Source organism: Pteropus alecto, unplaced genomic scaffold (genome assembly GCF_000325575.1).
Source record: "Pteropus alecto unplaced genomic scaffold, ASM32557v1 scaffold223, whole genome shotgun sequence".
Lineage (NCBI taxonomy): Eukaryota > Metazoa > Chordata > Mammalia > Chiroptera > Pteropodidae > Pteropus > Pteropus alecto.
The window spans coordinates 3,284,880-3,338,791 of NW_006434441.1; the positions used below are offsets into that span (position 1 = coordinate 3,284,880).

General features: G+C 49.4%; 2 protein-coding genes, 1 long non-coding RNA gene and 1 pseudogene across 5 annotated transcripts; 1 reads left to right on the forward strand and 3 right to left on the reverse strand.

Moving 5' to 3' along the window:
• Positions 1-13,840: 13,840 nt before the first annotated feature.
• On the reverse strand, positions 13,841-29,049 carry CKAP2L (cytoskeleton associated protein 2 like). 2 transcript variants are annotated; one of them, XM_015587434.2, is made up of 9 exons: positions 28,903-28,994; positions 27,317-27,576; positions 27,069-27,117; positions 23,994-25,201; positions 20,831-21,029; positions 20,256-20,411; positions 17,308-17,371; positions 15,939-16,128; positions 13,841-14,837 (listed from the first exon to the last, which is right to left on the reverse strand). In XM_015587434.2, the coding sequence occupies exons 2-9, from the start codon at positions 27,415-27,417 to the stop codon at positions 14,612-14,614; spliced, it is 2,193 nt and encodes a 730-aa protein (XP_015442920.1). In that variant the 5' UTR covers positions 27,418-27,576; positions 28,903-28,994; the 3' UTR covers positions 13,841-14,611. The 2 variants fall into 2 exon arrangements, with proteins under 2 accessions (XP_015442920.1, XP_006909520.1); XM_006909458.3 differs by having other exon boundaries at positions 14,612-14,837; positions 27,510-27,576; positions 28,903-29,049.
• LOC112477858 lies at positions 22,545-22,663 on the reverse strand (annotated as a pseudogene).
• Positions 29,050-38,436: 9,387 nt separating the features above from the next.
• Positions 38,437-46,525, reverse strand: IL1A (interleukin 1 alpha). Its single transcript, XM_006909459.3, has 6 exons — positions 46,439-46,525; positions 45,235-45,283; positions 44,264-44,486; positions 42,673-42,846; positions 41,211-41,332; positions 38,437-39,160 (listed from the first exon to the last, which is right to left on the reverse strand). Exons 1-6 carry the CDS (start codon positions 46,483-46,485, stop codon positions 38,963-38,965), a joined length of 813 nt encoding a protein of 270 aa, XP_006909521.1. The 5' UTR covers positions 46,486-46,525; the 3' UTR covers positions 38,437-38,962.
• LOC112477853 lies at positions 42,291-51,024 on the forward strand. 2 transcript variants are annotated; one of them, XR_003045605.1, is made up of 4 exons: positions 42,291-42,402; positions 44,295-44,385; positions 46,456-48,691; positions 50,438-51,024. It is a non-coding gene; the product is annotated as an uncharacterized LOC112477853 (long non-coding RNA). The 2 variants fall into 2 exon arrangements; XR_003045606.1 differs by having other exon boundaries at positions 50,611-51,024.
• Positions 51,025-53,912: the final 2,888 nt, after the last annotated feature.

Consider the following 53,912-nt stretch of genomic DNA (forward strand, 5'->3'; position numbering starts at 1 on the left):
CGGAGGAAGAGTGGGTGCCCGTTCACTGCTATGTGTCACTAGCAGGTCGTGCTTCTTCACTCACTCTGGCATGTGAGCCAGCTCTTCACATGCGTCCAGCCGTAGTGCCTCAGCACAGCCACTTGCGGGGACCATCCCCACTTGCCTCTGCTGGGTAAGCCGTGGTTACCGTGGACCCCAGGTTCACCCAGACGGGCTGGGTCTGCGCTCCAGCTCCACACCACCTGGGGATCCCAGGATGCCCCCATGCTCCGGAAACGGTGCCCTCCTGTGGCCTCCGACTTCAGCTGCTGTTCCTGTGGGCCCTTCAGATTTGACAGCGACTCGCTCACAGAGGCATGGGGGCACGGAGCTTTTCTGGAGCACAAAGGGGCCTGGCAGCCAGGGCACAGAGGCAACCCTGTTGTCTGAGGGTCCTGTCTCAGGGGCACCACTGGTCCTTTGCTAGTGTGGCTGCTGTCGCTGTCCCCGCCTGCTGCCCCACCTCTGTCCCAGGAACAGACTCCTGTCCCCTGCAAGAAAATCCAGCCCTGTCTTTGGATCCCACTTCACTTCAGCCTGTTGGGGAATGAATGTTCTCTTTTTTCTTCTTTTTTGTTTTATACTTATTATTTGTTTTCCTGGGTTTTCTGGTGCTTTCTGGAAAGTCTGCATTCTGAGGCTCTCGGTGTCCCAGTCTGGAACCAGTGGAGGAAGAGCAGGCAGAGAGATGGAGTGACATAAGCCAGAAAGGATTGAGAAGGACAATTTAAAATTTTTTAATTGAAAAATTTTTGGAAAAGGCAATATAAACAAGGAAAAATACTCAAACTGTAAAAAAGAGACTACAGTGAAAAACAAGTGTTAGCCCCCACCATCCATTCCACAGTTCACTTTCCTAACAGCCACAGTTAGCAGCTTCTCACTGATTTTTTGGAACTATTTCATGCACGTGTAAGCATAAATTATATGTACTGTGTGTATGCGTATGTGTTCTCCCTTTTAAAAATAAATGGTGGCCTATTTTATGTAGGGCTCTTTTTTTGCTTTTTAATAATTTAACAGTATGTTTTCACTTCTGTTAGTGGAGCTAGTTATAAACATAGGTACATAAACACACATGCAGACATATACATTTTTTTTTTTGTATTTGCACAAAAGGCACCTCAGCTTCCAGGGCTCAGCTTCCACGAGATACCCCCGATGTCAGGGGCAGGACCTGGGCATGGGGATGGACACTTGTGGCTGTTAGGTTGTGCTTTTGTTTTCAATTACTTTCTGCTCACTCTGAGGGCTCCTCACCCTCATGTGATCGCGTGAGTCCTGTGGGAGGTGTGGACCCCTTCCCCTTGCTGGCCACATCGCCTCTCGGCCCGTGGGAGTGAGTGGGAACAAGGTCATGTCAAAGCATGGATAGCCGGGTGGGCGCTCTGCTCTGTGTCCTTATCCTTGGTCATGAGAATGGAGACAGGCTGTTCCTCAGCTGGTCCCAGAACAAGAAGACTTGGGGAATAAAGCTACAGTTGACACAGCTTTTGAGTAACATGGGTGAAAAAGAAACCTGCTTACTGTAACCCCTAAAATTCCAGCATCGCTGGTTACAGCAGCCAACCTTATAGGAGCTGATGTGCTGGGCTGTGCTCAGGCCCTGATGGCCCCAGGGAGCCGGTGCCTGCCAGCATGGCCTGTGTTGATCGGATCGACACCAACTGGTGAAGAAGTTCCGTGTTATTACAGGAATCAAGACATACCGCTGGCGCTGCGACATCCCATACAGGTGGCAGTGCCAGTTGCTTTGGGTGTTGGGAAAGTCATCTGGCAATGTCTAAGGAGAGAACTAACAATTTTTACTTTTAGAAATCTAGCTGGAGAACATCAGAGACATGCAGGGAGGTTCCTGGTAGAGTTATTGAAAAGCTGGAAACAGTATAAGCGAACAGCTCATCACAGGGGAGCAGCATACACATTATTCTATGTGGTGGATACTACGTAGCCATTAAAATCAAGTAGCCGAATATTTAATGAGATGGGGCAGATATTAATGTTTTAATACTTAGTGAAATAAACAGGATACAGAACTATATCCACAAGACAATCCTGGTTCAATAACAAATTTGGGGTCGTGCCATTTATAATTTGATATGTTTTTTCATTAACAGTATATGAATTAGCATTGCACCCCTGTGTCAAGTATGTAAACATGTATCACAAACACAGGGGAGAAGTAAACAGAAACAGCTTATCTCTGGGTAGCTCTTTCTTTTTTGTACTTTTTCTGTTTTCCAAACGTCCCATGATCATGCACTACTTTTAATCAGAATCAAGTAACTGCTACTGAAAAATAAGAATCACTCAGGTCATCTCCAGGGCTGTGCTGGTGTGCAGTGGCGGCCCAGGGGCCCTAATTGGGTTCCGTGTCTAAGAATAAGCCTGTGTGTTTAATCAGGTCACTCTCCAGTGACCTAGAATCTGCACAGGGCTTAGCTTGTGCTGTGGACCAAGGAGATGCTGGGAGGGGCCGTGAGCGGGCCCCTTCTGCCTACAGTGGGCTCGGTCCGAGGCTGAGAACTGTGCTGCCTGCTTCCTGAGGGAACCAACCTTCCTGCCCTCTGACTTTCTTCGTTAACAATGAGTTTGGACCTCACAGTCTTGGTGGCGGTTGTTTGTGGCGGGGCAGGGCTTTGCTGGGAGGGGCCGTGAGAGGAAAGCTCCCAAGGGGTGACCAAGGTTTATAGAGCAAGCCCTCCCATTTCTTGTCTAGAAAGAGAAAATGACAACAGCGCTGATATCCACATCCCAGGGCTGAGGTGACAATCCAGTGACAAAGAGGATTGAGGTCATGGTCTGTCCTCAATAAACGCTGGACACTTCCATGAGGGACAAGATTCCCAGGGCCTGAGACAGGGGGCAGCGGTTACCCGTGTACCCGTCAGATCCACTGTCAGCTTGATTTGTCAAGTGTCTTTTTAAAGATAAGGTCCTAAAACTTTACTGCACATGAGCATCACCCAGGGATCAAATGATGTCCATACCACGGACCAGTCTCAGGAGGGAGGTGGAAGGCTACTTGCACTGGCCATGGCCCTCCTTGGCTCAAATGCCCCCGTACTTGTGTGGCTGGTTCTCACTGGTCAGAAGGTTGAACTGCTCCCCATGGGACTCAGCCATGCAGACTGACATCCCGCCTCTGCCCCCAAATGCAAGGGAGTCATGGCAGTGATGCTTTGGGTAGGTTGGGAATGTCCCAACCCGACCTACGGAATCAGAATCCACATTTTCACCAGATACGCCAGGTAACTCATGCAGAGTAAGCCTGAGAAGCTCACTAGGACACCTGTGAGCCTCTGTGGGCCTGGAAGATAGGATCCCAAGCAGGGGACAGGTCACGTGCCCTGCTGGAATTCAGGTTCCAGGCCTGCCAGGCACCCAAAAGAGTCTTGAGGGGCCTCTTCCTAGGTCTCAGGCCCGATATGGCATTCGTCCACCCGTGCTTTACCAGGAGAAAGAGCGAAGGAAACCATACCTACGTGTAGCCACGTGGTTAAGGACCCATTGGGAAGCCGCTGAGTCCAGGGCCACCGGTGAGGGGAACGCAGCTTTGTTGGTTCCTGGTCCGTGTGGGCCGCTGTCCTGCTCGGTGTCCTAGTTCTGGGCTCTCCCAGGGTTTTCTTAAAGCAGGACTGAGAGAAAGTGCAGTCCGGTCCCTGCAGGCCCGTTTTTGGTGGAATATATCTCTGTTGGTGTCTGGCTTCTGGATTTTCTCCCAGAGTCCCAGGCCTGTGGTGGAATATTCTAGCAGGAGCTGGACTTCCTATGTTGGTCAACCCTGGGGAATGATAATACTCTCCTTTCCCCCAACACCTTCCCTGCCACCCCCTGTGGCTGCCCGTACTCTGGGTTTAGTTATTCTTGTCCTTACAACATTGTCACTGTCCTGTCCCAGAGTTGGCGATGGGACCTGAATCCAGTACAGCTTCTCAAGCTCTGTCGCACCTTCTCATCAAAACTCGGGCCAACAGGATGCTGATGTCCAGCCCTGGCCTGATGCCTCCCTCAACCTCCCCATCTGCCCTGCATGTGCACAGCCGGCCTCCCTCTGTCCGTCACTGACCAGGCCGTGGCCACGCCTTCACTTCCTGCACCTTCCTCCAGCCTTGTGCCCACCCAGGCCTGTTTTGGTGCCCAGCATCCCTTGCCTGAGTCCTTGTACCATCCTCTGATCAGGCCTCTGCCTACCAGCCGCCCCTCCAGCATGTCCTCCTCACCCCAGGCCAGGGAGATCAATGCCCTGTGCTCGTGGGACCAGGTCATTTACAGCCCTTCGCACGTGACCGTCAACTCCAACAGGATGTCCCGGCTATCAGCATGGCCCCACACTCCCATCCACATGCTCGTGGCCTCAGCCTGGCCGATGCTGACTTACCCTGTAAGGCCACCTCCTCCAGGAAGCCTCCCCTGACTACCTGGTTCTTTAGGACTTGGGTTTCTCTCCCCACTGTTTGTTGCTGAACTGGGTTGTCTGCCTCCTTGGACTGTGAGCAACTTACAGGCCGGTGACGGGTCTTCCTCATAGCTCTAAACCCAGCTTCTAGTACAGGCTTGGCATGGAGGATGCTTAATGAAAGTGTGGTGTCTGCGGGGATGGAGCTGTGTGCAGGAGGGACCGAAGGCCGCACCGTTTCTGAGTCCCACGCAGCCTCCTGCTACCTGGGGCCCTTTGGTCTGTCCTCAGCTCACCCAGATCCTGCCAAGCAGCGGCCTGTCCCTCCAACTCAGGGTCGCAGCAAGGGGTCCCTACCCTGCTCTGGCCAGGCCCCAACGCCCCTCTTCCCTGCCCAGGCCTGTCGTGGGCTCCTGCAGCTGCTGCCCTGTGCCCACTTGGAGTGCCTTCCCTGTATGTCTCACAGTCCTCAAGGACAGGACACAACTGTACCCATGTATCTTGTACCTTCCATCCCTTGCCATCCTCAGATTCTCCCCAGGACCCATGCCTGCCAGGGCTGCCTGCTGCTGAGCAAGGAGCACTGCTTTTCCAGTTTAGGGTAAACAAGGCCTCATCCCTAAGAGAGGATCCCCAAGGAGGCTCACATCAAAGTCACATGGGAGCCTTGGCCCCTGCCACCCCACCCAGCCTAGGGTCCTTCAGGTGGTCAGGACTGCCCCGTGGGCATTTTGTCTACCCTGCTCCCTCTCCACCCTCCCAGGAGCTGCAGGCCCCTGTGCTCTGGCCTGAGCTTGGGGTCAGGCCTCAGTCCTGGAACCCTCACACTGCCACCCTCATGCACACATGCACACATACATGAACGCACATGCCTCATGCCTATATATCCTCACAAATGCTTACACGTGCATACGCACACACATGCCTACATACATCTATATACCTGCTGTCCCACATGCTCCCACACACATGCACATACATACACACACGCATACACACATGCATATACTATGCCTGGTTTCACACATGCTGTTACACACGTGCACATATACCTACACACATCTGTACTATATCTGCTCGCTCACGCTCTTACATGCACATGCATGCCTACATTTATAGCTCTCACACATGTATTTATGCATATCTATACACATTTACCTGCTCTCACACATGCATACACACATGCTCACATATCTACACACACATCTATATAATATCTGCTATATAATAACATGCTCCCACACACGTACATGCATACATGCACCCATACCTATACATCTGCTCCCACACACATGCTCTTACACACATGCACACAAACATCTATACTTGTTCTCATACACATGCCTATACACGTCTATACCTGTTTTCATACATATACTGTTACACATGTGCACACACATGCCTACACACATCTATACCTCACACATGCTCACATGTGCGCACATGCTCATGAACACACCCATACTGTACCTGCTCTCACACACATACACACATGCACATACACATTTATACTGCACCTGCTCACACACACGCCTATATATACCTGAACTCACACTCACATATACTCACACACACACACCACAATCTCTGGGTGAGAGGTTAGGGAAGTTCCAAGAACCTGTCTCTTATTACCTAACCTCTCACCCAAATCTGTCCCTTCCTGGTCCCCCGCTAATGGAGGGGCCAGCCGTTGCCCTGGGCGGGGCAGAACCATGCTGGCTCCTGTGCCTGATGGCCCTGACTCAGCCCCAGGCACTCCCTGCAAGTGGAGTCCACCCTCTGCCCCCAGTCCCTTCCCATCCACCCCAGGATGTGCTCTTCGGCAGTATGGGCACATGGGCAGGCAGGAGACTGCTGGGTGGGGACCCAGGCTGGGCTCAGGGCCACTGTGCTGGGGCCAACTCCACTGTCTCCAGGTGTTTCCATTCCATCCCTCGGCACTGGGCTAAATACCATACATAAAATTCCTTCTGCTCTAAAGTAATAAAAATCCTGCATTTCCTTAAAGACCTCAGCGGGGACTCCCTCCTATCACAACCATCCCAGCGCCTTGCTCCAGGCCCTGCCTCTTCTCCGCTTCCTCATTTGTGAGAAAGCCCTGGCTAGGGGCTTTTTGGCCTCAGAAGGGTTTTTCCAAGCCAAGGGATGGAGGCTCCCCAGCTGAGCCTCAGGTCCCGTATCATGAGGCAGCTGGGGACCATGTGGGGTCATGCCTCCTGTGAGAGTTGACAGGGACAAAGCCATCGCAGCTGGGCCTGCTCCCCTTCACCCTCTGTGGATTGCAGGTGCAAACCAGGGTGCTCATGAGAGGGTGGGAGCAGAGGACAGACCTCCAAGACCATCATGTGGGGGTCCAAGGACACAGACCTTCTCTTAAAAATTTTTTAATTTGGAAATAATGTGAAGTTTATGAAAAGTTGTAAAAATAAAACAGTTCATAGAACATCCGTCCTTATACCCTTGACCAAGATTCTACATCTCATTGACACTTCACTCCATGCTCTGTCTCCCAGGACACCATGACCTACCTGTTTAGCACTGGTGAGGTGGATCCCACGTGCCTAGCTGGGGCGGGCTGTGCCCGGCTGCCAGGGTCACTCCCATGTCTGGCCCTCCCCTTGAGGAAAAGCCAGGTGTGTTGGAGGGGTTGTGTTACATGGGTGGGCCTCTCCAGAACCCTCGGCCAGGCCAGGGCTGGGGGCTGGAGGGGTGGGGAGGCGGTCAGAGGTTTGGGGAGGGACTTGATGGGGAGGAAGGAGTGAAGCAGGCGAGGTGGGGGAGCGTGTGACCAGGAGTCATGGGCTCTAACTGGACTGCGCACCTCATGTATCCCTGGAACCTGCTGGCCCTGTGAGGAGCTCTGGAGGCTGATGCAGGACCCCTGGTATCCAGTCAGCCCTGCAGATGCCTTCTCTGTTTGCCAGTGTGGTCGGGCTGCCACGGACCAGAAGCTACGGTTCCTGCTAGGCGGAGGGTAGGCCCAGCACGTGGATGGGCTTGTGACTCGAGGGCTGGATGCCCTCACCAGGGCTGGGCCGAGCTGGGGTGGCCCCCTGGCTGAGCTGTGGCGAGTCAGGGTCTCCTGACCTTGTGCGTGTCTGTATCTGCTCCCCACGCCTGCCCTGGAGGTCCCGCTTCCATCTGACTGTGGTGGACATGCAGGAGCCCACTTTGCAGAGGGAGCAGTGCTGAGACAGGTCACCATGGTGATGGCAGGGGCCGAGGCCCCTATGCACCTTGATCTGTGGGCCAGGCTGTGAGAGGGAGCCCACCCTCAGGCTGGACCTGCCCTTGGCACTGCCACTCTGCTGGGGGCAGGGAAGCAGGGCACTCCTTAGGCCCCTGCCTCTCATGCCCCGTGGTCACCCCGCCCCATGCCCACGGCGCCCTCTGCTCCCTCTGGGACATGGGCACCTCCCTTAACTAGGTGCCTAGGTCCCCAGCTTGCTGCCAGGACAGGAAGGGCTACGAGTGAGCCTGTCCCCCACAGTAGGCAGGCTCATGGGACATGGTACACATGCTTCTAAGGGTGTGGGGGAAGGACCACCTATTCATTGGGACCCCATCTTTGGGGACATCTTCGAGTCCGAGAAGTGGCAGGGCTGGCGACTTGCCTGGTGGCTCCTGAGCTGTCTTGGGAGCTGGGCACCTGGGCAGAGAGAAAGACTAGCCTGTCATTGCCTTCCCTCTCCCGGTGGGGGGTTTGCAATGACCATGGCAATGCTCTCCACCCTGGGTCACAAGAGCACATTTACTTTATATGTGAGGGAACAGACCCATCGAGGTTCGGTGTCCTGTCCAAAGTCACACAGCCAGAAGGGGCAGAACTGAGACTCAGGCCCCTGTCCGTGCTCCGGAGCCCAGTGGTGTTTCTGTGGCCAGGGCTTCACTCTCACTGACCCCGCCCCTCAAGTATGCAAAGTGAGTGGACAGCACCTGCCCCACAGGGGTGACCCAAGCATCCTTGGGCTCAGGAGCCCAAACACTGTGGGTTGGAGTCGCTGCTGTGGGCCTGGAGTCCTGCGGGACCTTGGCACCTGTCCGGGGCCTATGCTGACCTTGCTGCCCTGGGCGAGTGTCACTGATGTGGGGACGGGGCCAAGGGCATGATGCGCACAGCTGGTCAACTTTTCTGTCCTCACCACATGCCCTCATGGGGAGCAGGGAGGGCCGGAGTAGTGGCCCATGTGCGGGCCTGGCAGTGAGGTCCTGGCAGGGTTGGCGGGAAAGCGCCATCTCTTTCAGGCCGGTCTCCCTCAGGAACTGGACCTGGGGACCCCCCTCACCCCCTTGGACCACTTACACTGTGCCCTCTAGGCTCTCCCTCCTGCATCATCTGGCAGACTCGGCACACGCACCCCGGGCCAGGGAGGCCATGCCTGGAGATTGCCTCCCATGCCCTGTGGTCACCCCACCTCCCCACAATCACATGGCCACTTCTGCGCCAGGTAGATGGGGCTGTCCTGGGCTGCAAGTTGTCAGCTTCACCTAGAGGGATACTCAGGTACCATCAGGTGCCCAGTGAGGAGGGGACATGCCCCTACGGGGTGGGGGTGTGGGGAGCGGGGTGCCTGCGGGCTGCCTGCCAGGGGCACTGTCCAGGCACCCTCCCAGTCCTCTGACTCCCAGCCTCTGCAGAGACCACCTGTTCTTGTCTGGCAGCGCCCTCTGCTGGCCCATATTTTGCATGACACAATGTGCTGTGCCATGCTGTAGGGTGATCTTTCCCCTAGTCACCACTGTCACCCTTCTTTGAGAAGTGTCTGCCTGCCCAGTCCTCATGGGTCCTCATGTGAGAGCTGGGCAGCTCTGATCGAGGCCGGAGGCAGGAAACACCCCTTGTGGCTCACTGAACAGCCACCACAGCTGGGATAGGCCCCTGGCCACAGCAAGGGGACTCAGGTCAAATGGCATCCTGGGCCAGTTGGGGCCAACAGTGAAGGGTATAAAACGCTAGGTGCCATGTGACTCTCTCACAGCCCCTGGGGCAGCTGGGCAGGTTTGTCACCTTTATTTTACAGATGAGGAAAGTGAGGCCCACTCTAAGAGCAGGGCTTGGTGACAAGGCAGGGGCTGCTGGGGACAGAAGCCGGGCTGCGCATGGGCCTGTGCACACCTTCTGGGGGGCGTCAGGAGGCACTCATGCTGACCACTCCCAGGGCCAGGCAGGTAGCTGTGAGGAAAGCAGGAGTGGCCTGTGGCCATGTGCAGAGCTGGCCACCTGGCAGAGGACTGTGCTGGTCTCCTTCCCTGCGGTGGGCAAAGCTCCAGTGTCCACTGGTGATAGGTCCAGGTGACAGACCTGACCCCAGCAGATAGGCTCACCCAGGTGGGGATGCGGTCCTGGTGGGATGGATCCTCCATTTCACACACTGCCCTCCGCCAGAGCCACTGAGCTGAAATGTGCTGCAGCGCCTGCCTCTGCGGCCCCCGGCCTCATCTTCCTGTACTGGTGGTCCCCGCAGACACTCAGCCTAGAAGGCCCACTGGTCCCGCCCTCCCTGCAGGTAATTGCGCAGCCAGAAACACTTGTGCGTGGGGTGTGGGGGGAGGGAGGGGGAAGAGGGGTTATTCAGACACGAGGCCTCTGGAGACATTTCCTGTATCAGCCTCACCCCAGCTTTAAACTGACTGTGTCTTCTCATTCCACAGTAGAAAGTGATGGCCCAGAAGGAGGAAGCCACTGTCCCTGTCAGTGCACACAGGGATGGCGGGTGGCAGAGGGGTTGGATGGAACAGCAATGCCAGGAACCACTGCAGCTGGTCCCCTCAGGGGGACCTGGACGTGCCCTGGGTTAGGAAGGGGATGGCCAGTGTGGAGCCTCTGAGGCAGCAGGCCAGTTCTCCAGCCGAGTATCACTGTCTCCATTTTAGGAGATGCAGCATCTGAGGTCGGGGTCTGGCCTGGGCGTGAAGCCAGCTTTCTCTGCTGCCCGCAGCTGCCTAGGTCGAGGGAGGGCGGGTCTATCACCTGTGCCTTATACTGCCGAGTGCCAGTGCAGCCCTGCAAAGTCGTCCCCTCGTCCTCATCGCCACCAAGACTGCCATGACTCACTGGTGACATTGCTAATAGACTAGAGCCAGGTTGGGACCCTGTGTTATTCACCCCCAGGGACTTGCTCTGTGCCACGCACCACACTGCCACATGCTGGAGACTGAGCTGTAACCCAGCAGCCTTGTCCATCTCATGAGCAGGGCTGCAGGGTTCCTGAGGGTAAAGCTCCAGGCCTGGCACTATCACCACACTGTCAGACTCGGCTACTAAAGGTGAGACTAGTAGGTGGAGGAAGGCATGGCGGCCCATGGTCAACAGCTAAACGGCTAAACGACTAAATGCACTGCCTTGACCTGCCATGCCTCTTTCTGCCAGGACCCCCTGCTCCCACAGCACTGCTAGGCGGAGGCTGGCGTGGGGAGTACAGGCATGAGGCCCTGGAGGCCTTGCCAATGGAGTGTCTCTATCTCCTCCTGTCCCAGCAGACACCCTGTGGGGGCGTCCTTGGTCTTCAAGGAGCAGAGGGCCCACATGGACCTGGCCTCCTGCCTCCAGCCCTGTAGCCAGAGGTGGGCTCACGGGCTGGGAGGAACCCCCTGGCTGTGGCGGAGGTGCTTGGTCACTTAGGGCCACTGCAGGCTGTAATGGGGGTTCCCAGCTGAGACGGCATGTTGGAGATTGTGGGAGCTTCTTTGTCCTCAAGTGCAATCACTCCTGAGTATGTGAAAATACAGATTACTTTATTATAAATTGCTTTTCTTTTTATTTCTCCTGTGTTACAATTAGGGTACTGAGTTGATATTTTGAATTTTAGAGACAGTAGTTATGTTATCCACGAATTTCAGTTTAGGGTAGAAAAGGGGAAATGAAAATATCTGGTTTTGAAGTAGGGCGTTGGGTCCGTCCGACAGGGCCGAGGACCAAGGCTGTGTGCCAACTCTTGCCTCCAGCCCCCCAGCCGACAGGCCAGTTCCCCTCCGGGAGATGCTGCAGGACCATGAGTGGGGCTCCCACTGCCACCCCTTTGTTACTTGTGCTGCCTTCACCCCTGCCCTCTGAGACGTGGCTATCATGGGCAGCGGGTTTGTCTCGGGCTCCGCGTGCCCAGTCCCGAGTGAGAGCTGGCACTGGGCTCTGTGTTTTCTGGGTCCCCTTGTGGGTCCCCTTTGGCTGTTTCCAGGCTCAGTGTTGACTGAGCGACATTTCCACCCCAACTAGCAGAGGGCCACACATGCAACCATCAGGAGCTGTGGGTTCTCTGGGGACATGTGGCCTCACCTTTCCCAGCCTTGGCTGGGAGTGGCTGTGTGGGCCAGCCTTCTCTTGCTGAGGGGGCTAAGGCATGGGGAAGGTTGAGCTCTGAGGCAGCCAGGCCAGCAGCACCATGAGGTGTCAGGTAGCAGGGAGAGTGCGGGGAAGAGGGAGGCTTGTGACATCTCCTAAATGTGACAGGGCTGAGGCCAACAACATTCGTTTCCTGGGCAGGAAGCACTGCTCACCCAAGGAGGCATCCCCCTGCCTTGCAGCCACTTGGAAAGTTGTGGGAGCTGCACAGTGTCCCATGTGCAATTTCATTTCTGCACGTCCTTGGAGAAGCAGTATTTCTATGCACTCTTGATTCTGTTACTGCCATGGCAGTGACACCTGATTGGCTACACATGACCCCATCTGGGTCACTGGGAAGATAGCAGATGTGAACCCAAGCATCTTTGAACTCGATGCTTTAAAGCATAGATATATACTCGTCATTTAAAACATATTTGTTACTTTGCTTGGAGCTGATCTGTGGCATTAAGCCCTTGCCCTATCCTTGCTCTGATGTTACTGTCACTTTTCTGTTAGTGATATCACCTGACATTGTACAGTGGCTTAGAATGAACGTCTCTGCGTTTGTAATGACGAACCAGCTCTTGCAGGACTGTGACACAGCTCTGTGGCCACCCTTTGTGTGGATAAGCCAGGGACACAATTGGAGTACCCAGGTACAAAAGGGACTACAGGCCCTGTCTCAAGCACTCAGCCTGTTTTCCCGGGTTGTCTGGAGGCTCCCTGGTCTGGCACCTTCAAGGTCTTCCCTTCTTCCTGGGCTGGCCTTGGGGCAGGGACAGCTGAGGATCAGCACCCACCTGTCTACACACCAGAGACCTGTGTGAGGTCGGCAGATCCTTGTTCTGGGCCTGGGGCCTGGAAATAAGGATCCCGAGGGGCTGGAGGAAGAAGGGTTAGGGGAGGGGGCAGGGCCTTCCCTGCCTCCCTTCTGTGGTGGGGTGAGGCGGGGCACTCTGCCCTTGCCTCTTAAGCCTGCTGTCCTCAGGACCCAGGGCATCCCCACATCCCTGGCACCAGTTCCTCCCAAACCTCTCCAGGACTCACACCTCCGATTCTTTACTGTGTGACCCTACTGGAGTGGGCTCCGTAGGGTCTGGTCACTGGCTTATCTTGGCATCTCTTGCGTCTAGTGTCCTGTTTTACTGAGTGACTGTATGACCTAGTCTACCACCCTGGTTGGCTGTGGAAGTACAGGGAACAGGGTGGGGGCAGGGCCACTTCGCAAGAGGACAGAGGAAAGGCTGTCAAACTTGGGGTTGGAGCCCTCCTGTGGGCTAGGCAAGCGTGGCAGGTGTTCTCCTGGGGGCTGTCCATTCGGTGCAGTTGTAAACCCGATGTCACCACCCTACCCTTTTCTCTTTAGGCTGCGGAGGACAGTGGTGGTCACCCCCAGAGCTGAGAGGGTTGCTGGTGGGTGTCTGTGAAGACAAGTGGGGGCTGGTGAGCAAGTTGTGGTCTCAAAGGGAGGGGGTGCCGTCTGCTTCCGCTGGCTGGAGTGTGATGGAGGCCAGGAACCATCCTTGCCCATCTGGATGACAAAGAGCCACCACAGATGTGGAACCATGAGCCGGAGACTAGTGGCAGTAGCCGAGTCACCCTGGGAAGTCAGAAGGGAGGACAGAGAGGCACTGGGAGTTGTGACCTTGTGGTGCGAAGACGAGCAGGCACCTTGTCCGTACGAGGGGCAGGACTTGGCTGAGGATGTCCTTAACACGGAGGGGCTTGCTTCAGCCTGTCTGGTGGCCCTGAACACCAGGTTTCTTCCATTTTCAGATTTTGTGACCTGAGTGTTTGGTGGTGTTGCAGGTAAAGTGGGTCTGTCTGGATGGATGGAAGCGCTGGCCATGCAGACTCTTGCACTTTGGGGTGGTAACAATCTAATCGCTTGTTGACGTTAGTCTGTTCACCTTACGTCATTAGAGCTGTTTCAGGACCCCCATTATCATAAACGTGCTGCTCACAATGAGAAAGTCCGGATCCTGGTGTGGTGATGGCTGTCCCGAGGCCTCTGGGCTAGCCTGTCGGCGTGTCGCCAGACAAACCCCTAATTCTCTAGGCCAAGCCATCACCTCTGTTTAATGAATAAGATGAACAAATGAGCAGGAATAAACAAAATTTAATATTTTCTGGTTAACAATAAGAAAGCTAACAGGTAGCATGTGTTGACTAGGGGTCCCACATATTACATTTCCACAGTGACTCTGAGTTTACCTTCCCAAGAGCAGCTGCCCAGGGGGAGGGAGGCACCCCAGAGTGAGTTGGTGCCCCCAGTGAAGAACTAGGTGAGGCAGTGTCTATGTGAAGCATTTCTGAAGAACAAATGCAAAACGAGGGTCTGGATATAAGAAACTTGGTGACCACCCCAAGTCAGGGCTGCATTTCATTAGAGACTTGGCATAGGAAGGATGTGAATCACCCCTCAGCACAGCGACATGGTGACGAAAGTCAAAGGTCACACATACATAACCTGTGACCTCTGAGCAGAGGCACAGCGAGGGCAAAACCGCATGTAAAGTGAGGGGATGCGGCCAGACGCCTGGTGTTTATCTGCTCTAAGTGCACATGTCATGCTGGGAGGACTTCCATCCCTGCTCAGGTGGATGTAGGAGGGGAGTCTGCCATGCTGGGGCCCTGTCTGATGCCGTCAACACCCTTGTGGATAAATCTCATCCAGGGTGAACCTTCTGCACATTGTAAAGCGGCCACTACAGCCTTCCCGTGGGGACACACTCCAGAGGAAGCCCAGCGAGTGACTTTCCAAGCCCCAAGAGCTAGTCTGTGTCCATGTGTGCCAGGGCAGCTGGGCGAGGGCGTGTCTCGTCTCATGGAGACTCTGGAACGCTTCTTCAACAAAAAGCGCCAAGAAATTACGATTCGAGGACCTGAAACCCCAATGTTACAGGCAAAGCCTCGTTTCTACGGAACACGAAGTACTCTGTTTCCTCCACTCCCAAGAGCTCGTCAAGAGATGCTACTACCAAGTCGTGGTCCTGCAGCATCTCTGGGTAGCGGGACACAGCACGTTCGATCCTGGCCGAGCGCCGGACGGGGGTGATCAGCTTCAGGCCCTGCCCTTCTGGCCTCCCACTCGTCCTGAGGCAGCAAGAGGCGCATTCAGAATCCTGACCTCCTGAAATCCCATCTACTGCCCTCTTTCTTGCTCTGCAGTAAACCCCAACAGACATTTCAGCGTCGGCTGACATGCTCATGTCCTGGGACACCCCTCTGGTTGTGAGAAGGAATGGGGTGCAACTCCACTTGGGCGGGGTGAGCAGAGGGGCCGCTGAATGAAGTGTGAAACGTGGCTCTTACGAAGCCAACCACTTGGTACTTGGTGTGTTTATTCCATAAATCCTCAAAACAGTGGATGGCTTCTGAGGAAATCGGGCCTAACACCAGTGGGGTATTCTAGTGAATTATGAGGCTCTTTCTAGTGTTGATAGTAAATTATTCAAACAACATATATTTAGCTGAAATTGAAACTGGAATAAATCAGACACCTCCCCCCATACACTTTAATGTGCTCTAATAAAAAGCAGCTTGGGAGGAGGCTGCAGAGCCTTCCATGCTGTGAATCTGGTCTGCACTAGCCTAAGCCAGGCTAGTGGGCTAGTCTGCCACACCCTACTGATGACCGTGGTGGAGACATGGCTTCTGAGGGAGCTTAGGACTGGAGGAGCAGAGGGCTTTCCCGGGACTGAAGTATATGACTGGTCCCAGTGCAGAGACTGATGCCATACTAATGCTTTAGCAATGACACTGAGACACTGACATAGGACATTACTGTGGACTCTGCCTTAAACTCATGCTTGTCAAAAAGCCAGCTGACATTCTGAGCGGTCTGTAAGAAGCACGCACCCAAGTACCCTCCCTGTTTGGACAGGGTGGCAGGAAAGGAGGCGGGGGTCTGCAGGGCAGGACAAGCGAGGGCGAGCGGGGAGGGGCAGTTCCAGGACAGTCCACTCCAGCAGCACCTCCTTCACCGTGCCCAGCCCACAGGGCTGTAGGGGAGGTGAGTGTGGGTGAAAGGGCACAGTTCTTCCCACCCATGGTACCATACCCCAGCACCAAAAATAGACCAGGCCACACTGGGTCCTCTCGAGACAGGATCACAATAGGCTGTTGGCACTCAAGCCTGTGCAGGAGACTCTGGAATCTGAGCTGGAGGCACGACTTGCTCCAGAGTCTGCTTACCTGGGGAGGGGGGCAACCTGCAGCTTGATACCAGGAAGGCTGTCCTGTCCCACTTTGGTCATGTGGGGTGTTGCTGGGACCTGTCCCATCTCTTTCGGAGGAAGACAAGACTTCCCACATTCCACCTCCTGGGCAGGGTCTTCCACTGATGATCTATTAGTTTCAGCAACTGAAGAGTTGGAGGTGATTCCTGTGTATGCAAGGCCCGGAAGGGAGCATGACTGAGCCAGGTAATACTTCACCGAAACCTGTGCACTGAAATTGCTGTGCAGACGTAACAGCTCCCTGTAACCCCACAGACCCCAGAATGAAATAGAGACCCTGACTCGAAGTAGGACCTTCAACTAGTTCTGCTGCTAAGCCCTGGAGCAGGCCCAGCCCCCCACCAGCCTCTGGCCTCCTTGCCACTTGGGGATGGGTCCATGATACCCTCTCAGCACTATGAACTCTTGAGAGCCCTCCAAGGGACTTGTCATGGGCCTTTCACCCTGATACCACCTTGGGTCACTTGTCTTGACTCACTAGGCTTAGCTCACTTGACCCAACCCCTTCTTGCCTAGGGACAGCCATGTGGCTGCCACCTAGGAAAGTGGATGAAGAAGGTCTTGTGTTAATACATTTGCATGACAACCTGATCACAAAAACCAAAATGAAGGAAGTTAGGCTGAGACAGGCAGATGCTGTGACTGGAGGCTGAAACCCCAAGAGAGGTCAGTTGGGGCCAACAAGTAAAATGGCACAGAGGCCTCCTCCTTCCACCCCTTTGGAGAATTCAGCCATGTGTTACGGACAAATATCTGAGTTGGAGGGTCGCTCCCAGTAAGAGTGCACTGAGCATCTTATGTTCCACATGACCCAGTTGACCCCTAAGTCACATCTACTCTTACAGAAAAAAGACATGTCACCTTCTAATTCATAAAAATGACCCATTTGACCTTCTGAAGGCAGCCTGTTTTCTGTCCCTTATCAGCAGTAGTGTGCCTCTTACGTATCTGCACATTTGACCCAAGAGAGACCTCTGCAGGCCCTGAACACCCATAAGAATGGCAAGCAAAGTGCAGGGCCCTGCAACTGGGCTGTTGTCAGAGCAACATATGGGTGTGAGTGTGTGACTTAGGCTGAGACCCCTCCCTCTTCCTCCAAAGGGCTGCCTTGCTCTGCCCAGGCCCAGGGACTGGACTTGCATCCAGGCACTCAGCGCTGAGCAACATGTTTACTTGTGAGGACAGCAAGTAGCAGCTGGCAGTGCTGGCTGGCGGGGCCAGACCCCAGACAGCAAGAGGTGAGAGGCCTTTCCTCTTTCCTCGTGTGATCCTTGATGGCTGTTGCCTGTGCGGCTAAAGGGAATGAACATAAACACAAATGGTACCATCTACGGTTCTGCTTGGGTCTTGCAAAATATGAAGAACGGCTTCCCGCAGCTCCTGTATTGGCTGGAAGGAAGAGAGGGAAAGCAGGGTCAGCAGTGAGAACACTCATGAGAAAAGGATCTAAGAAACTGGAACATCAAATGAACTTCTTTTACAAAAAAAAATGTTTCCTTTTTTATCTCTTGTCTAACTATAAACCATATTTAAAAAGTTTCAGATGTACAGCTTTATGGGAAAAATGAAGGAACGAAGAAAATGTTTAAATGCTGCTGTTTTCGAATTACTGAAGAGATGTGTTGATGGAAAGTTGTAACGAAATTTCTCTAAATGAAATTAATTTCCTTATTGACTTACACAACTCCATTGAAGACGTACTCCCAAATAAATAAAGATTGTGGCCCAAAGATGTAAAGATGGTCATATAGAAAGTGAGGTGTGCATATTTAGTGCTATCTCAGTTTAATTTTGGTTTTCAATCATAAAAGCCGTAAATCTCATCACAGAAAAACTGAACAGGTAAAACTTGAAAAAGAGAATCACCCATAATCCCATCACCCAGACACGGCCTTTAGCTGCCATTCTGGCAATTTCCTCCCAGCCTCCCTGTTCTTACATCTTTTATTCGATAGTATAACTTAAAGAAACATTATAAAAAGCAATTTTCTAGAAATGCAACTGGGAGAGCTTTCTTCTTCCCAGTCACATAGGCCGCGCGGCAGGACGCCACAAGCGAGCTGAGGTTTCTCACGGGATGCTACCTGGAGGCTGGTCTTCTGACCTGGGCCCTAGCAGATAAACAGTGGTACAAAGTGACAATAGAGCTTAAAAGCAAAGCTACCAATACATTTTTACAAAACCTAAAATGCCTTATGCATAAGGAAATGGGAAGAAAGGCATAAAACACACTGCAAAGAGCCTGAATCATATAAAGCATTCATCAGGTGTCTTTGATGTTTTTACAGGTTTCTAGTTAAAGACGATGGATTGAAAACATTTATTTCTAATTCCTCTACTGCAACGATAAAAAAGGGATTGCACAGAGGCAGTAACCATAGAATACAGCAGAGGAGAAACAGGAGCTGGTCTGGAAGCTGGATGCACCAGCTGAGATGGCCAATGGGACTGACTTGGAAGCACCTATTCGAAGCTGGCGCTGTGGCCAAGAAATAGCTAGACCTGCCCCGAGTTTCTGGACGGCACAGGACTAGATGGGGCCAGGACCGGGCAGCCTGAGCATCTGTTTAGAGGGCAGCCAGGCCTCCAAGTCTGTCCTGCGTCCTGAGCACCACACGGCCCCGCGGACTGTGCCCCATGCCCAACAGAACATTGGGATTCCTTCTCCAGGTCTCTGAGGATATCATGCAGGACTGAGGGGCGGGGGTGCCTCTTGAAAGAAGGGCTAAGGAAGCCTTCCTGCTCAAGGTTGAGAAGCCCCCTCCTCTCTCCCCGCAACACTGGCAGCCTGTTCTTGGCTCCAGGGAGGAGTGTGGAAGAATCTTCTCCAGAGAAGATGACTCATTCCAGTGGAAGGACCTGAAGGTACTGATACTGAGGGGTCCCCAAGGCAGCCGACCCAGCCACAGCACCTATGGCAAAGCCATACCATGAGTCACATCTTTCATAAGCTTTTCCAGCCCATTTCTTATATATGCAGACAGCCCAGTTTTACCAGCATTTGAGTAAAGGCTTTAATGAATAGAGAACAAAACAAACAAGTACCGTGGGGTGGGGGGAGGTGGGGAGGGAGATAGGGAGAGAAAGAGGGAGGGGAAGGGAGGAGGGAGGGGAGGGGGAGAGAGAGAGAGGGAGGAAAACAGATGCAGGAAGCAGCAAACTCAATATGGGCTCTGGGAACTGACATGTAAGGACATGGTGGGATCTGAGGGTGATGGTGACAGGAGCTCCCATGACAGCAGTGAGGACTGGGCTGAAACCAGCCTGATGAGACTGGGACAGATCAGAGGAATCTGGAGAAAGGCCTCAAAGAAAAATAAATCTGATGTTTTGAAAGCATAGAGAAATTTAGAGAACAATTTAGGAATTAATTATATGAGAAACACTCAGAAAACTAAACAAAGGAAAAACAAGACAATTTTAGGATAGGTAGAAAGTTGTGCCTGAGGCACAGCAGTTAACAGTGCACACAACATGCCAACATGCTCAGGAACGGCTTACTCATTCGCAGCACCATGAACACTGAGTCATCCCCAGCATGGCCATGTGACTAATGGAAGCAGGAAGGATGGCACAGGCATGCCAGGGTGACAGGGTGTGTCGTGTGTCAGGGTCTGGGCTGGTGTGTGGGAAAGAGGTGAAACCTTCATCTTGCGTAGCTGGAAGTCCACAGGTCCCGTGTAAGACTGAAAAGTCAGGGAACAGCGATGCGAGCACAGAGGTGAGCATGGAAATCACAGGTCTACTCCAGGCAGCAGGGAGGAGGGGGGCGTAGGCCTCGTGAGACAAGCCTTATCGAACTGTCTAAATTGCAGCAGGTTAAGCTCTGATGCTGAGCAATCGTGAAAAAGGCCCTGTAGGGTATATGATGACAGGGAAAGTGACAGCCAAGTGAAAAGAGCTATAAAATTACTTGACTCAGTCCTTGCTAAAAAATTATAAAAATAGTTTTACTAGGTTTTAGAATTAAAAGGCATTTCATGCCTTGGCTCTGAGTTATCAATTAATGGATATCGACGTGCTGGGTTTAACATATTTTCAGGTTTTCCATGCTGAGGCCTGAGTTTATAAGTGTTGGGTATCGGTGGTGCAGGTTTCTACGCTATCGCTTCCCGTAAATGCACATTCACTTGACAGGGAAAGTGACCCTACCATAACCACTTCGTGTGGTGTGTGCACTTCCACACGTCAGACGCATATCGCACCACAGCCCACCATGCTGCAGAGTGCGGGGCTCACACAACAGTGTCCAAAAAGCCCTGCAGACACTTACCGCTGCCCCATGTCTCACAGCCTCCTCATACAGCCCGACAACATCGAAGGTGCCTTTACTCGCCAGGAACTTGGCTTTGCAGATCCAGAATTTAGCAAACTTTTCAGCCTCGGGAATGCTGGACAAGATGGTGAACACTTCATCAGGGAGCACACCCTAGACAAAACACCCAGGAATGCTATCATCATCTCATGGTCTCTCATGTCCCTGTTACTCACAGCAGGGGTGCAGAGAGCAGTGCAATTTATTATTTTTAACTTTGAAGAAAATTCAATTTTACTAATGTACAATTTACACATAATAAAATGCAGCTATTTAAATAGTATGTTTCAATGTGCTTTGACACTGATCATTAAATTTTTAGTTAACTGAGACCGAACATAGCTGAGGGATGTCTGTGTTCTGTATTTTATGTGGGGTAAGACCCAAAACCCCAACCAGACCAGACCCCAGAGCAATCAACATGCCTGTCATTACTAAGCCTGCTGTCACCACACTTGGAGTGGGAGAGCGAACCTGTGCTTGCACACAGGCCATTGCTCATCCAGGAAATCCAGCCAGGGCCTCGCACTCGCCTGTTCAATGAGCCGTAGACACTCGGCCAGGGTGCTGCTGATCCTGCTGGAGAGCTCGTACTGGGCCTCCCGCTCTGTCTCCATGCTCTTCCAGAATGACATGTTCATCTGCTCTACGACTCTCCTTTTTGTTCTAAGCTCCATGGGAGGCCGCTTATACACTTTTCCCTTAGATTTCTGCCATTCTTCCAGTTGTTTCCTGTAACGCAGTGAAAGGGGAGGCATGGTTTTAGAGTTCTGGTGTGAGGTCGAGGCCCTGAAGTACATGACACATAGACAGCCTGTCACCAAACACTTCCAGCTGCAGACAGAGGCAGGGAAATGGCAGCAGTGGCTGCCGCCCTTCCGAAGGTAGAGGCCAGAGTGACTGCTAGGACTGCAGGTGTCAAGTCCAGGGTTCTTCATGCTTTTTCTGAGAACGTTTGTGTCCCCTGTGTGCGACCTCTGACACTAGTGATCTCATCCCCAAGATCACTAACTCAGCACCTGCCCTCTGCCCTCAACAGGGTCTTGGCCACTTCGTGGGCCTCTACGCCAATCCCTCGGCCCTGTGCACAGCCCCTCTTCCCTAAACAAGACCGGTAACTTCAAGGCCCTTCTCTAGGTGGTGACAAGTCTTCATCCTTGCCCACTCCTACTGCTCTGTTTCCACTCCTGCTTCTTGCAGCAAAGGCTGCTGCTGGGGGCCACCAAGACATGGCCCCAAGTATGGATGGATGCAGGCCCGTGAGCTCCCCCGAATTACAGCTGTGTGTTCATGATGCACAGTATGCACCGCACGCAGGTATCTCCCTGGAGCCCCAAACTCTGCAAAACTCCGCCTAGGTGACATCTTTTATTTGATGTTTGGCAGACATTTCCAATTTAGTATTGTCCAAACAAAGCTCTTAATTTTCCCCACAGATCTGTTCTTAGCAGTATCCCTGCAGTGGTGACAGTGTTGCCAGGGCCTGAAACGGGGGCCTTGTCAAAAGACGCCTTGTGTGCAGTGGCCAGCATGATCCGAGTCACTGCTGGGAGCACCCTGGCTCTTGGAGAGGGGTCACACTGCTCTCCATGGCAAACAGCAGTGTGACTTGGGCCCTGCCTGTCTGTCCAAGCTGGGATGCCCACTCCTCTCGTCACCCCCTCCGGGAGTCCTAGGTCCTCCGGAGTCCTGACCAAGCTCATCCCTGCCTTGCTCTCTGGCGTGACAGTGTTTAGTCCTTCTGACTAGGACGCTGTTAGTAGTCACCCGGCCTTGTTAACTGACATGTGTCTTCTGTCCTCCCACCGAACGCAGTCTCCAGGAAGATGAAGACTGGCTGTCTCCAAGCCTTGCACAGCTCCCAGAACACAGGCAGCTCTGTTTTCACAAACGTACAGTCATGTCACCATAACGATGACCAAGATATAAATGAGTTCCCATACCTCAAAAATTCCTGCAAGCTCCCTGGGAGCTACCCTGTCCCTGGCTTCTAAAACTGCCCACTGTCTTCTGTTCTGATGGTTCTCTTTCCCAAATGTCAGCATTCATCACCTTCATTTCTCTCCTGATCCTGAGCACAACCCACACAGCGCTCAGCTCAGCTGCAAGTCCCAAACTGGTAACTTCCTGACAGGCTGACACACCTGCATCTGTGTCCTCTATGTTTCCGGCATTCTGCCTTAGCTTTACCTGTGACACAAGGAAGAGGAAGCTTCCTTCTTTTCTTTCCTTTTTTTTTTTTTTAAATATCTACAGCACGTGGTCTTCCTAGGTGGTCTCCCATCCAAGTACTAACCAGGCCTGACCCTGCTTAGCTTCTGAGATCAGACGAGATCGAGTGTGTTCAGAGTGGCTTGGCCGTAGACTCGTTCAACTTTTTTAGATTCCACATATAAGTGAGATCATGTAGTATTTGTCTTTCTGAGTCTAGTTTATTTCACTTAGCATAATATCCTCCAGGTCCATCCATGTTGTTGTAAGTGGCAGAATTTCCTTTTTTTGTAAGGCTGAATGATATTCCATTTTATATACACACACCACATTTTCTTCATTAATTTGTTCATCAAAAGACATTTAGGTTGTTTCCATATCTTGGTTATTGTGCCTAATGCTGCAGTGAACATGAGAGTGCAGATCTGTCTTCAGTATCTCCTGTCATCATACTTTCCTGAGTTCCAGCAAGGGATGTCCCAGTACCACATCAGCTCCAAATCAGTACCTGCAACCCCTGTCCCCCATGTCTCTAAAATCCTGTTGTTTCTGTGCTACAAGTACTAACCAGGCCTGACCCTGCTTAGCTTCTGAGATCAGACGAGATCGAGTGTGTTCAGGGTAGCATGGCTGGGAGCTTCCTTTCTTAAAGCAGCTTATTCCCAGACCTGAACACCATGCCACTGTGACCCAGCATCTGGCACTGCTGGTGCCAAAGGCACGTGAGCATGCGTGGTCTAGCACTCCAAGTCCTCTGTGATTACACGTCATTGGCAGCCACGTCCACAAGGCCCTGAGTTAAGGTGTCACTTCCCGTCTCTTCAGGAGGGCAGAGACTGTGCAGACTCCATCCTGCCCTCGCCTCCCCATACCTCACCGATGTCCATTGCGCTGCCCTTCTCCCTGTCAGCACTCCTGGTTTTCCACTCATGCTAGGCACACATGATGCTCTCCAGGCCTTCACTTTCCAAGCCTGTCTGGGCCTGGGCTGAAAGCGTACGGATGCCTATGGCTCAGCTTCAGGCATCGTGTGTGTTAATGTCAACCCCAGGCAACTTGCACCCTGCCTTCTTCCCTGGCTTTGGCGCTAGCACTGCCACTCCTGCCCCTGATGCCACCTCTCTGGCCTCAACCCCTGGTCTGCATGACAGGGACTGGCATCTCTCCATGTCCTCTGGCCCTCCCACCTTGCTCTCAGCCTGCAGGGACTTCGTGAGTGAGTCGTCCACACCTGTGACCCCTATACCTGACTCCACCATCCTGCTTCACGTGTACAGTTAGAGAATCACTTATGGCACGGGCATGTACCACCTGGCCCTGCCAGCTCTCACTACTTGGTACGTTTGTTTCGATCTCTTTCCATGGCTGTAGCTAAAAATGACCCCGGAGCCACTACTCAGGCCTGCCGGCCAACCGACCATATCCCTGCTTGTTGGTTTGCCCAAGCGTCTTAAAGTGCGCAAGTTTGGAATTAAAGCATAGTACCTCCGATCCCCGGCTGTGGCCTTCTTAACACCTGCATTAGTCTGGCCCCCATCTGGGGCTCCTCTTCCGTTTATGGCTGTGCCGCCAGCTTGAGTTTGGGGAGCTGTCTTGTTTAGAAAATGGTTCTGGGGGAGAGCTCCTTTCAACTTGGAGTCTAGAGTCCGCGCTTTCTGCTGACAGCTGCTGTGTTTATGCCCATTGGGCCCATTTGCTCTGGTATTCGGGGTGTGTGTGGTGACTGAGCCAAGTGCCAGCTGAGGCCTCTGGCTGATGGCTTTGGGTCTCTGCTGCATGCACGACGCCTGATGCCCAGGACAAGGCTGAATGGGCTTCCGGTCTTGCTTACCGTTCAGGTGCCTGCTATCAGGTCTCCTCTGCAGCAAAGTGGGGCATGCTCTGGGTCTGGTCTGTTCTGCTTTCTGCTTGGTGACAGCACGTGATTGCAGCTTAGCTCTACCTGGTCCCTCATGTTTACCTTCATTGACCTTCCTGTCCTTGGCACCTGGTTCCTTTGATGCTTGAGTCCCAAGGGTCTGAACAAAGTGAGAGGGGACTGTCTCTGGGGCGCTCCCCGCTGTTCCTATCGGGAGCTGCTGCAGCTTGCCTGCTAGAGTGCTGGTTAGTGTCGCCCCAACATATTGCACTTTGGCTCCGTCTTCCAGAGCAGCATGGGTGGGTGAGCGTCTGCCCGAGGCTGGCAGAGCCCCACTGCTCTTGGTCTTACTGTGCGAACTAGCATCGGGCTTGCTCCTGGCCCACAGCGGAAGCTGTGGCTTCCCCTTAGAGCCCAGTAAGTCGTGGGGCAGGTTCTCCTTGTTTGCGTCTTCTAGACAGCTTTGCAAGTACCTGCCCCCACCACAGGTGCTGTCCACAGAATCTGCACATGCAGCAGTGCCCAGACCTGTCACCTGCTGCGATGCAGCCTCCAGTCCCTGGGTATCAAGCAGCTGCACAGTTTCCCTTGACCGTTGTCTGGTGGGTGGTCCGGTCTTGTGCTTCTGCTTACTCCTGCTGGGAGGCCTACAGTTTGCATTGTAAGATACATAGCCCAAAGCTGGCCTTTTGCCCAGGAGTTTTGGTGGCTTCAAATCTGGCTTCTGGGACCCTGGGACATTGGCAGCTCTGGGCTGAAGTCGAATGCTGATGGGTCTTGCAGCTTTGACAGGCAAAGTAATGTGGTTGGTGATATCCTTTTTGGGTCTAACAGTCTAAAGAGACAAAAATATCAAAAAAGTAAATTCATAAGATTAGCTCACTGTTTTGAAAAAAAGAATTAATTAATTGTATTAGAATGTCACCTACAGGAGTCGAATCCCAAGAATAGAAAGGCAGGCTCACTAATGCAAGGTGTTCATGGTGCGTCCCCATGAGGGGCACATCAGATTCTCCGCTAACTCTTTGAAGACAACACTGCCTTTGTGCAGGCAGGTGTCACTCCAGAATCCGTGTGTCCTCAGTAGCGGGGATAGGGCTGGACACAGGGAAGCCCGAGTTTTTGGAAAAGCCCTCCGTGAGCATCTAACATCTCAGCAGAAAGTCGGTTGTATTTGTGGGTTAGGAAGGGTTTCAAGGTTTGATTCTATGTTACTAACAGGTACGTGTTTCAGTCGCGTGGTTTCATTTTGGCTCAAAGCCAGGACAAGGCCACAGAGCACTGTGAAAGCCAGGCAGTGAGGGGGTAGAGATGACGTGCCGGTGCTGAGAGCAGTTAGGGAGGGGTCTGGTGGACGTTTGTAGCCATGCACCTCTGCCTCTGGGGCTACAGGAGCACTAGAGCCACCACTCTGTTGCATCCAGCAACGTTGTCCCGAGTTACCACATGGCTGGGAGAGTATGTAAAGGAAGTCTGCACCAGAGCCACTTGTGTCAGGGGCAAGATGGGTCCATCCCAGCATGGCCCAGTGAGCTGCTGCTGTGGGCGGGGCAGAGAGGGACACTGCACTGGCAGGGCTGTGGCTGGCTTCCTAATGAGCCCCAATGGTCACCTCTATCTCTGACCTCCCCACTGCACAGGCGGGAGGCTGCTGTCAAAGTTTCCAGTGTGCGGTCCTTGTTGTTCTTTTTTGTACATTTAAAGAAATTGACATATAACGTACATTCCATAAAACTTTAAATTGCACGAGTCAGTGGTTTCCAGTGCACTCTCAGGCTGTACAGTCATCGCTGTCTACTCTGGAACACTGCTGTCACCTTGGAAGGAAGCCCCTACCTGTCAGAAGTACCCCCATAGCCCTGGGCCACCATGATCTGCTCTGTCACCACGGAGTGTCTTATTCTGGATGTGTCACATAAATGGAGCCACACAGCACGTAGCCTTCCGTGTCTGGCTTTCTTCACTTAACATCACATTTTTGAGATACACCCGGGTTGTAGCCTGTATCAGTACTTCTCTATTTTACTTTTTAATTAATAACTTTTAATTTTTCGAGCAGTTTTAGGTTCAAAGCTGAACTGAGTGGAGAGTACTGAGAGTCCTCATGGACCCTGTTCCCCAAATGCACGTCATTATTTTTATGGTGGAATAAATCTGTTACACCTCGAGAATGTAGGGGCCTCTGCACAGTCTGGCTGAGAACAACCAATTAGGAAGCGCATTCCTGTCACGAAATGTGGCAGAGCCAACATGGGGGCTCTCTAACCACTACTGAGCATTTAACTGCCTGGCGGCATCCCAGAGTGGTCGAAACCACAGGCTCTCAGCTGTCACCTGATAGCTGTGCTGTGACTCCATTCTCTCATCTGTAAAATGAAGTGACTCATAGCACCTACCTCATGAGGCTGAAGACTCCAGGGCTCATGCAGTCAGAAAAGTGCACACACACAGCAGGTGCTCAATAAGTGTCAACCGTGAAGACACCAACGTGTACTTAAGGGTCTTTGTTGTTAACAAAACTAAACTATAACATGTCGTACTTAAAAAAAAAATTCCGTCTCTTACTAAACCAAACTGTTTTTACATTTATGAGAAATATCTTTGCAAAGCATGGTCTTTAGGTTACTAACATCTTTATTATTTTCATTATTAATAATAATGAAAATGAAATGGTATTCTTTAGAAGACTAATTTCTACTTACAGAGTTAGAAAGCGAAGGATTTGGGCAATTCTTGGCTTTTAGATAAGGCCTATAAAAGACAAAGTAAGATTAATTCTTAGTACAGAAGGATCAGCAAGGTTTGGAAAGTATAGTGATTAAAATGGAATTTTAAATCATTAGAATTTCTGTATATGGTAAAATAATTCAAAATTACATTCAATAAAAAGTCTCTGATCATCCCTTCCTCAGTCCCAGGTTTCCCCCCTCAGAGACCACACTGCTCTTACCCATTTACCTGCAATCCTTTCAGGTACCCTACACGTAAACATGGCATTTTAACAATATTAAGGAAATATCTGTCTTTTCGTGCTTGCACAGTCTTATTCATTCCAGAGTCGTTCCCGGAACGCTGCAATGTGCCGGCGCTGGAGCTACAGCGCACCCAGGGCCCAGGACTCGCACCCTTGGAGACTCACTCACTTGCTGCCTTGGCACTTAAGTTTTCCCTTGGCTGCGAGGTACTCCTGGAGCTTTCTCTGCCGCTCCTCTGCAAAACAGGAAGCAAACAAACAACACAACTTCAGCTCAGGGGTTTTAACCAGTTCACTTCTATTCTAAAAGATGACACTTTCTGTGATGGGTCTGGCTTTGGACCCTGCCTCCAAGCTTGTCAACACCGGCCATGTCATTTATGCCCCAGGCCCTCTACTAAGCTCTGCACACTCATATTAAGTCCTGTAAAGCATTTTACAGTCTGAACTTTAAGGAGGGTAGGGAAAAAAAAATAAAAATAAAGAGGGTAAGTGATATGCCCGAGGTCACCCAGCTGTTATGTGGCAAAGCCAGGATCTGAAACGAGGCTTGTCCAACGCCAGGGTCCTTGGTCACAGGCATCATTCTCAGCTACAGCGTGCACTTTCCGTGAAGAAATTCTGTTACTGGCTGCCTGAGCTGGTGAGCTGGACCTAGTCTTGCTTTTTCTGACAGAGATGATTTTTCTCAAGCCCTTATATGGTGTCCCTTGGGATTAGCAACAAAATAAGTTGGGTTAGAGGGTTCATGGGCAACATCTGTCTATGTGGTGACTTTCTAAGGCACGAATCTGTGAGGGAGTGAAAGTAACTATTTCTGTCTTCAAAAAGTTTCAATCTAGTAGTGGAGATAAAATAAACACAATAATTACTATCGAAGGCAAAATCTAGTTGCCATAAGATACAGTCAAAGAAAGAATCACGGGAGTTCAGAGGCAAAGACTGAATGAGGGGAGTAGGTGGTTGGGAAAGGTTAAAATTCAATAATGGCTTAAAAAGAAAAAAAAAACGACAGGGGTGCAGAACTGCTCTCCGCCTCACCTACCGAAGCCGCCGTGTGCAGCCACCGGGCTCTGATGCACCCGGGCGCCAAAGCCGCGCCGGGACCCCAATTCTGGGACGTCTAGTACGTTAGCAAAGCGCTGCGGCGGAGTCATAGCGTGGGGACACAGAGGTGCTTTCTTTAAGGGTTGTTATGTGAAGCGCCCGGTACGTGCCAGGTCAACATATGTCGTCACCGACACCGTCCAAACGTTGGCGCCTCTGGGAGGTTGGGGCCCGGGATCCACGCCCTCCAGGCGGAGGCTGGACCCTCCCCAGGCCATAGCAGGCCGCGGGGACACCAGGCTCCTCTGGTACGCGGTACCCCCCTAACGAACGAGGGACACTGACGTCCCTGTAGAGCTCCTGCAGGACTTGTGTCTGCGGGGAACCTAGACTCTCCGCCACCAGGACGTCTCCCCGGAGTCGCAAACGCCCTGCAAGACCATCGAGATAGGCGGGGCGGACGGCCACCTCCGCGGAAACAGTTCACCGCCGCCTCGCTGCACCCGCGAACTCACCTGCGGCGGCGGCGAGCCCCTGCCGCGCCATGGTAGGTCCTCTGCGACAGTTGCTCTTCAAAGGCCGCGCCCGCGGCTGAGGACGCGCTCCGCCCCCGCGCCCGCTCTCATTGGCTCCCGGGGTTTGAAACTCGCCAATAGAAAGTAGGGGAGGGAGGGACAAAAGGAAAGACGCATTGCAGTTGGTTCTGCCCTGGGCCCTTTGATTGGACGAGTGAGCAACGTCACGTGATTGGGGAGGCAGGCGGAGGGCGTAGCGACGCTAGAGCTTCCGGTCGCGCAGGCACACCACCCAGCTTCTCTGAGACCCCGAGTTCCGGGAGCCCGGAAGCAGTGTGCTTGGGGTCGAGGCTACTTGGAGCGTGTATGTCCGCTGGTCGAGGCGCTGTCTCACGAGTCTCGTGCTGCCAGTGACTCCTTTTTTGTTTGTAATTGTGGAGAAATGGACATAACAGTTCACCGCTAGGCCCGTTTCTTAGTGCACGGTCCCGCCTCCCTCGCAAGCCTCCTCGTTCTGCCCTTGGTCCTTCTCCCTTCCCCGCGGGGCACTCGCCTGGCCTCCTTCTGCCGGAGAATCAGTCCGCCTGGAACCTCACAGGAGCGGAATCACGTGGGGTTTGTCCTTTTGCCACCGGCTTATGTCACTCGGCATAGTATCTTTAAGGTCCATCCAAATAGCCTGTGGCGGGGTGCCCCTTTTAAGGCCGGATAGTACTCTGTTGTAGGGGTGGACCACATTCAGCTGGTGGACGCTTGTGGTGCCTCCCGGTCTTGGCTGCTGTGAGTGTGGGTGTGCACATTGGTGGAGCCCCTGCTTTCAGTGCTTTTGGGTGTGTACCGAAATTACCGTCGTATCGTGCGAGTCTTTTTACTTAGTTGGGGACTCGCCCAGCCCTTTTCAGGGCTCCTTCTTTCTAAAGTGTATTTGCGATTGACCCTCATCAGCTGCGTGGATGCCCAGCCAAGGGAGCGATGAAGGGGCTAGGCCAGGTCCTCCCGAGTCCCCAGACTCCCCTCATTTCTCTTATTTGGGCCCTAGAACTTTATGCTTTGAAGTTTGCTGTGTTTTTAGCTATTTGCCAGTTTCATAAAGAGGTCCGGGGAACCCTTTTTAACCGTGCGTGTTAGGGCTTCTCTTCCTGGGTGCTGCAGAGGTGGTGGATAGAGGGGGGACAGCTATGTCTGGGCCCCTGTTTGCCAGGTTCACATCACCGGCTGGGTACTCAGCTGGACAGGAAGCCATTGCAGTGGCTCTTCCGTTTGGCCTGAAACAAGAGTTTTGGGCTTGGAGCCATGCTGGGATTTCTGGATTTACGCATTTCGACATTTACATGTACAAAGATGTTTACAATAGGACAACTGATAATTATTTTAGTGAACATTTTGGACTCTTTGTCTGAAACCATGAGTCTCTGCCTAACTTAAATTTAGCAGCTGGGCAAGAGCCTTTTTGGTTAATGAGTGACAATGGGGCTTGTGTGCAGTTCGAGAAAGGTGAAGGGAGTTCTGTCCATATAAAATCTTAGTGACTGAATGGATTTTGGTTTCAGACGTTGTCCTGCCTCACCTCCCACCCAAGGCTTGAGTGTTCCGCAGGTCCCGTGGAGATAGTACATCTTCGCAGGAATACTGCTGGTGTCGGGTGCTGCCGTCCCTGTCCTGTTATTAGAGAGCTCTGGGCATTATGAATCTTTCTTTAAAGTGAGCACAGATAAGTTTCTTGCTCAGTGGTCCTAGTTCTTTGGAGCAACATAGGCCAGTTCTGTGCCCTTTTTTACACTCTTTGGGTTTTTGAAGGACACAAAGTGGAAAAAATGCTAGCCAGGTTCAACAGGTGCAGCTTATCAAGTAAAGTATCCACTGTGGCTCTTGTGGCTTTGATGGCTTCCCATTGACATCAGGCAGTTGCCCTGCAGGGCATAGCCTCTTTTCAGCTCAACACGTCTCCCCTTGCTCCTTGTAGGTTAGTCACACCGCTTTATCCTTTTTTCCTGTTCATACTCCTCTCTCTGTGGGAACTCAACCCTTCTCCCTTTTTCTAGTTAATTATTATTACTGCTATAATGGCTTTGTTGAGATAGTCACATACCATACAATTCATCCACTTAAAATGTACAATGCAATTTTAGAACATGGTCATTGCCCCCTAAAGACACCCCATATGTGAGCAGTTACTTCCCATTCTTCCTTCTTCCTAGTCCCTGGAAACCACTAACCCACATCCTGTCTCTATAGGTTTGCCTGTTCTGGACATTTCCTATATGTGGAATCGCACAGAATGTGGTCTGTGATGGGCTTCTGTCACTTAGCATGATGTTTTCAAGGTTCATCCATGTTGTGGAATATGGCTTATTTCATTCCTTGTCATGACTGGATAAAATTCCATTGTATGGATTCTCCATATTTTGTTTATTCATTCATCAGCTGATGGACATTTGGGTTGTTGCTGCTGTGAACATCCGTGTACCAGTTTTGTGTGGACATATGTTTTCAATACTCTTGGGTATATATCTTGAGAGTGGAATTACTAGGTCACATGGTGACAATGTATTTAACCGTTTGAGAAACTGCCAGATGGTTTTCTAAAAGCAGCTGTACCATTTTACACTTCCACAAGTAGCATACGGGAGTCTCAGTTTGTCTGTGTCCCAGCCCATGCCTGTTATTGTTCACCTTTTTGATTATAAAGTCGTAGTTCATATGAAGTCTCTCAGTGCGGTTTTCACTTTCATTTCTCTGATGATTAATGATGTTGAGTGTTTTCTCGTGCTTAGTGGCCATTTGTGGATCTCATTTGAAGAGATGTCTATTCAGGTCCTTCGCCCATTTTCTAATGGGGTCACTTGTCTTTTTATTGTTGAGGATCTCTTAGTTAGCTATTAATTAGCCTCAGACAAAGCACCGCTTTCTCAGGGAAGCTTTTGTGAGTTTCACTTTGTCAGCAGCCTGATCATTGTTTAATCTTTCTCCTGCTAGTCCATAAGCTTTATGAGAGCTGACTGTCATATTCTGCTATGCCCAGCACCAGACAGGAACCCAGTAAGTAGCTGCTGAATGAATGAAGAGAGCTTTTTTCCTTTAAAGATTTTCAGCACAGCAGCCACACGATGCAGAAGCAGCTGCAAGCCCACATGATGATACCGTTGGCTGTCGTAGCCTTTGTCTCTTCCTCTCATCTACCACCACGTGACTAATAGCCACAATAGTAATGAAAACACAGTATAATGTATAAGTTGGAAAGAAACGAGCAGGGCTAGGTTGAAGTCGCCAAGGATGGCAGACTGGCTGGTCAGTGGACTTGATGATTTGCAGAATGTTTCCCTTCATGTGTTCAGTCCTTAGCTTTGTGGGTTCAGGAACGTGATTTAATTGGTATCTCGATTGTGGGTTAGCCTCTCAGGGATGCATTCACTAAGTAAAAATGATAACAGCTACTCTTGAGTGAGTGAATGGAGCATTCTAAATCCCTGGCGATGTGCTAACTTCTTTCTGTATGGCATCTCATTTAACACAACAAAGCTTTGGCGGAGTTATTACTATCTCCATTTTTACAGGTAAAGACACTGAGATTGAGAGATTAAGAGTAAGTAAAGCCCAAAGTTATAGCCCAGAGTTATAATGAGACTGAATCCAGTACGATTCCAAAGTTGGTTCTCTTTTTCTCTTTGGTATTCTAAATGCCCAAGAGACTGAATCATAAGAGCCAATTTTAATTTGTGACAGGACTAGATTTGCAGAGGACAGTTGACACATCTCTACCCAGCACATTTTCTCGAGACAGATATGCAGGAAACCAGGTTATAATTCCTGAAATTCCCTTGGTGAGTGTGGGTCAGAACAAGAAGAGGTATCTATCTGATTTAAATGTTTAATGACATTTAAGCCACAGTATTCCGTTGTCACAATAGAGCTATCGTTCCGATGACACCAAACAGGTAATCCCAGCAAAAATGGAAATGAGGTTTGTGGCATGACTTGCTCAGGCTGAGACCTTGTGATTGCAGTATTCTGTGCATCTGTTGAATACCCTTTGCTACATTATTGTATTACATTCATATCAAGAATGCCTATCTATCATCTCCAAAAATCCATTTTTTTTTAAATTAAAAAAAGATGAGTAATAGCCTTTCTCTTCACAGCAGGAAGGACTGACTTTATCTCAAGTGATGAGCAGGAGCCGTGTAGGAAGAAGTGAGCTCTGCTTCTTGGCGTGCATGCCCCTTGTTGTGGTGCTGGGAGTGGACTTTGGCTTCCGGAGTGCTGACAGGTGTGAGGACAGTCCAGTGACAGTCCATTCACATTTTCTGTGTTCCATACCTCTCTCTCAGCTGAGTGGAACACTACTGACCTTTGGATGAGTGACCCTGATGGCAAGTATTTACTTGCCAAGGCCCTCAACTTCTGTGTGAATATAAATGCATGTGTGAAGAGGGGGCTCCTTCTGCTGTGTAGTTTCCTGTTTCCCTGCAGCTGTAAGAAGGCCTCTGCTGAACTGATGGGACTTGTGTGTTCTTACCTCGTCTCACCATGAATTGACTTGCCCCAAGAGGAGCCATTGCTAGCCCAATGCTAATACCATCTTTGACTCTAGGACAGTTTAATTCCCTGTCTCTTAATGAGAGATAGACATAAGAATTACCTTGGGAGCTTTAAAAACATTAGATGCACAAAGCCCCACCCCAGAATGACTTGAGTCAGAATCTCAGAAGTGAGGCCTGAGCGTGTAAACTTTTGAAAAACTCAAATGTCAGCCAACTCTAGACCCCCCAGAGACCTCAGTTTACCACCCTTCGGGCTTAGCTTCTTTGCTCGTAAGTTTGCAGAAGACCCTTTATCGTTTTTCTTCCAGTCACTCTGATGGAAAAAGAGGTAAGATACAAGATTCTGAGAAAAGGGAGCAAAGTGTTCTTGGCAAGTGAGAGTAGAGCACAGGAAGAGGGATGAAGGGGGAAAGTGAACAGTTGTAGCCTCAAGAGAGATAAGTAATCTTATAGAGCAATTTTGGGTAAGTGACAGCATCTCAGGGCCAGAATAAGAGGGTCTAAAAAAAAAAAGGGACCACTTTGGTTAAACAAAGGAAGAAATGGAATAGGGATACTTTTTTCCCTTCCTTTTAAAAAAAAAAAAAAAAAAAAAAAAACTTTCTCGAGGCATAATTTACATTCATTAAATTTTATCCATTTTATGTATAGTTCAATGAGATGTCTTTAAAAATTTTTGAGATAAACCATTAGCTAGACTTAAGAAGTAAAAAAAGAGGACTCAGATAAAATTATAAGTGCAAGAAAGAGAAATTACAACTGATACTACAGCAATACAAAGGATCGTAAGAGACTACTCTGAATGATTATATGCTGACAGATTGGGCAACAGAAGGAATGGATAAATTCCTAGAAATAGACAACCTATCAAGACTGAAGCATGAAGAAATGGAAAATCTGAACAGACCAATTACTAGGAAGGGGACTGAATGAGTAATCAAAAATCTCTTAACAAAGGAAAACCCTGGACCAGACAGCTTCACTGGTGAATTCAGCCAAACATTTAAAGAATTACCACCAATTCTGCTCAGACTCTATCTCAAAAAAAATTGAAGAAAAAGGAACATTTCCAAACTCATTTTATTAGGCCAGCATTATCCTGATACCAAAATCAAACAAAGACACTACAGGAAAAGAAAATCACAGGCCAATATTTCTGATAGGTAAAAACAAAATAGTAGCAAATTGAATTCAACAGTACATTAAAAGGATCATACGCCACAACCCAGTGGAATTTATTATGGAAGTGCAAGGACAGTTCAGCATCTGCAAATCAATGTGATATACCACAGATGAAATTAAGGATAAAAATCATATGATCATCTCAATAGATGCAGAAAAAACATTTGAGAAAACAACATCCATTCATGATAAAAACTCTCCACAAACGGTATGGAAGGAATGCCCCTTAACATGATATAGGCCATAAGTGATGAGCCTACAGCTAACATCTCATTGGTAAGAAGCTGGGTGAGAGCTTTTCCTCCAAGATCAGGACAAGACAAGGCGCACATTGATCATTTTTATTCAACATGGCACTGGAAGTCCTAGCCATAGCAATTAGGCATAAGTAAAAGGAAACCAAATAAGAAAGGAAAAGGTAAAATTGTCTCTATTTGCAGATGACATATATAGAAAACTCTAAAGACTCCACTAAAAATAAAATGAGTTGCATTTCTATTAACTAATGGGAATCTATCAGAGAAATTAAGAAAACAATTCCACTTAAAATTGGCATCAAAAAACAATAAAATACTTAGGAACTCATTTAACCAAGGAGGTGAAAGATCTACACACTGAAAACTATATGACATTAATGAAATTAACTGAAGAAGACAAATAAATGGAAAGATAATCTGTGCTCATGTATTGGAAGAATTAATATTGTTAAAATGTCCATACTATGCAGGGCGATCCATAGCTTCAGTGCAACGCCTATCAAAATTCCAAAAGCATTTTTCACAGAAATAGAACAAACAATCCTAAAATTTGTACACAGCCACAAAAGACCCCAAATAGCCAAAGAAATCTTGAGAAAGAACAAAGCTGGAGTCATTACATTTTGTGATTTCAGACTTTATTACAAAGCTATAGTAATCAAAATGCTATAGTACTGGCATAAAAACAGACATGTCGATCAGTGGAACAGAGTAGAGAATGCAGAAATAAATGCACACATATCTGACTAGTTAATGTCTGACAAAGGAGTCAAGAACATACACTGGAGAAAAGATAGCCTCTTCAGTCAGTGGTGCGGAAAAGCTGAATAGCCGCATGCAGAAGACTGAAACTGGACCCCTAGCTTACACTGTAAACAAAAATAAAATGGATTAAAGACTTACATGTAAGACCTGAAGCTGTAAAGCTCCTGGAGGAAAATGGGGCAAATTTCTTGACATTGGTCTTGGCGCTGACTTGGATTTCACACTAAGGCAGAGGCAACAAAAGCAAAAACAAACAAGTGAGAACATCAAACTAAAAAGCTTTTGCACAGTTAAAGAATTTAACAAAATGGAAAGACAACCAATGAAGTGGGAGAAAATTTTTATAACTATCTATCTGATAAAAAGTTGATTTCCAAAATATATAGAGAACTTACACAACTAAGCAAACACAAAACAAAGCAAAAAACAAAACAAAACAAAACCCAATTCAATTAAAAAATGGGCAGAGGAACTGAATAGACGTTAAAAAAAAGACATATGTGGTCCACAGGTATATGACAAGATGCTCAACATTACTAACCAGGGAAATCGAGTCAGAACCACAATGAGGTGTCACCTCACACCTGTTAGTATGGCTGTCATAAAAGATGAGAAAAAACATGTTGGTTGAGGATGTGGAGAAAAGGGAACCCTTGTGTACTGTTGGTGGGAATGTTAATTGGTGCAGTCACTAAATAGTATGGAGATTCCTCAAAAAATTAAGACGCGAAATACCATATCAGCCAGGATTTACACTTCTATCCAAAGGAAATGAAAATAGGCTGTTGAAGAAATATCAGCATCCTTATGTTTATAACAGCACTATTTACAATAGTCAAGCCATGGAAACAAGCTAAGTGTCCATCAGTGGATGAGTGGATAAGTAAAATGTGGTGCATGTATCAGTGGACTATCATTCAGCCACACACAAAAAAAGGAAATCCTAATGTCTGTAACAACATGGGTAGACTTTGAGGGCATCATGCCAAGAGGTAGGCAGAGAAAGATAATACTGCATGGTATCACATATTCGGAATCTAAATAAAAGTCAAACTCCTTACAAAGACTTCTGTAAATTGGTATTTTGTTGTGTAATTATACATTAGCTTAAAAATTCAGAAAACTAACCAAAAAACTCTTATAAATCACTCAGTCACTCACAGGTAAGGATTGTTAACATTTTGGTATATAGCCTTCTATAATCACTTAAATTTAAGTTGTAGATACTTTAAATAAAAACAAGATCACACTGTAAAAATGTTTGTGACCTATTCTTTATACTCAACAGTATACTGTGAACAAAATTAAAAAATACACTCACCAAATTACAGATGTCACAAAGCTGAGAGGAAAATTCAGTGTATAAAAAAGAATCAGAGTATGGAACAATCTAGAAATATCTCAGGCCGAATTAACAAGATTAAATTGAACAGGGATACATTTACAGTTTGAACTTAAAGATGGAGATTTGACTTTGCTCTCATCAATTTGGAAACTGACATATAAGACCACTGTAAAAGAAGTAGACTCCAAGTTCAGTGCCAAGACTGTGAAACCCCGTCATGGTGACCTTCTTACTGTTTAGGAACAGGAGATGGCGATTGCATGGACAATTAACAGTGTTCTCCATATGCTTCTCTTTCTCTGATGTCACATTTAGGATTTTACTCACTATTCTGTTGTCTTCCCAATCTATATCTAGTTCTGACTTCTGAGTTCCAGGCACATTATCATCTGCACTTAGACGTCCTGCCAGTAGCTCCACCTATGAGGCTGAAATGCTACTCATGCTATATCCTGGAACTGAGAAGAACTCCACATTTCCACCCAAAACACTGATCAACACCCCACACTCACTCTCCAGTACCAGGAAATGGTCATCTAGGACTACTCCTTTCCCATTACTTCCCACATCTAATTCCAAGTTGCCTAGATTTTAGCTTTTTCCAACACATCTTGTATCCGTGCTTTCCAAATGGGTTGATTTGTTATTAATGTGGCTCTGTGTGTGTGAATTTATATCAATATAAGAATGCGTGTTGTACATATGTAATGTGAGCTTTAAGTGAACCTGAGAATATTACTCTTAATGCCATATATACAACTGGCAAACTAACCAGGAGGAGAGAAAAATCATAAACTCTTGGTTTGGTTTTGTAAAGTAGCACTAATTATAGTCATCTGCATAAACTTTTTTCATTTGTTCTTAATTACTGTGCAGTGAAATAATGATTAAAACAACAAGCGATTGTGTCAGATTACTTTTTTGTAAGTTTTATTCAGTTATGATTGATGATGTATCAGTCCTTATTATTGACAGTAATGAAACACTGTGGTTTGATCATAACTTTTGGAACCTAGAAGGCACACTGCCAGCATTCCAGAGAGGAACGCTTAGACAACTGTTGTCCCACGGTTGCCCATGTGAAGTTCATCCCAGTTTGGCGAATAGGACTTGATAGCATGTGCAGTTAAAAGACATAAGAATGCCAAAGCAAGTTTAAGGACAGAGGAGTGGCCAGTTATGAGCTCAAACAGCAATAATTAATTTATTATCAGTACAGGGATCCCTGCTGCTGGAATACAGAGCTTCATGGCAATGGGAAAGCATGACTTGGACCAAAGTGTAAATACGTTACACTCAGCCTGGAAAACACTGTCTTGTGAGGATGCCTGGCCACGCTCAGAGACTGCGAGGACTTGCCATAAATATGCTAATACATTATTATTAACTTAAACATATATTAATAAATATATAAATAATAACTTAAAGTAACACTTCATGCTTTGCCTTCTTGAGGCTCAGTTTCAAGAAGCATTTTACTAAAATGATTTCATCGAGTGTCATAAAATACTGTTGAGGCAGAAAGGACATCAGTATCATTCTCTCCAAGATGATCAAACTGTGGTCTCAGAAACTTAACTATATCTGATTAAGGGTCCATCAGCAACTTAAAAGCAGAAGGCAAGCAGATGGAATGGAATCCTGGGTCTATGGCTCATATGTGACACAGGTAGGGTCCCTTTGATAGCCATAGCCAGTAGCCCTGGCCCTCCCAATGTTGTTAGGGAGAATAGTAATTAAAATGATTGGTACTTTGCAAAGTATAGGGTGTTTCTTAAATAACAAGCCCTATTATACATTAGTGTTGGTTCACTATACCTCACTCCCTCTCTTACAAAGAGTAAACATTCTTTTAGAATTATGAAGGCTCAGTGCATGGCTCAGCAGGTGACTAAGAGTAAAGGATTTGACTCCTTCATGTACATGGTACATACGACTGTCAACGCTTCACACATTAGCAGACTCCATTATCAAGGCCTGTTTTCCAGTATCTGAAAGTCCGTGATGGAGGGCTGCCCCCTCGCCATATGCACCAGCTGTTCTTGTTTTGTGGCAATGAACAGCTTTGGTTGGGCGACTGACTTGAAGTAGTTCTTTGTGCCGTGACTTTCCCAGAGGAAGAGGAGATTGGTCTCATCTTTGATGGCTTTGGGTGTCTCAGGCATCTCCTGGGAAAAGGACAGAGATCTGTTAGAGAGCAGGGAGGTCCCAGAAGGGGACTGAAGCTTGCTCCCTCGGCACTTGGCCTTCGTGAGGAGCAGCATGTTAGGACGGTGACTCGTAATGTGCTATAGGTTCCTCATTCACTTATTCATTCAGCAAGCATTTATTCCACGCCTGTTAGATGTATGGCCCTGTCTACTCATATAACAGTTGACCTCCTTAGTTAAATGGAGAGAGATCCAAATGAGTCATGAAGATTCCCAGTGACACTTGTGCTCCCTGTGTCCTGGCAGGTGGAGTGAAATACTGATCTTGTCTTGCCTCCAACACAGGCACAGGGCGCTTTCCATCAGATCTGAGCCCTGGTGATTCTAGGACCTCTTAACATTTTGACCTCTGTGCAAATCTTACCTTTGGGAAAAGAATTTGTAACTTAGAGATGTTTATGTCCGTATTTAGGTCAACAGTTGAAGGTTAAAAAACCAACACACACATACCCGCCCCACACACACTTCCTGGTATATTGACAGTTGAACTTTCAATATAGTTGTTGACAGTTGTGATCTCTAAACCAACCCTCCTCATGGTTATGAATAGAATCTACAGTATTTTTTTTTGAAAAGTAAAATGCAGATTCCAACTTGAGATGCTTCTCTACTCTTTTTAATCTAGAGCAACTAAATATCTTTTTGAGTTTTCAATGTCAACGAGGATTTTATTTCCCAAACTTGTTCCTCTCCTCATTGTTCTCATCTCATAAATGGAGTTTCTTTTCTTCTTTTGGGTTCTGTCTCCAAAATATAACCAGACTCTGTCTCCTTTCCTCCTCTCTCAGCACTTTCCACTAAGTGACTATTACTACAACCTCCTACTTGGGCCCTCTGCTTTCTCTGTTGCCTGCCTTCTGATCTGTTCTCCATTTTAGGAAATGGAAGTGAAGCCATGACACTTCTTTGTGTGAACCCTTTAACGGCTTTTCATTGTAACTCAGATGGAATCCAAAAGCAAGTATCCACCAACACTAGCCTCTGCTTACCCCTCTTCACGGTGCCCGGCTCCTAGAGTGTCCATCTGATCTTGGAAGCTGGCCTTCCAGCTCTTCAAGTCTGGGGTCTGGGAGCACTGAGACCCCTCTGTTTGGAATGCCCTCCTCCCATCAGCAGCTCTGCCCTTGCCTCCCCAAAGAGCACGCCTCCATCTCAGTACTCTGTCCATTTACTTCACAGCATCTTGCACTTTGTGCTAGTCGTTTGGCTTGCCCGTTGTTTGTGTCCCCAAGGTGAATAAGTTCTCTAAGGCTAGGGACTTTGGTACACCACTGTCTACCTAGCTACTGGCACTATGCTTGGCAGATAGAAGGCTCCCAGTATAGGACTTCATGTACATGGGCGACTTCATGAAGGAAGCTCCTGCCTGACTCAGCAGATAGCACTCTCGTCTCACTTGACCCAGACAGAGAATCACATGCACCACGTAAATCTTGGGGCTGGGGCCTGGATTATGCATTCACTGAGCAAGAGTTGCCTCCTTTTTGGGAGAAAGCGTCGAAGACCACAGTGGGCATGTGTCCCTGAGTGTGCAGGGGCAGGGGGTAGTGGGGGTGGGGCTGGGCTGAGGGACAACGCGGGCACCGTAGAGCAGAAGAGAGGCACAGGAGTCAGAAGGCCTGGGCTTGGGTCTTGGTTCCAGCTTTTCGCTTCATGCCCCTTGGTATGCAGTCAACCCACTCTGATCTCAGTGGGCCTGTTCGAGTTTTTGGGAGGCAGGCCCACTGTCCCCACACCTATATCCACAGATGTCACATGGTAGGTGTCAGGGCCAAAGGTGGATGAACTGCATGGTGTCCTGGGACAGGAAGCGAGGAAGGTCAGGCAGAGGGAGGGAGGAGGAGGAAGGCACTCTACCCTCTCATTTACTCTGGCCACCTCTATTTGACTCCCTCCCAGGTCCTGCCTTAAATGGCTCCGGGGCAGGTGGGGATGTGTGTGCTCACTAGGGTCATTCACAGATGTATGTGATATCACAAAGGCACATTGGGGTCTGAAGGTAACTGACCTTCAGCAGCACAGGCTCATCTTCGTTTTGGGCACTCAAAAAGAGTCGTGTTTCTGAGATTCTTAGAGTCACAGGAAATGGAGAATCTTCATCTGTTATGTAAGCACCCATGTCAAATTTCACTGGTGAAGAGAAAAGCCAAAGAGAAAGTAAATGCTTTGTACTTGTATAACATCAGGTGTTTATGTAGATGCTGTGTGTATGTGTGTGTGTGGGCGGGGGACGCGTTGTTCCTGGCTACAGTGTAAGAGATGGGACTTGGCATGTCCTATGTCCTTCACAGTATCGGCCATTTGTACTAGGCAGGTGAATGCTTGGTTAATTAATGTCTTTAGAATTTTCTATGTTGAGTGAATGCTTGGGGCTGGAGATTACTTGAGTCTTTCATAATTACTTTAGTGGGAGAAGACCCTGCACTTTGTGAAGTCATGAGTTCGTAATGACATGAAATGGAGGAATTTAGGGAAGCTGATACACTCATATGTCACTAGTGACAGTGACAAGTGGATCAGTTTTCCTTAGAGAACAGTGCTTAATAAGAGCTGTAAAATCATTTATGCCCAGGGGCTCAAGGGTTCCACTTTGGGATATGCTGTAAAGAAATAACCTCATAGGAAAAAAATTATATGTATGAAGATATTTTCAATAGAGTTACTTTTAGTGAATCCAAGGGACCAGCACAGCCACACGATAGAAAATTCTGGTTACATTAAAATGGCAAAAACAAAAACAAAAACATATATATGTGTAAATATGTATGTAAATATGTATGTATTATGTGACTACATGGGAAAACTGTGGGAAAAGTTAAACAGGAAATAGAACATAATGGTTCGTAGCTGTCCCCAAATAGGGGCACGCTAGCTTAAGCTGGCTCACTCAGAAGGAGCCCTGTTGCTGACTGCAGGGGAACCCTAGGTCTCTGGACATAACCATGTGTGCGATGGCTATGCTGGAGCTAAGCTGTGTGTGCCGTGGAACTGGACACGACATCCTACCCTTGGGGTCACACCCGTGGCGCTGGCTGATCTGCCTCCTGGTAATTCTATGTAATCGTGACCATGGTCTTTTCCAGTTTGGCGTCCTGTCAGCCCGTTCCGCAGGCTTGCTAATGGAGAGCGAGCGCTTCAGGTGACCTGGCGTGAGCCATTACTGTTCCCGGGACTCAGTTTCCTCCTCTTTGAGACAGAGGGTAAGAATGGCTGGGACCCCAGAGGGAGGGACAGCATCAGAAAGCCACGTGGTGTGGTGTTGGCTCTCAAGGCCGGATGCCCCAGTGTGCATCCAGGTTGGGCCGAAGCCCTGCCTTCACCCGGGGTTTCTGTGGGGATGACCTGCATTCTCCTGTCCTTGGAAGAGTTGTGTGGGCCAGGGATCTAGAGAGGTTTGTTCTTTGAAAGCAGAAAGCTTGAAAAAAGCAGAGAAATAAGAGTGAGGGAGGATGGCTGAGTTGTCTCCTTACCTGCTTGGTTGAGGTCATTTAGTGCAGCTGCCATGAGGTACTGACCCGATGTATCTCGAATGAGACTCTGACTGAGTGTGTCACTCAGGATGCACTGCTGTTTGATGACCTTCATGAAGCTGTACTTCATGCTGCTCTGGAAGCTCACAGGTGCCAAATGGGGCTGGATGGGTTCTGCAACCAGGAACAGTCTGGTTAGTGCCCATGCACAGACACAGATGACATGTCTGCTCTGGCACAAGTGCACGAGGTGGCTATGGAAGGGATACTGGGGGTAATTTGTGCAGTCGAGAAAACAGGTGAAGTCACCTGCAGCAGGAGAGTTGGCTCCAGGACTGTTCCTGTGGTCACTTACTCTCTCTAAACTTTGATGTCTCAGACAGTATTTTTAAAAGAGATTATTCGTGCAGTTTCCTCGTTTTTGCTTGTTTTAAGGTTTCTAAGTAACCAGGAAGACTGCTAGTGTCCCCTGCCTAAGCTTCAGGTGGCCACACTCTGAGGCAGAAACAAGTACAAGTACTACCCATGTCACTGGGCAAGCATGTCCCGGTGTCTCCCGCCCCTCCGGGCAGTGCTGTGTTGCGGCAGCCCCACCACCCTCACGGCCCTCCGTCACTCTGTGCCCGAGGGTCTGTTCTCAGGAAGTAGGTGGTGACAGAAATGAGGTTCATCGATGGGCGCAGCCACGTTGCATCACTTACAATGGCGCCATCCTGGCAATCTGAAATGCCCCTGACCTGCTGCTAAGTGAATGAAGCTAGGTGCAAGACCGGGCACAGCGTGAAATCAAGCGAGCCAAACAGGCATGTTCACGCAAGACTGTTGGGGATGTCCCAGCGTGCTGGTGCCGGCAAGCTCTTAGTGGTCGTACGAAGGATTTTTGATTTTCTTTCTTACATTTTCTTCTATTTCCTCATATTGTAGGTGAACATGTATCAGTGTTTAGCTGTTCTCTTAAAAATCTTAGGTTTATGTTTCATGTAGAGGGCTGCAGAGGCCCGGGAGGAAAATCAGGATTTCTGTAGGAACCGAGTTGGTCTGCTCACACACGGTGTGACCAGGTTCCCCATGTATATGGTGAGAATGCGGGGTTCTGGTGGAGTTCAGAGGTCACACAGCCACCAGCAAATCGGTGGTGTCAGCATTGTCAACAAGGGAAGCAGCAGCAGTACCAGCGACAGCAGTAGCTGCCATTTGCTGAGCGTTCACTGTGCGCCAGGGGCTTGCCAGCATCAATGCATTTAATCTCCATAAGTGGGAGCTTGGATCGTCTCCATTTTACAGGAGAGGAAACAGAGGCCAGGGAGGCACATAGCCTGCAGGTGGTCACCCGCCAACAGTGTGTATGCAGCCACGCTGCTGGAGGGCCGAGTCACACGGCTGCTGTGGTATGGCCATGCAGTTAGCGCATGAGCAGGGGTTTGAGACTCAGGCCACTGCTGGTGGGGGTAGAAGTTGACTTTCCTTCCTTACACCCTCCAGACTAATGCCCGGTTGCCCTCTTGTGCCTCTGATCCCAGGTGCCCCATGCTCTCTTGCCCCCATTTGCTTAAAAGTAGAAAGCAAGGGTCTTATGGCATGTAGCCCCTACCTTCTTTTGTATCGTTGGCAATGGCTTCCAGGTCTTCATCGGTGATGAACTGATCGAAACTCAGTCGCCTCTTCTTCAGGACCTTCCCGTCGGCTGCCAGCACCACCACACTCTCCTTGAAGGTGAGCTGAGACATCTTTGAGGCCTCTGAGGTACCCAGAGACCTAAGTTTACCTCCATGGTCTTCATGCAGTGTGTCGTAGCTTGTGTCATAGAAGGATTTCTACAGGGAAAGGAGTGGGAACTGGTAGGCTGACTGTGATCTTGGAGTGAGACCCATACCTACGGGAGTGAAACTCTGCAGGCTCGGTGCAGAAGATCTCTGCTAACCCCTGGTTCGTCAGTCGTCCCACCCCCAGAATTTCCTAGAGAGCGTGCATCTCTTGGCCAGCCTTTGGCATCCACCTGCTGAGTCAAAAATCAGATGCCATGAAACAGGTTCACAAGTGGGGCCTCAGCGGTGGCCTTCCAGGTGGGTCTCCTCAGGACGTTAGGACAGGGCTCAGATAAGTCAGAAATGCTCCTCTGAGGATAGCTTTTGGGGCTGGTACCAAAGACACACCAGGAAGACTTGTGAGTGGCCCGCTTCCTCTGCCTCGGCTCCTGGCTGTCACGTTGAAGTGCTACCTCTGAGGTATGGAGCTGATGACTACAATATATCTCTTTAAGAGACTGATCCCTGGGGAAGTGATCTGAAGGGGCCGTCTTGGGGTAGCATCACTAGTATGCCGATGAAGCCTGGAGACTCCAGTTTTGGGATCCAGGGAACTCCACTCTACTTTGGGACATGTGGTGCCCATGGGGATGGCATCAGCTCAGTGCAGAGGGGCCTCACTCATCACGAACAGACACCTCTCTCCCGACATCTCAAGAAGGCCCTGCGGAAGGCCCTGGGGCTGTCCTCTGGTGCAGATAATACAGCTGTGTCACAATAGCCGTCCCACCCAGATGGGTCACAGTCATTTGCTTACCTGATTCAGAGAGAGTTGGTCAGCATCAGAACTATATTCTTCATTCTCACTGTCAAATAAGATGATGAGAATGTCATTCTGTATATCACTGTGGCCACAGTCACCGAGTAGCGTATTTTAGTGACACACACACACACACACACACACAGACACATAGACACACAAACACACAGACACACACAGACACATGGACAGATACATAGACACACACACACAGGCACACAAATTTACACAGACGCACACAGATATACACAGATACACACGCACAAACAATCACAGACAGATCTACACACAGACACAGACACAGACACGGACAGATACACACACAGATACATACAGAGGCACACACACACACACATACACACACTGACATATACACATACACAGCCACCACTGTTATCTTTGAAAATTAAGGACTTTATACACACATATACTGGGTGACTTGTACCTCACTAATTTGGAATCGGTAACCATCAGAACTGGTTTTGACCTATTCCCATGCCTTATCAACAAAGACAGGGCTTGGCTAACAACCTGAATAGCTGTGATTGAATTTCAGGGAAAATGTTAAGCTCCTCAGAGAAAGGAAGTACTTCTGAAACGTCTCATTTATTTTTAACCAAATAGACTATGTATTCCACGTTGTTTCCACATACTCACTGAAACAGACTTAATCGTTTCTACTTGGCAAAATGTCCAGGCAGCATCTGGCTGGCCTAGCGTGTGTTGGTGCATGGTGCTGAGTGGTGGGAACCTGTTTGTGAAAGTGCTCCGTGATTCACACATTTTCCTGTTATGTTTCTCCTGTGTCTGCGTGCACTCTGACTGGGGTGAGCTCTGGAGCATTTCCCTCCCTGGGTTGAGCCTGGGAAGTGTCCTGAGAATGGTCTGTCAGCACTCCAACCCATGTCTCTCGGAGCACGTGACCCCGGCCCAGGCTGTGTCGGAGTAGATGCAAATTCCCCAGGACTCAGCAGGCCTTAAAAACAGTTTTTCTGTAATGGCTGTCTCCCTGTCAACATTACAGCAGTATAATATGTTGGATGCCTGGTTTCCCCGGGTCTTTGCCGAGCTTGCCCTAACTTTGGGAGTGGGACGCATCCCCACCGCCTCTGCCAGCCAGCCCGAGCCAGTCACTGCAGCTCCTGGTTGGGTTATGATGTGCCTGATCCCCCATCAGATGGCAAGAGAGTCTGTTTCCTACCTGTAACAATTCTTCAGGTCTTCAAAGACGTCGGGGACCTTGGCCATCTTGCCTGCGGTGCCAGCGATCCAGCTCCACCCTTCCTGAGCTGCTGGAGAAATGTAAGGTGTGACTTAGCCCCCACACACATCTCCGTCCTTTTCACTCCTGTGCATTAATTGTATGTATGTTTCCCCAGCGACTCAAAACCTCTTGGCATCCCACCATGTCCAGCCCAGCATGTGCACACAGCAGGCATTCAGTGAGGTTTGGGTAAGGTGAAAAACCCCACAGGAATGAGGAGTTTGCCTCACAAGATGCAAGAGAGGCAGAGCCGGAAATTTCCAGCGTTTTCCCCTGATGGTTTTTGGAAGTAGAGCTACCCAGAGGGAAGGCTTGGCTGCACTGCTTGCCCTCACAGGAAGGCAGCTCCTGTGTTCCTCAGTCCCCAACTAGAGGAAGAGTCGTTTCTTTAATTTCATTGTGATTCTAGCTCACACACCAAGCCAGGGAGGGGCCAGAAAGGAAGGAGCAGGCTTTAGCTTCAGAGAGGCAGTTAGAGAGAGAACAGTCAAGGAGAAGAACAAAAAAACATTTTAAAAGCTGAAGATGTGAGGACATTACCTTTGCCGACTCAGGTGCCAGTGAGGTGGCCCTCAGGCACCCTGGCCTTTTGTCTTCTGTGCAGTAGGCGTGGCCTTGTGCGTCATGGGGAATTCACAGGGAAGAACCCTGTTTTGAATCTTTTTATGTTCATTCAATCTCATACTGGCCAAAATAATGACATTATACTTGTTATTGCTCTTTGTAGAGACTCCTGGAGCTGCCGACTCGATTCACTTATTTATTGCTTTGTTCTAAACAATTATAAACACAGAATCTTAGAAAAAGGGAAGACAAGCAGGAAACTTACCAAGTTTCTAAAAAATATGGTGGGAGAGGAAGGAGAACTGAAATCAATCACGGATGTCTAGGGTTGGAGAGCGGCTTAGGAGCTGTAGTTTGAGTTTTGGCCTAATTTTTTTATGGCCCTGGGGCCGATTATGTGTCGACAGGGTGCCTGGCAGCCCCTGGGAACTAAGGGGTGGCTGTTGAGGGAAGAGGACCTGACATTTCTGAAGGGAAAAGAGAGAGGTTGGCTTGAGTAGGCCTAAATCATTCAGTATATGGGTGACAACCCCCTGGTTAGGGCAGAACAAAGGTGAGAAGGGGACAGTCAAGCACAAAGGGCTTCTCCTCTTACACCTCTGCAGACCGTCACACATCCCCCACAGAATGACAGCTTTGGGAGAGCTCTGTGCCCTGGCCGCATTACAGCCAAGTGACTGTCCACTGGAGCCCCTGAACAGTGTGCTCTTCCCTAGGACAGACCCTAGGCATGTGAGGGTGGCTGTGGACTTGGGGCTGGGTGGGCTGAGCCCTGCCACAGGCCAGGGGTGAGGTGCAGGAGTAGAAGTGGGGAAGGCAGGGACTCAGGTATGGCAGCACATCAGCCTTTTCAGGATTCTGAGATGAGCCCAGTTCAGGTAGACAACACCAGGCTCTCAACAGGTAAATGTTTCAGATTTCTGGCTTAGAGTTTAAGCCAAGTAAATTTAAAAGAAAGGAAATGGATGGAAGAAGAGAGTAGAGGAAGAAAAAAAGGTAAAGAGAGAAAGGCCAGGCATGGCAACACGGTATAAAAGCAACACGGTATAAAAGCAACACGGTATAAAAGCAACACGGTATAAAAGCAGTGTAGCATTGGGCATACGTGGCCTGAGCGGGTCACGTAGCATGTCCCCTCTGGGCCTGCTCATTAAGTTCTGGGGTCAGTCAGCTGGTCGCCAAGGTCCAGCCAGGTGCAGAGGCTCTGGTTCTGACTGTTGCTCAGTCCAGTCCCCCAGTCATAGACCTGGTGCTGCAATTGTTGTAAACAGGAGCTAGGACATAGCTGGCATCCTGGATGTAGGTCCAGGTTGGGCAGAGCTTGGGTGGCAAGATGGTCAATGGGGATGGTGGCCAGCTCCCTGCACCTGTGGTTCCCCTTCAGGTATCACAGGAGGTTGGCGTGGCCACGCTCTGCCATCCGGAGGTCTTGTGAGGGCTGTTACTAAGCACACTGTGAATGTGGGCTGCTACGGAGATGCAACTAAACAAAGTAACAGCAGCACTAATGACGGCTCTGTCCCTGGAACCTGTATCATCGTCATCATGCCACCTTGGGCCACCAAAGGAAAAATAGCGCTTGTGGAAATGTTGGTGAAAAAACTTGAGCAGGGAGGACATGAGCAGGTGAGGCCTCTGTCGAGAGTACAGGTGCTGAGTTTCTGGGAGGGTGCACAGCACCTCTTGGGTAACCCAGGAGGATGCCGCTGGCTCTACCGTCAGTGGTCATGCCTGTCCTGGCTGATGCCACTCTGGTGTGGAGAATTCCCTAGTATAGTTGTTGAATTTTTCAGGGGGAGTTTAAATTCTTTAGACAACTCAGCTTGGGCCTCACCTAACTGTCCTTCAGTTAGGTAAACCGGTTGTTAAAGGAAGGACAGTGCAGGTGAAGGGTAGAGAGTGACGTCCTTGCTTGGCTCTGGGGAGCCTGCTGTTCTGTGAGTGCAAACAAGGGTTGACCTGTGAGGCAGCCTCAGCACCAGGCCACCTCTTCTAGGGAATGCAGGGAAGGACATACCAGATACATCTCCACTGGAGCCCCAAGGGGCTTGGGCACTGTCCTAGTCCAGGGACTTTGGGTCATCTTGATCCTTTGGGTCAAGAGATGTGCCCATCTCTTGACTCCCAAGAGGCCTCAAAAACCCTTGTTGAGTCATTTTTACCTAAACCATTGAGAAAAATATTACTGCATACTTATTCTGTGCCATGTGGCAGTGTGTTTCTTTCGCAAGTCACAGAATTAGATGTGCAGGGGGAGATGATGTGTGAGGTGGGTGAGTGGACATGCTCTGGCAGCTCGGAGTGCATGGGTCCAGAGAGGCACGGTGTTGCTTTTCCTTGGAGAATGCGTCATGGTTCTCAGCTCTCACCAGCACTGTCTCCCCGGCCCTCATTTTACCCACGAGAGGTGGTGACAGTGGTCTCCATTCTCAGCTGAGGACCCTGAAGAGTGACTAGCCTCCAGTCACAAAACTGGCAGAACCAGCATTTGAACCTAGGTTTCTGGTTTGGAGCCCAGTCTTCTCTTTCCACATGTAGGTGCTCAAATCTTTTGTCACCACCAATGCCAAGTGACAGGGCTGGGGCAGATCATCCTAAAGGTCCTTCCCGCCTCAGATACCCTGTCCTCCAGTGTCATTCTAGGGCTCTTTGTTTAAAAAAAGGTAGAAAAGGAAACAGTTTGAAATAGTTCCCCTCCCCATCTTCCCTCCTCCACTGAAATTTCGTGGTTTTTTTGTGATGTACAGGAAAGGGTGAAGGTGGCCAGCACAGTTGAGTACATGGTCAGCAGTGGCTGGGTGGGGGTTTCAGTCAGGCTTTTACCATTGTACCCCGAAGACAGGAAATGTCTGTAAACATCTTTGTAACTGGCTTTGAAGTCCTCGCCCATCGTGGGGTCTGGCAGGGTTGCCAGATTTGGCACTCTTGCTCTGAGTCTTTGGGGTGTGCGGCTCCTTTGCGGGTGGTGGGACTCGTCTCCCGAGGAGCAGCGTGTGCACGAGCCAACACATGCGTACAGTGAAGCCTGGTTACAATCTGCTTTTCAGCCCCATGACAGCTGCGGGGAAGACGAAGGCCTGGGAAACCTAGAAACACTAGGTCCAGGTGTGACCATGCATCACCTCTTCTTGGCTTCGAATCAGGCCTGTAAGGGAGGCATTTGTCCCATACTGCACGGAAGGCGGAGCCGTGGGCCGGGAGGGGAGCAGTCTGCTGAAGTCGCAGGGTAACCGGTGGCCGAAGCGGGATTTGGACCCCGGGCCCAGGCTCTGTCAGTCCCGAAGGCGCCCCCTTTCTGGGTGTGATCTCTTCCTTTCCTTTGCTCTATTTAGTTTCTCATCGTTTTTGCTTTGTCTTGTTCGTCTCTTGAAGGACCTAGCATGCTCTACTGGAGAAGGAGTCACCTCAGAGGCTGTCTGGATTAAACTCTTACTTTTTAAAAGAGGAAACAGGCTCCGAGAGGGAACTCATGGCCCCAAGGTCACATGGAGGGGTCATATGAGAGTGGGGGCAAAAATGGAAACTCACTGTTTCTTGATTTCTAGTTCAAAGTGTCCTACTACCTAGAGACACAGGCTCCTCCGTGAGAGGGCAAGGAGAAGGAGCAGTCTCTTCGCTTCTCACCTGAAGTGGAAAAGGAGCTGACGGGAATGACTCCATTCGGTGAGCAAAGCCTGCCATGGTCCCCGCTGTCCTGGAGCTGAGGGTGAAGATCACCCGAGTGGGTGACAAGCACACGCCATCCCAGATTGGGACACTGGAGATGCTTACCACTACACCAGCCTCATGAGGATGGCTGAAGGAGGAGAGAAGATCAGAAATATGGCTGACAAAATGGCAGCACCTACATATCTATCAGCAGTTACTTTAAATGTAAATGGATTAAATGCACCGATCAAAAGACATAGGGTGGGTGGCTTACAAGAGGTTCACTTCAGATTGAAAGACACACAGACTGAAAGTAAAGGGATGGAAAAAGATATTTTATGAAACCGGAAATCAAAAAAAAAACCAAACCAAAAAAACTGGGTAGCAATACTTGTACCCGACAAAATAGATTTTAAAACAAAGGCTATGACAAGAGACAAGAAGGATCCAGTAATTCCACTTCTGGGTATTTATCAGAAGAAACCCAAAACACTACTTTGAAGGGTCATGTGCATCCATATGTTCACTGCAGCATTATTTACAGTAGCCAAGATATGGAGGCTGCCTGAGTGTCCATCAAAGGATGATTGGATAAAGAAGCAGCAGTACGTATATACAAAGGAATATTTCTCAGCCATAAAAAGAATGGAATCCTGCCATCTGCAACAACATGGATGGACATAGAGGGTGTTGTACTGAGCGGAGTAAGTCAGAGAAAGACAAATGCCATATGATTTCACTTACATGTGGAATCTAAACAAAATAAATGAACAAACAAAACAGAAACAGACTCATAGAGAACATTTTGATGGTCGCCAGATGGGAGCGGGGAAGAGACTCTGAAGTACAAACTGGCAGTTACAAAACAGTCATGGAGATGTGAAGTACAGCACAGGGAACATAGTCATATTGTGATGATTGGGTACGGTGTTGGGTGGGCACTAGGTTTATCGGGGGATCACTTCATAAGTATATAAATGTCTAATCACTGTGTTGTACACCTGAAACTAATATATTTTATATCAACCGTAAGTGAAAAATAAAAAATTATTTAAAAAAATCAAAAGCACACATAGAGGCAAGTGTGGTGATAGTATGGACAGAGGAATCTCTCTCGGGCTGGTGCGGGTAGCTCCCTGGAGAAGGAGGAGGGTACACTGCAGGTTGAGCAAAGGCCAGGGGTTGAATGAATTAATGTAGGAGTGAGGAGGTGATGAGGTGATGCTGGAAGGAAGATGAGCCAGTGGACAGGACCAAGTGTGAACCCCTCTCAGGTCTTTGCCTGTTAACTTTGTGGGCATTCTGGGCCCTGGAGAGCAGAGGGATGCTGTGACTTGGCATAGGTGGAAAATCCAAGTTGGTAGAAGGGACAGCTCCACAGAGAGCTGGCAACCCCCCATGTAGCCGGGATCCCCTCCCTGCCTGAGCTCATTTGTCCCCTATTCATGTGCTCTTTTTTCTACATACCCTTCCCCTTTCTTTGGAGGCAGTGATGCACAGTGCTGTACCCCTCTTGCCTGCCGTTGGCTCTGTGCCCTGCTCTCTTACGCAGACGAGCTGTAAAAATGGGAGTTCACTAGTGAGCTTCCTGTGTGGCCCCAGGCGTGCCTGCACCCGCCTCTCACGTTTGTTCTTGCTGGCTAATTGGATTTAAAGCAATTCCCTTTCCTTTTGAGTCATTTTCCTCGTTGGAGTCATAGTTACTTGGTCTAAATTTGTTTCTCAATTCAAAAAAGTACTTGCATTACTTTTTAGATTCTAAAATGTTCATTAAATACTGCTAGGGAAGTTTGAAAAATATAAAGAAGAAAAGACACCCACAAATAGTTGACTACCTAGAGGTATGCACTGTGACTATTTCCTTATACTTCCTTTCAGTCTTCCTTTTTTCAGGGTACCAATAGATCTGTTGTTATGCAAATGGCATACTTGGAGCATTTCAATAGATGTTTGCTCTCCTGAAATCAAGGGAAGGTACACGTGGTAGATCATGCTCATAGAACATCCTGCTCACTTGTGGGATTACCCCATGAATGACTGTCTTCATTTCCTGGCCGCCTTGAAGTTCCAAGGGACATGTGGTTGGTTCTGGCCAGTGCCCTGTGAGCAGGAAGTGGCTCCAGTTTGTTACCTATCTGGGATGATGCAATCAAGGCCCAGCCTGTGCTTCTGTCACCTCTTACTTCCTTCGATGCAGCAACTTTGGAAGTCCTGTATCCCAGCTGGTGCGGCTACAAGTGGGCAGACGGGAACAACCTGCATTAGAATTTGCATCAGTAGAAACGGATCTTTAGCTGTGCTAAGTCACCAAGATTTCGGGGTTGGTTTGTTTCTGTGGGATAACATGGCCTATTCTGAGTACTCCCATGTATGACCGCCCTTCCCTTCTCTATCACAGACTCCAAGGTGACATGAACTTTACCTCGAATTCCTCTTTCATGTAATCAATTCGATGAACATTCCAATAGGGCAGATCAAGGACCTAATGAGACACTTTCAGTCTAGCCAGATTCCGATTGCAGCTATAAAGATATATTATCTGTGAAAATACAGTGGCCAGTGATAAAGCTGGTACTGTTAACATCCCAGATGCAGATCATATGATAATTATATTAAAAAATCTAACATTTATGTGGTGCTTTACAGTTTTTCAAAGCATTTTTTATAACCATCAATGTAGGTATTCTGTATGGTGTGAGGCCAACTTACATGGTATGCACATCGTCAGCAGCAAAGGTCCCATGCCCTGTGTACATTCTCTCCTTCCTTCTGGTTTGTGTTCCTGGCTACCGGGCAGGGTGGCCCCTGATTAGAGCAATTGTGCCATGGGCAGGGAGTGGCAGGCGTGGCACGTGTAGCATACAGTGTGTTAGAGAGGAAGAGACTTGGATCTGCCTCTAACCTGACCAGCTGAGTGACCCGGGCAGTCCCCACATGTCTCTGGGACCCCTTGTCTGTGAGGGAGGAAGTTAGGCTGGTGACTGTTGGGTTCTTCCAGCCCTAGTGGCCCTCCCACCCCTGAGACCACCCTGAGCAATACCTGTGCTCCACGGCACCTTTGTGCTCTCAGAATGTGGCATTTGGGGATGGAGGCCTGCCCCGGACTCACTCCTTACTTCCCTTTTGTAGAACCTTCCCTGTCACATGTGCAGTGGGGTCACAGATACACACTTTTTCACTACTTCAGTGGCAAATTTGA

Excerpts from the sequence above, each read along its gene's own strand:
- CKAP2L (XM_015587434.2), bottom strand. The coding sequence starts at position 27,417 with ATGAATAAGACTGTGCAAGCACGAAAAGACAGATATTTCCTTAATATT. Across the intron at positions 27,118-27,316 it reads AAAGGATTGCAGGTAAATGG|GCCTTATCTAAAAGCCAAGA; the intron begins GTAAGAGCAGTG and ends TGTCTTTTATAG. Across the intron at positions 25,202-27,068 it reads ATCCTTCGCTTTCTAACTCT|ACTGTTAGACCCAAAAAGGA; the intron begins GTAAGTAGAAAT and ends TTGTCTCTTTAG.
- IL1A (XM_006909459.3), bottom strand. The coding sequence starts at position 46,485 with ATGGCCAAGGTCCCCGACGTCTTTGAAGACCTGAAGAATTGTTACAG. Across the intron at positions 42,847-44,263 it reads TGCCAACGATACAAAAGAAG|AACCCATCCAGCCCCATTTG; the intron begins GTAGGGGCTACA and ends TCCTGGTTGCAG. Across the intron at positions 41,333-42,672 it reads AAATGACCTCAACCAAGCAG|TGAAATTTGACATGGGTGCT; the intron begins GTAAGGAGACAA and ends TCTCTTCACCAG.